This window comes from Phodopus roborovskii, unplaced genomic scaffold, assembly GCF_943737965.1.
Source record: "Phodopus roborovskii unplaced genomic scaffold, PHOROB, whole genome shotgun sequence".
In the NCBI taxonomy this organism is placed as follows: Eukaryota; Metazoa; Chordata; class Mammalia; order Rodentia; family Cricetidae; genus Phodopus; species Phodopus roborovskii.
This window is the reverse complement of record NW_026125052.1, coordinates 11611051-11677888: the sequence shown is the minus strand read 5'-3', so window position 1 is coordinate 11677888 and position 66838 is coordinate 11611051. Positions and strand designations below refer to the sequence as shown.

Below are 66838 nucleotides of genomic sequence, written 5' to 3'. Positions count from 1 at the left end.
GCCTGGTCTACAGAGCTAGTTCCAGGTCACCCAAGATTGCACAGAGAGACTTTATCTCAAAAAGTTAAATTAAATTAAAAAATACTTTTAAAAGCCAGGTGTGATGGTACACACCTTTGATCCCAGCACTTGTGAGACAGAGGTTAGTCTACAGGGTGCATTTCAGGATAACCAGGGTCACACAGAGAAAGCCTGTCTTGGGGGAAAAAAAATCGTTTGAAACCCGTGCCTCTCCTCAAATGCCAAAGCCACTCAAGCTATTGTATCCTATATCATGGGGTCCACGGGGGTGACCTCATCATCCTGAGCTCTGGTATAGGGCCTTCTATCCCTCATCCATCTGAAGGCTCCATGACAATGGGACCTGTCCTGTCAGCATAGTGAAGTTTCTTGGGGTCCAGGGCTGTCTCCCCCTCAGTCCAAACACCCTAAAAAGTTCTCTTTGCCTTTCCACAAATACTTAGATCCTGGCTCTGGCCACAGGGTTCAGACTCCATTTTGACAGTTCCAGAAGGCATTTTTCTTAGGCTCTTCCTTCTTCACACATCCTGGTTCTTGGAACCCTTAACCTAGCAAGCTCATATCCTGCCTATAGCTCCAGGGTCTGATGGAGGTCACTTTGTTACTCTGGTGACCTCGTAGGAAGATCCAGTACGTAGTTAAGTGCTCCTGTGGGATGAGAGGTCGCTGGACTGGAAAGACTGCTCCCTTCTGCCTCCTGGAAACCCAGCCTGCCTACTCAACCATCACTAGTCATCTGGACAGCCTTCTTCCCTGGGAGCAAGCTATGCAGTGCATCTCCCAGCTACCAATGGGCTGAGATTAGATGTCAGAGCAGATTTCACTTGTAGAGGGGAGGCAGGGGCGGCTTGAGGTCTTGCACCCTGCTGAGCAACCCAGCTAATGGGCTTGTGGGGGTTTGCTTCAGAGCCTGAGCACTCCTGTCTGAAGGTGGAGGGCATTGGGAAAAGGAGACATCATTCCCTAGACTCTGGTGCCAAAGCAAAGTGAAAGAAGGCTCTCTGTCAGTTCCCAAGGCTGTGAGAGCCATTGGGTCCTCTGTCATCATTGTGTTCTGAGGTGCGCCTTCACTTAGCCTCTCCCAGTTGCTCCTTGATTTACTGTTAATATTACTTTTATGTTTGAGTCACGGTCGATCTCCCATGTAGTCTTGTCTAGTCTGGAACTCACTAGACCAGGTTGGCCTCAAACTTGTGGTAATTCTCCTGCCTCAAACTTCCTAGTGCTGGCTATACAAGGGTGTGCCACCATGTCCAGTTTGTTGGTTTGAGACAGGGTCTCAGTTTGGCCTCTAACTAACTAACTAACTAACTAACTAACTAACTAACTAACTAACTAACTCACTGTTTGACTGAGAATGGTTTTAGCTTCCGATTCACTTCAGAAGGCATTTTTCTATACAGCCCTGCATATCCTGGAACTCACTGTGTAGATCAGGTTGGCTTCTAACTCAGAGCTCTGCCTGCTTCTGTCTCCTGAGTGCTGGATTAAAGGCAGGGCCACCACACTTGGCTTGTATGGGCAAATTTCTTTGTATTTGCTTTTGGTGGAATTTTGCAATTTGTCTAGAGCAGATGTTTTGTGTGGCCACAGAAGCCTTTGTTATTACTTGATCAATGGAATTTTTTTGATAGGTAACATTTTTCAAACCACTGAGCTCCTGGAGATATAATAGAGGATCTGTGTGGTGAAAATAATAGAAACCACTCACTTAGAGAGAGAGAGGAAGCAGAATAGATGATGCCCTGCGGTTTCTAGTGTGTTAGAGAACATGATCCCACCGCAAGGAACTCCATCCAGGACTGATGAAGGAGATGTACCAGCTTCACCTCCAGAGGGTTGCAGGGCATCTAATGAAAAGGCTCAGGACTTGAGAGGGGAGGCGTGCCTGCAGGGGCCAGGACACAGGGGCCAGGTGTTTGTTCTGAGTGCTTGTTCCTTGGTTGTTTGTAGCAACAGCCCTAAGACCCGACCCGGCAAACCCCCCCCCTTTTTTTACTATGATTGCATGCATAATTAATCAGACCTTTAGATAAAGTCAGGCGGCAGCATCCGGGATTGATCTGGAAAAGTTGCAGTTAACCCTTAGCTTTGGGTGTGAATGGAAGGAATTCTGGTGGTATCAAATGTTGGGACAGCAAACAATCCTAAACTACTACTCCTGATTGGTTTATAAGCATATTCTTGGATGGCTCATTTTAATAAAATCATTGGACTTCATTTTATTTTGTTTTTTTAAGACAGGGTTTGTCTGTGTAGCTTTGGAGCCTGTTCTGGAACTTGCTCTGTAGACCAGGCTGGCCTCAAACTCATAGAGATCTGCCTGTCTCTGCCTTCAGTATGCTGGGATCAAAGGCATGTGCCACCACTGCCTGGCCTCACTGGATATTTTAAGTTTGCTGTAAAAATTCTGTCTGGATTGTCTGGAAGTCTTGAGAAATATGAGAAGGGAGGCAAAGAGACAGAGAAAGTTAATGAGAAATATTCCCAAAGAGAATTCTCAGAGTTCCTATTTCAGTCACTCTCCCATTGCTGTAGTTTCTTATCAGACTTCTTACTCAGCCCCCTCCCCCCAAGTGCAGGGTCAAACTTACCATTAGATAGTTCAGGATGTGAGTGAACTCCTGAGCTTCCTATCTCCAGCTCCCAGATGCTGCTGGGATTACACACTGGGCTCTAGTATGAAATGTCTGTAATTAATAAAGATAATATATAAAACAAACCCAGTTTTTCAAACAACAGTAAAGACTTGTACATAACTGCCACTCAAAGTCAGAGCTAGAACAGCTGCAATACTTTTGAAGTGCCCCGTCCGTCCTTCTGTGATCAGCCCTAAGCTACTTTGCAGGAATCAAGCACATTCTGCAATTTCGTGTCTAGCATTCTCTTTCCTTTCTTTGCCTCACTTCTCCTGGATGTATAGCTAAACAATTTACTGCTTAGTTTTATGCATTCTTGAACTTGTAGAATTAGAAGCATAGTGTGTGTAATTCCTCCCTGTCAGAGCTTTGGATCATTGTGAGAGTCAGCCGAGCTGGTGCATGCCACTTCTTTCATTGTTACTGCTCACAGCTACCCCATGGTGCATGGTCATGGCAGGCGTTAGGGGTTTCTAGCTTTGTTACGACAAATATTGCACTAAATATTATTTTACTGAAACTTTCTATTACATTCATTTATTGTGTGTGGGTGTTCAAACCTATAGAAATCGGTGCTCTCTTTATACCACATGGGTCCTGGGGATTGAACTCAGGTTCTTGTCCACAGGCATCTTTACCTTTGAGCCATTCACTGGCCATGTATATGTCTACAGGAACCAATGTGTGCATCGTGCTCTGCTTTTTAAAAGTCTTCATTTTCTTTCTTTCTTTCTTTCTTCCTTCCTTCCTTCCTTCCTTCCTTCCTTTCTTTCTTTCTTTCTTTCTTTCCTTTTCTCCTTCTGTCTTTTCAGTATATAGCCCTGGCTGTCCAGGTATGTTGACCAGGCTGGCCTGGAACTCACAGGGATCTGTTTGTCCCTGCTTCTGCATCTTGAGTGCTGAGATTAAAGGAGTGCACATACCACCCAGCTATAGGGTGTTTCTTATTGTGTTAAAATTCTTCTCCTTTCCCATTATTCAACAGGTTAAAAAATTCTTTCATGTAACCATATAATATGTGGGACTCTTGATTTGTGTGTGTGTTTAAAGACAGGTTCTCTCTAAATAGCCCTGGCTGTCCTGTAACTCACTATGTAGACCAGGCTCACCTCCAATTCACAGAGCTCTGGTTGCCTCTGCCCCTTGAGTTCTGGAGTTAAAGTTGCACTATTTTACTATATTCTTCCTAGTAATGAATCTTAGAATTCTTTTTAAAATCTAATTCTATTTTTGTGCTTAATTTTAGTTTTAATTTAGATCACTATAAAAATTGTTTATTTTTGTTTTTTAGCCAGGCGTTGGTGGCGCATGCCTTTAATCCCAGCACTGGGGAGGCAGAGGCAGGTGGATCTGTGTGAGTTCAAGGCCAGCCTGATCTACATAGAGCTATTTCCAGGACAGGCTCCAAAGCAATACAGAGAAACCCTGTCTTGAAAAACAAAATAAAACAAACAAACAAACAAAAAAACAAAAACAAATTTTTTTTTTTTTTTGCTTTTTCTTAGTATTGGTGGCAGTACAGCTAGCTAGAACATTCAGTTACCAACCACATGATATGAGTAAGAAGGAAATCCCAGAGGGCTGGGGAATCACCAAGAACAAAAGCTCTTTCAAAGAGACAGTTTTGAATGATGTAACAAAATAAGCCATCATTATATGGTTAATGGGTTATGAGTGCCACTCCCAGACAGAAGATGCTAAGATGGCTCTTAGCAGAAAGCATTAAGTCAGAGTCCTTCTTTGGAATTGCTATCCTGGCTGTTTGGCCCTAGGGGAATCCAGCACAACAAGGCTTGTGGCAAGTAGCTGATGTGGTTGCCTGCCTACCTGAAATCCTGGGTGGAAAATGGTTCTCAGGCTGTTTGACTCAACACAGGAAATAGGTTCTAGAGTTGACACTCAGCACAGGACTGCCATGAGCACAGATCTCAGGCATGACCAGCCCAGAGGTGCCCATGGTTGCTATTCTTCATGTAGATCAATTAGCCTTTTCAGTGTGATTAGGCTGTCCTGTTATTTACTTTAAAAAATAAATAAATAAAATAAAGGCAAACAGTCCAAATCAGCATTTTATCTAATCCCACTGGCCACCTCTTCTCAGATAGTTATTTATTCACTGTATTTTTGGTGGACACCTGTCAGCAGCGTGATAAACTCCCTGCGTGATCCATAGTCTTTGTTCTTAAAGATTCCATACATAACTAATAACAAAATTAATCCTAAGCAACATAAGACAAGGAAAAACCATATAAAACTGTCAAAGTGTCCGGTGACGGTTCTCCAGTGAATGCTGGGAACATAGGGGTGAAGGAATTCTGGGTCCTGTCACCCTAGAGTTTGCCTAAAAACAAAATGCACCTTTTCCATTTTGGTGTGTACAATAATTCAAGCATCTGCATCCTCTCTGGTGGCAGAGATGACGGTTTGAATGCTAACAAGTGGGAGAGGAAAGGGAAGGGGGAAGAACAAGAAGTGTGGATATTGATTAAAAGGAGGGAAGATAAGAGTTGAGGGGCAGAGGGGGCAGCAACACAATAAACCGGGAAAGCGGAGCAACAAAGAAAAAAGAAAAAACTGAAAAGAGGGTAAAGGTAAAGGGGGAGGGAAAGAGGAATTGACAGTGTCGGGAGCAGGAAGAAAAATGGAGGAACAAAAGGAGAGGGGGAGGAAGAGAGAGGGGAGGGGAGGAGAGGGGTGGGGGGAGGGGAGGGGAGGGGAGGGGCGGGGGAAGAGGAAGGGAAAGGGATGGGATCAGGAGCCTCATTTGAAAGCAATTTAGAAATAACTCCAGTATCTGTCTCCACTTTATAAACACTGCAGAAATAAGAGAGTAAAAAATAAATTATTCAGTAACTTATCACAAAAATGCTGAACAAATCTTTTCATGTTATGTTCAAGAGTGGAAATCTTAGTTGTCACAGTAAGATTTTTTTTTTTTTTTTTTTTGGAGTGTTTTTGGGAGAGGTAGATGAATCAAAATTTTTTCTAAATTAACTGATGAAAACCAGGAATCATATTTTGGTTTCGTCAAATAACTAGTGTAAAAACAAAATACTTAGTTTGAATCCCTTTTTTAAAACTGGCTTTTATACATGGAAACAGACTGAAATGTTTCTTAATGATTTTTTTTTCTCCCCCCGGAGTGTGTGTGTGTGTGTGTGTGTGTGATGAAATACTAGTGAAATGATCCGTGTACTAATTTTTTAAAATTAAAAACTAAAAACTAACTGCAACATTTTTCCATAACAACTTTGCAACATTTGAGGCAGCTCCTGCTGGGGAATCCTTACAAGTAACAGTAAAAAAAAAAAAAAAAAAAAAAAAAAATCAATTAATCTTAAGAACAAAACTTATAAAAAGCAAATGAAAATAATTTACTTTTTAGCTAGAAAAATATTGTCTTAAAAATGCATAGATGCTGGTAGCAAAGCTTGAATTAACTTCATCTGGCTTGATTTCCTAAGACATCCATTTTTTAATCAAAATACTTTAAATAATTAGACATAACTCTGATTTCAAGTACAAAATGACCTCATTACTACCTCCAAGTTAAATAATGTTTAGGTATAGATTCCCTCCTTTCAGAAATTTGTTTTATTTGGAAAAATAACATTTGTCTCTTCTGGAACTGTGCAGTTTCATACAAACGAAATGGGGACCTATTTTGCATTTTGTGTTACAGGAGACAAAACTGCTCATTATCTTTGACCAAATGACATTGGAGTAGAACAGAAAATGCTGAAGCAGCCAGACATTAAGGATGTTTTAGACTATTGTACCTCCACCAAGGAGGCATAGGAGAGGAGTCTTATTAGCAAATGAATTTGGAAGCATGCATTAAAAAAGTTACTAAAGAATTTGCTTCCTTGCTTGAAGATTTCCACACTAATTCTGAGTAAAAAAATTGAGTTGTTTTTTTTTTTTTTTGTCATACACACTGACTCAATAAAACAAATAATTGTTCTTAATGTTCTTCTTCCCCCTCCTTGAATCCTGCTACTTCTACGATCAAAAAATATTCTTTTAAGGGTGTGAAACACTTTTTAGTAAATGATGATTTCAAAGAGGAAAATGTCCTTTTCTGCTTGTGGTCCTCCTCTATTTCATGAGATGTCTTATACACATAATTATCCTTATTTATTCGACAGGAGAAAATGCTGCCTGTCCTTTTAGAAACTGGGACTAATTTACACGTTCACAAAGTTTATAAGGCATTTAAAAAGAACCACACTTCAAACTGCAGGAAGAAAGAAAACATCCCAAGGCAGTAAAAACAAGCAAACAACAAAAATAAACAAAATAAAACCCAGACCCAAAAAAACCTCAAAACTTCCAGAAACTTTTAAGTCAGAGTTGTTAGGAAATGTTTCATGTTTCACTTTTTTTTTTTTTTGCATTTTGTAGCAACATAATTATATCAAAATTAAGTATGATTCATTAGAAAACACAGAATAAGGAATTCTATTTTATATTTCTCTAACAGCTTTCTAGATTTTTTTTTTGTGTGTCTGCTCTTTTATAGAACATACCAAATTTTTAAAGATAGAAATCATGTGTAAATGTTAGATTTAAATTGCAATATGTATATTGGGGGTTTATCCAAGGGGGTTAGTACAAAAGCAGAGAGAATTCTATGTACAAAAATATATCTTCTGCACTATTTCCCCTTCCTGCACTGCTTACAAAAGTTTAAAAGCAGTGCGACATAGTTTTCTAACAGTAATAACTATTTGTACCGATTAGCCTGACTAAGATAGTTATGAAAACTTTGAGGCAGTTTAACAAGTAGCCAGTGAAAAACAAAGTCATAAAAAAATAAAATAGAAAACTATTACAAACAGAACATGCTGGCAAGAAACAACTTGAAAATAAGTTGAGTTTTGTGTGACAATAAAATTGTTGGATTTTTTTTTTTGCAACTGCTTTTCCAATTTACAACTTTGCAAAAAGTGGCTTTATTCTTTTACATTTTTTTCCCTCTCTGCATGTTCATATTGAAGGAATTTTATTTTTAAAATGGAATCCAGTTTCAGTGTTTTGAAGTTAGAGGGGAGTTGACCAAACTAGGAAAGAAATGGAATAGGAGACAAAAAGCAAGCAGTGTTTGATAACTGTAATAAATGCAATTGTTAAAAGAGAAATTTCTCCTGCACAGATACAAACTCATTTCTACTGTGACGATTCATCTTTTCGTAAAAACGGAAAAAAAAAAAAAAAACAAAAACAAACCCAACACCATGTTTATCTTTAATATCAAAATCAAAGCAAAACACTAGTCAAGGGAGCTGAAAGGTCCTTCACCCTCTTTTACATCCACCCAGGAATGTGAGCCCTAATAAGACACAACCCTTAGGCAGGTTCATTTTAGTTCTGGGCATTCATAAGGGAGGGATAAAGCCTCAGTCAACAACACCATGTATGTAGTTCCCCCAACCCCAACCTAAAACAGCCAGGTCACTGAGGTAAAACTGTTGTGGGGGCTGAAGACTGCATCTCACCCCAGCTGCCTCTATCTACTCTTGGCTCTTTAAAAACTTTTGTAGCCTGACAGTAAGCACAGAAGCCCTGTCTTGTGGGGGAAGGGGTAGGGAGGGGAGAGGATTAGAATAGTGTGAAACAACTAACTTTGAAAAAGAATCAGTGTGAATAGAAATAATTGGTACATTATTAATGAAGTAATTTTTAAAAAGATTTCTAAAATAGACAGTGGAAATAGGCTATACTGAATTCCTATTTTCCCTTCTCCTGCCATTTAAAGAAAAAACAAAACCTGATTACTTTCAGTCAACATTTATTTCCTAAGTGGAAAAGAGTCAAATTAAAAGTGAATTTAATTAAAATGCTATTTTTAATAGTTTTGTTTCTCTTGAACTCTAGGATAGTAAAAGATGGGCTGTATTTTGTAGGAGATTAGAAGTCTGGGTAGAGTTGTTTTTTTTTTGAGGGTTAAACTGCTTTTGTTTTAGGAAGAAAAAGCCAGCAGTGGTTAGATTACCCAGGGAGATTATCTGAGAAGTGTTTCTATCAACCTTTTAAGATTTAAAGTAAATGAAGAAAGCACCTAAAGCTTTTGGGAACTGGGATGCCCTCCCCACGTACCTTCTTCCTTGTCCCCCAATGTAACAAAAGATTTGGAGACAGAGTTACTATTTATAAAGACCCAAGGACTACTACAGCTTCTGAGACCATCTTTTAGTCCTTTTCAAAACTCCACACACATCTCTAAGAGAAGTCCCCAGGCAACAGATCCATCCACACAATCTAGCCAAAAGGCCAAGAGAATCCCTCCCCACTGCACTTTTATTAATTTTTTTTTACTCTGCAGGTTCTTTTTTTTTTCATTCAAAATTGTTAGAAAATTCAAAATTGTAAGTCCTTACTACGGGCAGGCACTGTTTCCAGCTCATTGGCTTAGTTTGTTAAAAATTACGCTGTGATTAAGGGCTGACAAAATACGAAATTAGTGGGGGCTGGGGATTGTCGGGGAGGCCGTGTGGGGACAGAGACTCAGCAGTCTCCCACCTTCGTGGCAGAAAACATTTTTCCTACTAAGCAACTAATAGCTCGTAATACTAAATTCCTGTTGCTTCATTGGAAGAAAAATGTCACAAAAACAAAAAAATCCTACAAACACGTGGCTGGTCTAGAACAAAACGCTGATTTCAGAGAGTGGATTGTGAAGGTGGTGGAGAGACTCAGAAACTGAGTTGGAAGCCCTCCCCCGCCCCATTTCTTCCCGGCGCGCAGGGGAAACTAGGAGGGGGACAAAGGTGTTGGGTGTTGTGTTTTAACTCCCGACTTTTCAAAACGGTAGGAAATCATCCGGCAGGAGGGCGGTGAGCCGAAGTCGGAGTTGGCTTACGGACTCTGCAAACGAAAAAATAACAATAAAAAAATTCAAGCCTTTCATATCGGTGCAGTCAACACGTGTTACGGAGCCGGGCCGGGCCGCAGGCGACTGAGACAATGGGGTCGGGACGGGGGAAGGGGAGAGTGACCCTCTTCTTCACCTGCCCTTGCAGCACGCGTGCCCCAGACCACCCTCCTCCCTCCCGCAGACTCGCGCGGCACCGGGGACATCCCTTTTTCGGGGGGGAGGGTCGGCGGCCCCCTTCTTCACGGTGGCCGGGCAGGGGGTCCCCGGGCTGCGTCCTCCGACACCCCCAGGCGTAGCCCCAGCCATTGCCGCTGGAAACTCGGTGTCGCCGCGTCGAGCCGGGGATCCCGAGATTGCGCGTGCAGTGCATCCCGCGCTCCGCTGCGTGTCCGGGACTCCAGCGCGCGGACCCCTCCCCCACCGCGCAGACGGGGTGCGACCGCCCACGTGTCGCCCCCTGCCCAGTCGGGTCTTTCCCTCAGGCTCCCCGAGCCGGAGAATCCGGAACGCGTAGGTCCCGGCAGAGGGAAGGGACCTGGGCGGATCCACTTCCCCCTCCCCATGGGGGGGGAGGAGGGAGGGCCGCAGCCCCCTCCCCCGCCTCTGGCTTCCTCGAGCGCCGAGCGGAAATTACCCCCTCCCCGCTCGGGCTGACCTGGGGACGTGGGCGGGGCCTCCCCCCCCCACGGCGGCCTTCCAAAATTTAGCACCCCAAAACTAAGTTCTGAGACCCAGACCCGGCGCGTGGACAACCGCTCCTGTCATCTCGGGTGGAGCGGACGCAGGCGACGCCACCTGTGCGCTGCTCCTTGCGTGGGAAGGGCGAGGGGACCCGCGGGTCTCCACCCGGTCACTGCCTTTTGAAAAAACCAAACCCCCTTTGGTTCGCTGGCTCTCGGTGAAGGAAGCGACCACCCCTCATCGCTCTCCCCCACCCTGCTGGCCCTTCGCGGGCGATATCGAGCCGGGTCGCCGGCTTCCCCCCAGGAACGCTGTCATCCAGCAGCTGGACTGGGTGCGAGCCAGCTCTCCTCCAGTGGGGATCCCGAAACACGATTCGGTGCGGGTCCCTCGTTCCCAGGAGCTGTCCCTCCCCCCTCCCCCGTGTCCTCAGCTTCCTGGTCCCGCGCGGTCAGGGTCCCCTGGATCTGGACCCGGGAGGTCAGGGAAGTCTCGTAGGGGTGTGGAGGGGAAGACAGTGACCCCCTACTTAGAAATGTAGAGGGAAGGCGCCTTTCCTCTTAAATAACCGGTTCTTGCGACCCCCTCCTGAAGACCCCGGAGTCCTCGGCTTCTCTTTGTCTGTCTCGGCCGTCCCCCGCCTGTCAGTCGCTAGCAGTTTATCAGGGTGGGGTGGGCAACCCAGTCTTCACAAAACGAATAAAAAAATTACCGTACATTTCACTCCCAAGGATTGGGGAGATTTGGGTCGCCACCGCCCTCCCCCAGTGCAGGTCACAGTGGCAAGATGGGTGGGGGCGGGGCGCCGCCTTAGGGACCAGGTTCTTGCAAAGGGGGAGGGGGCGAGGGGAGCTGCTGGGAGTCCGCTCCTCCTTCCTGGTTGACCCCTGGGGTGCGCTGAGTGCCCCCCAAGAGAGGAGACAGTTGGGTTGGTCCAGGTTGGACGGCCTAGGGGCCCGGTGGCGTCGGGGGTCTTTCCGTGCTGGGTGGGTGGGGGCTGTCACCACGTGGCTTCGCCTTTTTTTTTTCCGCTCCATTTTTTTTTTTTTCAAGTCGATTTTATTTAGAGGCGGCGCCAGGGCGGCCGCGGAGAAACGTGACACACCAGCCCGCTCGCAGGGGTTTCGGACCGAAGGGAAGGAGCCGCGCTGCGTCGTCCGCCTCCCTGCGCTCGGCGGGCATTTCTCCCGGGCTAACCCGAACTCTCCCGTGACCTCCGCGTGCCCTCAGCCGCCCACCCGCCCGGAGCTCCGGACAACTTCAGGGGTGGGGTGCGTAGAAAGTTTGCAGCTCCCTCCACGCCTCTCGGCCTAGGAGGCTCTCTGCCCGCGCCCGCCCGTTCGGCCTTGCCCGGGACCGCGTCCTGCCCCGCCACCGCCACCATGAACAAGCTTTACATCGGCAACCTCAACGAGAGCGTGACCCCCGCAGACTTGGAGAAAGTATTTGCGGAGCACAAGATCTCCTACAGCGGCCAGTTCTTGGTCAAATCCGGCTACGCCTTCGTGGACTGCCCCGACGAGCACTGGGCGATGAAGGCCATCGAAACTTTCTCGGGTAAGAGCGCGGCCACCTCCCCAGAAAAGGAAAAAAAAAAAACAACCCACAACGAAATCCCAGAACAACGGGGACTGCAGCTCCTCTTCTCTTGCCCGCCAACTCTTCCCGGGCCCGCGGGGCTCGGCCTCGGTACCCTGCCACGACCGACCTCCCTCGACGCCCCCACCCCACGCAGAAACAGTCGGGATTTCCTTCTCCCTTCCCCCAGCCCGGGACGCTCGAGGCTCCTCGCCCCCCTCCCCACCGACGGGGCGGGAGCCCCCGTTGGCAACTGGTGGGGGTGGGGGTCTCCCGGGCCCTGGGGTCCGGGTCTAGGCGCGGTTTCCCCGGTGCCCCCACCCCCTCCGCTGCTCCCCCCGCGCTCGTGCTCTCCGTCCGAGGCCTTTCCAGGAGGGGTGCTCCTGCACCTCGGGGCTTCCCGCTCTCTTCCTGGGCACTAGCCCTGACACAGGACTTGGGAGGAAGGGGCTCCCGCCTCCCGCCCAAGGCCTGGGGCTTGAGCCATTTTGATTTGAAAGTGGGGCGTGAGCGGGGTGGCGCGGCGGCGCCGGGTCGCCATGCTGCTTCCGAGACGCCCAGGCTGGGCCGAGAGGCGCGCGGCTGCCGCGAGGGACCCTCCCCACCCGGCCGCGCCGCGCCCCCCGGGGCCCTCCGCTAGCTCTCCGGCCCCGACAGGTGACGCCTTGTCGCCTAAGCCCTTCTCCGTGGTTCTGCAGGAAAATAAAGTTTAATACTCTACTACTCCCACCCCACTTGGAGAAACGAAGTGATCCTTTCCCCTGGCTCCTTCCTACTTCTGGGAGTCGCAGAAGCAGCGCGCTCACACAGACGCTCTCACACCTTTCCTAAATCCGGCTCTCTGAGCAGCCTGTTCAACTAGTCCACGTGATTAGTGGAAATAAAACGAAAATTAAAAAAAAAAAGAAACGAATGTATGGGTTCTACCATGCCCAGAGCAGCATTTCCTCACACAGACTTCGGCAGCTAGTGCCTGGATTCCTAGGAGGGCACTAGAACTCTTGAATTTAGCTTATGTCCCTTATCCACCCTTGCTCCCCATCCCCCACTCCCGTTCCCTCATTCATTCATTTTTTTTCTTTTTTTCTTTTTAAAATCTTCAGGGAAAGTAGAACTACAAGGAAAACGATTAGAGATTGAACACTCGGTCCCCAAAAAACAAAGGTAAGAAAAGAACTCATTTGGGGGAAACGGGAATATTAGGGATCCAATCTATAGCATTTCGAGTGGAACAAACCCATTATTGGTCTTTCCACCCCCAACTCCGGATGTTGGGGGTTGGGAGAGAAGGTTGGCCAAGATCTTGTAATGGGTGTTTTACAGCTTCAAAAAAAAAAAAAATCCAACAACTTGGGACTGGGATGGGCCAAAAAGATGTTACTTGAAGAAATTAAAGAGAAAATAAATCAATAGGTGGAAACCCTGTGGAGTTAGTTCAAAGTGTGGGGTTTTTGTAGGGCACCTTAGATACGAAGAGTTCAAACTCATGGCGGGGGTGATTTCTTTTAACTTCCTGCCAGGCCTTTTTTTTTTTTTTTTTTTTTTCTTCTGTTCGTTTCATCCACATCATAATTTGAAAGTGGATTTAGGGGAATCCTTTTCCTAGGGGGGGTTAAAATGATGAGCAACTTACCCCCATTAGAACCTCCTTATGCTGTATTAATTCTGTTAACAGGCATGGATTTTGTTGCCCCCTCACAGACCCTCATCCCCAGTCCCTCACATCTTACGTTGCCTCTTCAACTGGATTTTCAAAGAATATGCTTTGGCTGTACTATCCCTTTCCAGCCCCCTCCACCCCCACTCCTTCAGCCCATTGTTACAAGGGACCATCTGGGGTGAGAGCTTTGTGCTCAGGCTGTGAGCTGAGGCTCTTTGGAGGGTCTAGAACTCCGGGGATGAATGGGTGTGTGTATGTGTGTGTGTGTGTGTGTGTGGGTGTGTGTGTGTGTGTTCTCATCTGAGTTCTTTTTTCCCCTGTATTCTGTCTTTTCTAGCAAAATGGGGTTTCTCCATGTTGCTCCCCTAAAGTTTTCCAGTCTGCCCTGAATTCTGGAGTCTTTGGTTGAACTCTGGCAAGGGCCGTGTGTCTCACGTCAGACTTTTGGAACATGTTGACAGTGCAGTTTTCTTTCCTGTCTTTAGTTGGAAGCAGCCCTCAGTACATTTGATTCCCTCAACCCCCTCTTTCAAAGGGAAACTTGCTGAATTTCTGAACAGTTTTTGGCCCTCTTCCTAAGGTGGGAAGGTGTGTGTGTGGTGGGTGCTGTGCTTTTGTGTGTGTGGAGGGGGTTATTTGTAAAGAATCTGAAGTCCAGCTGGAGATAAACTGTTCTGTGGTTTGCCTTCGGATTTTTAAGTGATTGAATGATTGTATCTATAGATGATCAATATGGCTTGTGTCTGTTTATAGTTTGTGATTTGTTATCAAATGCTTGAGAAACTGGTTGGAGAGGTGATTAGAATTAGGAGCAAAGAGGCACTAAAATTGGAAGAAAGGAAAAGTCTTATTTTGAAAAATTTGGGAGAGAATAACATAATTGAGTTATTCTTTGAAGGTTATAAATATTTAAATTCAAAATTGTTGATGGAAAAAAATCTAATAACTGGAATTCTGAAATATGTGATCTTTACCTCCTCTGCTCTTGAATAGTTTAAAATTTAAAGCTAGAAGAAGGGAAAAAGAGAAAGAAATAGCAAAATGTGGTGAAATGGAACTCAAAACACCTTTTAATTTTTGTGGTGCCCTGTATTTGTGGATCTTTTCTCTTCAAGCCATCTGCTTGCTTTTATGGCATTTCTATCTAGGCTCCCTCTTCCCTCCAAAAAGCATTACTAAGGACTCTTTTGAGTTGGACTGGAAAGGAGGTCTGGGAGAAGCGGTTCTTAAAAATGTTCTCTTTTCATGTTCATATTAAATTCGATCTTTTGTGTGTTCTCTCCATTACTGAAATAGTTTTTGAACCAGAAATCGAGTCAGTTGTCTTTTCTCCTCTTCTGTGTAGTGGTGTGAGAAAAGACTATTTCTACCATGAGCCAATTTTTGAAGTTTTGTGGTTTAAAAAGTTTGTTTTCATTAAGTCAGTTTGAGGAATAGTGATGTGGTGTTTGTTTAGTTTGTGTCTAAACATAACTCCTTCAGTTGAGTTTGTTACTGGCATTTTCAGTCTCTTGAAATGCAGAAGAGACTTCAGTCAGGACTAAAATTCTAGGTAAAATGAACACCTGTAGAGGTATCTTTTTCTATATGAATTATGTTTTCAGTGTTTAAAAAATTGAACTCTTGATAAACTCTCAGTTGCAAATGAGTTATAATTTAAAAGTATTACAGTATTTTGTTGTCCTTTTGAATATATTTGATAAATATGATTTATACATTTTAAGCACTCAATTAGGCCGAGCATCATATTTAAGCTGAAAACAGCAAATTTGAATTTTAAATATGGGGGACATTAAATTTCTCTTACCTTCGTCACCTCTCTTAGCCACTACTGGGAATTTGGTTGGCAATTTTGGTCTTTGAGAATTTATATCTATTCATATTCATTGGCATATATTGGTACAAAGGAGAAGGACCCAAAGCATTTTTGTTTTGATTTTTTTTTTTTTTTTTTTTTTTGACCCAAAGCATTTTTAAAAACAGTGGTGCAGCATTTGTGTTTAGATGTGTTTTTTTTTCTAGGAGAAATTGAATTGAGGCAAGGAAGGAGGGAAATGACTTGATTTGCTTTTCCAGATAATGAAACTTCATGCACCTACCCTTGAGACCCTTTCTAGGAGAATGTGTCCCTAAACTTTGCATATTTACAGTCAACTTGTGTCATCAAAATGAAATGTTGCTGCTAACAACATATGAAGTATGTGATTCCAAGTTTGATTTCTTAGGCAGGTCGATTGTTGTTCTCTCCTTTATATTGATTTAAAATGAAGTGGGTTAATACTTTCTCCTAACTTTCTAATGATTAAAATGAAAACTAGTTTCCCCCCACCCCTCCCCCCAAAGAAATTTAGTGAAATTTTTTTGAAACATGTTAGAGCCACCTTCAGAAATAAGTTTGCATTTAATTGGAAAACAAACAGCACAGAGTTTGGAGTTAGGGACTGAAAGTTTTAAGGAAGACAGTTGAAAGATAGCAGCCTGGGCTGTTAAAGCACTCATGGAATCCCAGTGTGGTTGCACACTTTTAGTTGGGAAGCAGAGGCAGGCTCATCTCTGAGTTCCAAGAGGAGCCTCCAGGACAGCCAGGCCAGGGCTACACAGAGAAACCCTGTCTTGGGAAAACAAGTCAAAACAGCAAAAAATTTATAACAGGAACAATTTGTAACTTTTTTAGTAAAGAGGATGTTAGCCTGTGTGTTTTTAAATGAAAAAATGGTTGTCTTTGTTTTCTTTAGGATTTGTAGGAAAGGTAGATTCATTCCCTCCATTTTAGTTTCCACTTAGAAATAGATTTTATAAATCTGTAAATATCCTTCCTTTGTAGGAATGAATCCTAGTTTCTTAATTAGGTGACCCTTGAAAGAAAGCATTGTGAATTTCTTAACCCTGACACAAATTAGAAAGACAGAATTTTACTCTGCTGGTTTCTCAGATGCAGAATGTTTGGTTAAAGAAGGGCAGATTGGGAGTCCCATCACTAAATTCAGAGTGACTTTATTCCAGTTGTCTAGGTTTTGATGGCATGGGTTTTCTTGGGTTTTATAAATCTTTCTGAATTACCCATTTGAATCTTAATTTTTTTTTTTTTTTTTTTTGGTGTGTGTGTGTGTGGTTTTTTTGTTTTTATTCTGTGCTTTTTTTTTTTTTAATGTGTAACAGTCATAGTGAAAAACACTTAAAAAATAATTTAATCAAGCCCTACATTTGGGGCTAGAGATATGGCTCAGCAGCCAAGAGACTGCTCTTCTAGAGAACCAGGGTTCCACTCCCAACATATATGTGGTAGCTAGTAACTGTAGGTAACTCCAATATTTGATGCCCTCACATAAAGATATATGCAAGCAAAACACCAATGCACATAAAATAAAAATAAATAAAATATTTTTAAAAAGGGGAGGGTGGCTGGAGAGATGACTCAGCAGTTAAGAGCATTCACTGGCTTTTCTTCCAGAGGTCCAAGCAGCCACATGGTGGCTCACAGCCATCTGCAATCAAATCTGGTGCCTTCTTCTGGAGTGCAAACATATATGCAGGCAAAACAATGTATACATGAAAACCTTACATTTGATCTGGGCTTTGTTGTTGCGTGCCTTTAATCCCAGTACTCCCAGCAGAGGCAGGTGACTTTGTGTGAGTTCAAGGTCAGCCTGGTCTAGAGTTAAGACAGCCAGGGCTGTTGGACAGAGACCCTGTCTTCAAAAACCAAACAAAAAACAACAACAAAAACCCAAACATTTTATTTGACCTAGGAGTGGTGGCATACATCCTTAATCCCAACATTCAGGAGGCAGAGGCAGGTAGATCTCTGAGTTTGAAGCCAGCCTGGTCTACAGAGTGAGTTTTAGAACAGTCATGTAGAGACTATCAAAAACCACAAAAGTTTTCACATTTGGTTTGGTTAAAGTGAAAAGGAGACTAGCAGGTGTTTGTGTTTTGAGACTGGGTCTCAGTGTGTATCCCAGATTGGCTTTAGTCTGATGGTGACCCTCTTGCCTCAGGGACCCTTTGCAGTGTTGTGAGTGATTACAGGTGTGATTACAGCCTCTAGACCTGGCTGGCTACTGGAAGACAAACTTTTTTTTGGTGTATACCTACCTCAGTTTCTGAGTGGAAAGTGAGTGGCAGAGATAGTGTCATAAGAAAAAAATGAACCCAAGGCGATTGATGAAGTGACATTTTCCTATCCATTAAAATAAATTGTCCCCATGTCTTAAAAGATTCTAAAATGGGGTTGTCTCATTAGAAAGTGCAACTTTGATTTGAGACTGAGATTGGGCCTTGGATTTCCTACTTTACTTTGAAAGACTACAAGCCACTGGAGGCTTGTAGTTAGTTACTCTCTGTCACCAGGGTTAGGAAGACAGATGCAGCCAGCAGGAAGGAGGCCATGCTACTTTTGCCCTCTAAGTTTTGGACTTCCCCTTTTAAAAAAGCGAGGGTGGGGTGAGAGAGGAGAGAGGTGCATGCCAGAGGCTCTTCCTGGACAGCCCCTTTCTGACCTTCCCACAGTCACCTTCCCAGCCCCGGGCCCTGAACCTAATCTTCCTAGTCGCATTCTCTTTTCCAGGGTCCTCAAGACTCTGGATCAGGATTTAGTATCTGGTACCTAGATCCCAACTCTCACAGCCTCTGCTATTTCCTAGACGGAGGGCTCCAAGGGCCCAGCTCCCTTGGCAGACCTTTGCATCCTAAGGTAAAAAGGGGCCGTGTGGAGTGAGAAGAGGGAGAAAGCAAATGCCCCGGCACTGTAGTTACCCTACCCAGATGCCACTGCCATTTGCCCATTCAAGGAATAGAACTCATGTAATAGGAGCAATGTAATCTTTACAAACTGGTCTGTTTGTCCTGAAGGCTGAGAGTAATAATAATGAGAGAGAGTGAGTGTGTGTGTGTGAAGATAGGACTGGGGAAATGGCTCGGCTCAGTTAAAGGCTAGGCTCACAACCAAAACTAAACATTTAAACTGGGTGTGCAGCTGACCACCAGGGAGGCTTTGGCTTGGGTCTTACTCTTAGGAAACTTGTGCTCCTGTCCATTTCCACTGATCTTTTTAAACATCTCTTCAAAACAGAAGCAAAGTTTTCTTAAAACAAAACAAAAACCCAACTTGTACTTAAGGTACGGGCCCATTTGGTTATTGATTATTGATTTGGCTAGAAATGGTCCTCTAAGAGAAAACACAGAACAGATCACCAGCCTGAAGGTGTTCAGTTCACTCCAAATTCTGCCCGTGTCCAATTGGATGGCCCTTGAGGCTTTTGACAATATGTACTTCAAAGATGCAAAACCGCCCTTTTAGTTCTAATATTTATTGCACAGTCAGCTTCATAAGACCCAGTTTTTCTTTTAAACCTTTGCAGCATAGTGAGTTTGGAATAAACATGACAGGGGCAAGCTTTCTTTGAAAACACAAGCCACTGAAATCAGACGTGTGCTGATTATGGATAAATCATGAGGTTTCCCAAAGTAGGTCTGGACCTCATAATTTTAATGTAGTTAGAGAAAAATCTGATTGCGGCACTGACCAAACATCAGAAATGCAGTCCTGGTGCAGAGACAGCACCAGGGGCAGAGCTTGGCTACTAGGCAACTGTTGTAGATGAAAAAAGTACCAAGTCAACAGCTGGATGGCCAAAAAGAACTGATTGGATTATCCAGATATTTTCAAGCCCCTGGGGCAGATGTATAAACTGATATTTTGGGGGTTGGAAGGCAGAGAAGAAACGGTGATAGGGGTTGGTTGGGAATTTTTGTTGAGTTCAGGTAAAGCCCATTTGGGGATTTTTCTATTGAGAAGGCAAGTGCCAAGTGTTTTCTCTGTAATGTTTGTCTGTTCTGTGAATTCTAGTTTATATATCTTTGGCAAAAGAGGGAATTTTCCAAATATTCTCATTTAGAATTAGTTTCAGGTTAAGTCTGAAATGAAATTGTTTAGTGTGAGCAAAATCTGAGTGGATAGTTTGGACAGAGCTGGATCTCCTACCCCCCACCCCCCACACACAGGGTTTTTGGGTGTAACCTTGGCTGTCCTCGCACTCTGTAGACCAAGCTGGCCTCAAACTCAGAGATCCGCCTGCCTCTGCCCCCTGAGTGCTGGGATCAAAGGCATGTGCCAGCACTACATGGCTTATTTGCTTCTTTTGAGGCATTTTGCTAGGGTGGTTAAAGAATTATTTATTAATTTATTTTATGTGTGTGATTAATTTGCCTGCATGTATGTGTGTGCACCATGTAAATGCCTGGTACTCACAGAGGTCAGAAGAGGGAGTCAGATACCCTGGAACTGGATGGAGGTATAGATGACTTGTAGACACCATGTGGGTGCTGGGAATTGAACCCCAGTCCTGTGGAAGAGCAGGCAGTGCTTTTATCCATGAAATCATCTCTCTAGCACTCAGGCAACTTTTTTTTTTTTTTTTTTTTTTTTTTTTTTAAAGAAGCTGCATTCCTAGTGTCTGAATGTCTAACTTGGGCACCAACATCCTCTTGGTCTCCTCTTGAACACACACATGCACACAGCGGATGTGAAAAGCCACAAAAGAATCTTAAAAAGTTGGTTGTAGTGGCACATACCTTTAGGCAGGTGTATCTGAATTTGAGGACATCCTCAGGACGTCCTACGTTTTAAGTTCCAGGACAACGAGGGCTACACAGAAAAAAAATGCTGTTTTGAAAAGCAAAACAAAAACACCAAATGGTGCTCATGGAGGTACACACTTTTAATCTTAAGCACTCTGGCTGCAGAGTCAGGTCTCCATGAGTTCAAGGCCAGCCTGACCAACATAATCCCAGGAAAGCTAGGGCTCTGTAAAGATACTTTGTCTCAAGAACAAGAATCCAAAACAAGGTAGTTGATCTTATTTGTTTATTCAGTTTATTTGTAGCTTTGGAACCTTTCCTGTAACTCTCTCTGTTGGGATTAAAGGTGTGAGCCATTGGGCCAGGCTCATGTTTTTGTCTTTGAGACAAGATCTCTCTGTGGAAGGGAGTCCTGGCTGGCCTGAAACTCCCTTATGTGGGCCAAGGTAGCCTAGAACTCACACAGACCCTTTGCCTCATGCGTGCTGGGATCAAAGGTGTTGGCATTATTGGAAACAATGACGGATCAGGAGGGAGGAAGAGTTCCAAGGTGACCCATCCCCGGTCTTCTATGCACCTTGGGTAAAGAAAGAAAGCTCTCCCTCATGGGAGAGCTGGTGTTTAAAGCAGAGGCTCTCGGTTTCTCTGACTGTAAAGTGTGCAGAGAGTAGTACGTAGAGCCAGTGCTGTTACTACAGCCTTACTGCTTTGCTCTAGGCATGGACTTGACCTGGCAGGTTTTTGTTTTTGTCTTCTTTCCAGGCTTCACAGTTCTGCTCCTTGGAGCTGTAGTTGCTCCAGAATTGGAACGGAGAGTGTGCATTCGTGGTTGAAAGCATGTCTATGAAAAGTTTTGTCTTAGGACTGTGTATGGCAACTTGGGAGTGTTTCTCTAAGACATGAGATTAGGTGTTTCAGTATGCTTTGTATATGCTTGGTAAATTTGGCACATTGTTTTTCATTATTTTATTGGTTTGGTTTGTTGTTGAGACAGGGTCTTTTTGTGTAACCCAATCTGGCCCAGAACTCACTATGCTCCTTGGCAGGTGCTGTACTGATGGCATACTGTGGGTGTGGTGTAGGTTGCCTTAAAGGCTTAGCTGTGGGCAACCTTCCAGAGCTCCCAGAGCTCCCACGATAACCAACTCATAGGTTGGAGAGAAGCAACTCGGGTGGAGAAGCAACTTTTAAAAGGAGAAATGGGTCATTTAATACTTTTCCTTTGATGTCACTGTTGAGGTTACTGCCACTTGTGAATGGGAGGGTGGGGCAGTGAATTCTACCAGGCAGGAGCATCTCCTAACCCTGATGGCAGATAATAGAGATGTTGGTTTTTATATTCTGCTTTTATTAAGCTCATAAAATGAGCATTTAAGAAATTGGGGGTCCCTGAATGCCCTAGAGGTGACTGAATCTAGTTCCTCTTTCCTTTGCCTTTGTTGTGGCTTCGCATCCTCTCCCTGGTTCCTTAGTCTGGAAACAGTCCTGCAAAATCCACCCTGAACTCATTTTCATGTTCACTTTCTGCCTTCTGTCCTCCTTGTTCCCAGGGGACATGCCTTAATCATGCCTTGGGTGCACATGTTCACAGCCTGAGGTATGAAACTCCTACTGGCTATGGCAAGGCTTTCAACCTGTGGATTCTGGCCCTTTAACAGGGTTTTGCTTTAATCACTTACTATAAAGGGTTTTACAATTTTTGATGATGCAGATTGCTGTGTGTCACAGTTGGGATGACTTTGGGCTCATCAGCTTCCCATTGCATCCTCCAAGGAGAAGGAGAAAGTGAGGGAGATAGGAACTGAGACTGTACTGTTGATTGAGGGAACCTGGTGCTGTCAGTTCAGTTAGAAGCATTTATTCTGTCTCTCTCAAGGACATAGTCCCTGGGGTGGAGAAGCCCAACTGTAATAGAGCCCAGAAATTCAGGGCAACGAGCTGCATTTTCTGGAGTCCATGTTTCCTGAGCAAGGACCAACAGTACTAGGCTGTTGACTGAGGTCATGACAGGAGCAGGGTTTTGTTTGTGTTTTTGTTTTGTGGGGGGGATTCCTGCCCCTGTATTTCAGTGGTTTTGCTTTCCAGGGGTGGTGGGGTGGTGGAGCCCCAGCCTTGCCGAATGCCTGGCACACACTTCTACCAACGAGAACACCCCTGGCTTGGGGTTTACTCTTTTTAAGATATTATTTCTTTCTATGTGTGTAGGTATTTTAATTATGTGTCTGTATATGTGTGTCTGGGGATACACAGATGTTTAAGAAGGCCAGAGGCTTCAGCTTCCTAGAAGCTGGAGTTACAGGTGGTTGTGAGACAGACACCTGATATGAGTGCTGGGAATGGAACTCAGGTCCTGGAAGAGCAAGCAGCACAGGCCCTCAAGCACTGAGCCTTCTCTCCATCCCTGGGTATGGATGTTTTGCCTGCCAGTGTGTTATGGGGGCATTCAGAAGGTGTTCGCCAGATCTCCTGCCATGTTAGTGCTGGGAATGTGAGTCCTAGATGAGTCCTAGTGTTCTCAACCGCTGAACCATCCCCCACCTCCCAATACTCTTGAGTGTTTTCCTCTTCATAAAGTTATTCCATGTAAAAACAGCCAGCACACACCGGTGATTCTAGTGCTGGGAGGCAGAGGCAGGGGGATCACTGTAAGTTTGAGGTCAGTGCGGGCCAGGACTGCACAGTGAGAGCGCCTCAAAAAGGAAATGCTTTGGATTTTGCAGACATTGAGAGAAGAGTGAGCTGTGTGGATGTGGGATGATGTTCAGGAACCCTGGGCCTGCCCGAGTTGATCAGGCCCCACTTCTGACCCTGCATTTTGCTGGCCACCTTGAATGAGTAGCTTTCTTGCCTTCCTAGCTAAGAGAGGAACGCTACTTTCTAGTTCCAAAGCTCCTTTGCTTTATTTTTTTTTTTCAAGGGGAGGGGGAAGGATCCACACTGTCAGCAGCATTTGCCTGGGGTTGTGAGATTCTGTTTGCCAATCAGCCGCTGGCTATAAAAAATTAAAACATATAACAGATAAGTATGAAAATATTTGGCAACTTAGTACTGACTTTTGTGATAGTTTGCATATTGTTGCAGGAATTGGCACTTGTAGCCATGTATACATTCATTCCCTCTTATCTACTATTTATTGCTTCCTTTGCTAGATACCTGAAGTAAAACAAGGGACAAGCGAAAGGCCACTCTTAGGTTTTTCTCTGAAAACTCAGGTGTCTTCTGTTCCCTGTTCTCCTTTTTCTTTGTGATGAAGTGGTCTTTCATTGTTGCTGACCACTTTCCTGCATTGTTTTTATTTATTGGGTTTTTACTTATAGCAGTACAGGAATTCTGCTGCCAGGGTGGGAAACTCGGGCAAAAGGATTGTTGAGAGAGAGGGGGAGGGAGGGAGGGAGTCTCCTCAAAGAGGGAGGGAGGTACAGGACAAAGTTCCTTCTGCTTTTAACAAGAGGAAGAATGCCACCTATCTGCCCTCAGGCCTTTTCCCTTTATATCCAGGAAAGCTGTGGGACTGGCTGGGGATTATGCACTCAGATAGTGGGGTACATTAACCCATAACTCAAGAACTTGAACAGAGAGGCTGGTGGCAGCTAAACTGGATTTTGGAGTACAGGCAGTGGATTAAGGAGGGTTGGGCTGGCAGGGAGTTGGGGGGAGAGTTAAGGTAGGTAGACTTGTTACTGCTCTCAGTGAGCCTCTTGGAGCATTGTGTGGGAGGATCAAGGATCAAAAATTGTCCTCCTACAATTGGAGGGGGTTTATGTTGAGTATCTAACTTAGTTCCAAGCTGTTCTCTCAGAACTACAAAGGAGCCCCATGTGGGGGTTCACACCTGTAATTCTAGCACTTGGAAGCCAGGACGGAAGGAAGATTGCCCTGAATTCTGTCAGCCTGGGTTTCTGTTGAGACCCTAGTCCAACAAACAAAAGAATTACAAAGGTGTTCTTGCCACCACATCCAGGCACATCCAGGTGTGATATGACAGCCACACAACCAAGGGCTGCCTGCAGTAGGGGTGCTTGTTTTTAAAGTCCCGCCATTTGTTTCTAACCCTGAACTGTCAGTCACACGGGCTGCGTCTTCCCGAACTTTATTGCAGTAGCTTGAGCTTTGCAAAGAAAAACACACCCGACACGCATTTGTCCTTGCTTTGAGCCTTCTTCCTTCCCAGGCTGAAGTAAACAAAGATGGTGGGTCCCAACCGTCTTCCCTTGTAAGTTAGGAAACGGCCATCTGTAGTGGGATCTAGGGGCATTGTTTATTTCTGGGCCTTCAGTTTCCTCACCTGGATTTTCCTTCTCTAGAAACTTGATGAATCTGGGTAAGATCTGCACATCTTCAACCACGATTGGTTGACTTCTTCTGGGTTTTGTGTGTGTGTGTGTGTGTGTGTGTGTGTGTGTGTGTGTGTGTGTGTGTGTGTGTGTGTGTGTGAGCGAGCGCGTGCGCTCAGGGGATGGGGAAAGCAGAGCTTGGGGTCAGGGCATAGAATGAGATGCCTTTTTCTGCTTCCCCTCCCTGCGGATAGGCACGAACGCCCACGGAATCTTAATTCTTACCTGGTACATGTTGGCTTCTAGGGAACAAGAACCCAATTACCTTGTTTTTCTGGAAAGTAGGAACAAGCCTTATGCTGTTTCTGGCCATTGCCTCTTTGGGCTAGTTGATCTCTGAGACTCTTGTCCCTGGAAATGGGAATAACAGTGTCCTCGGTCTCTGGCTGCTGGTTGAGAAGCCCACGTCAGCCTCATGTTCCAGGTTCATAGATTTTGTGTGTAGAGACAAACTCGGAAGTACTGTGCAAAGCTGCATATTAGAGAGATAATTGATGACACCCCGAAGGGATTATAAGTTCGTTTCGCGTCCTAAGACCCTATTTTATTATGGGAACAAGGATAACTTTTAAATTATAACTTTGCTGTCGAGCCTAGGCCTCCCCATGGCCTGAGAGCCCATAAGTTCTCTTCAAGGGTTGTGCCCCACTCCCACATCCCATTTCCGTCTCGTCTGTGGAAGGCCTCCGCGGCTTGGTTCTGCCGCCTTGCGCAGCCCGGACGATGTCCTTTAGGATTTGTAGCCTCCAGGGCCATTTTCTTCTCTCCAGCCTCAGAGGTCCCACCCCAGCCTCTTCCCGGCTCCCTGCCCCCTACCCAGTTTCCCCTTAAATGTTTGCAGGCGCGTTCTCAGGCGGGAAGCCCCCTCCCCCACAGGACCACCTCAGTCACGGCCCTGACCACGGGGAGGTCGGGGTCTGGATTTACTAAAGAACCCCGGAGGGGGAGCCTGCCCCGCGCCGGCTGCCTGGCTCGCCTATGGGGTCGGGTTTCGGCCGGTGGCTCTGCTGAGAGGGAGAGGGAGAGAGACAAAGGGCAAAGTCCCGGTCCCCACCCCCACCCACAGCCCCCGGCGCGGCCCCTCCCCCCGGCCCTGCGCGGGCGACCGAGGGCCGCCGGGGCCCCTCGGCTCAGGACCGGCTGCGCGACCTCGGGTACCCAGGGCGCCTTGCTGCGAACATTCTAGACTGTGGCATAGGGATTGGGGCGCATCCTTGACCCCTCCTCCCTCTGCAGCGTGTAGCAGCCCACCCAGGGGTTGGGGTGGGGAGCGCTCGGCTTCCCCTGGGTGAGGTGAGGCGCTGGGGGAAGGGGCGCCTCGTGGGGCGCAGGCCGGGCCTCTCAGCTGCTCCGGCCTTCTCAATTGCGCGGCCTGCAGGGCTCCCCTCCCCCCCAGCTGCTGCCACCCTCCCCCACCTCAGCTGCCGCCGCCCTTCCCAGGCGCTGCCTCCTCAGTTGCCCTGACTGCTCTGCTTTCCAACCCTCCCTGGCAAAAGGCTGTGGCCAAGGCCTAGGTCCTCAGGGCTCTTGAAGACCCTCTTTTCTTCCTGGTCTGGATGGCCGAGAGCCATTTTGGAAAGCATTGGTGGTCCTGACTCTTAATAATCTCTCAATTTGGGGGGAAAGGGCCCTTCGGAGGGGTTATCTACCCACTCCCCCACTGTAGTCAGGACTGGGCAGGAATGGTGGAGGAGAGTCCTTCTGAGAACTTTGACAGCACCTAGCATACACTTCTCAAACTCCCACCACCGACAGGTATTTGTTGACAATTGGAGAGGATACACCAGAGTCTCTTTCTCCTGGTAAGATAAGTTACTTTCTTTTAACCCTAAGGCTTTTCAGCATCATGCTAACCCTTTTTCACTGGACAAGGTTGTGAGTTGGTGATATCTTTTTAGGTAGGCCTGGCTTCTTTGCTTGCTTCTGAGAACTTTGCCCCGCACCTTGGGGAGAGACTCCTTTCTGAGGTTTCACGGCTTAGCTCGGGCTCTCCAGTGCTCTACCGGTTGACTCCTGAAGAAAAGCTACAGATGGGTGGTGGGAGCTAAGACAACATATCCAATTGAGGGGTGGTGGTGGGGGGTCTCAACTTATTAACCTTCCCCCTCAGCCTGAAGAGGGGCGAGGGCAGTGCTCTTGAGGGACCCACACAGGAGGTTCATGTGTATGCTTTAAGCTTTGGTGAAGGTCTCATCAGCATGTCTCACCCACCCCCAGGGTCTTCCCCCATCCCCCCACTGTTCACTCCATGTGGCCAGACCCCTGCAGTTAAAAAGTTAAAAAGTAAGATTTTACTGAGGCCCAGTGTAGGGGGGAGGAGGCAGCAGTGGACTCAGTCTGACCGGGAATTAGCCTGGAAAGAGATCAGCTACCTCTGGGGCTGCCCAGATGAGTAAGGGGCACGGAGTTAACAAAAATCCACAACAAAAAACCTCTGTATGTGTACTTGTCAGCCATTTGTTCTGAATGAATGAGTTACTTCATTGCTGAGGTGTCCTCCGTCCTTCCCTCTCCCTCATTTGCACCTTTTTTGCAATAGCTGGTATTTCAAAGGAAGAACTGACATGACTACCCTCTGTAACAGATCTCTGACAGCCATCCAGCCGTATTATAGGGTAGTTAGCTGTTCTGCAAATTAAATCTGGTGCCCAAATTAGAGCCGCATGCAGTGAAAGCCAGTTGGCAAGCATTTAGCCATACAGATTATGGGCATTTTTCCTGCACTTACCGACAGACTCTAATGGCTTCTGCTATGCTAAGAGCATAGCACACTGTTTGGTGAAATCAGCCCAGACCAGCCCGTAGAGCTGGGTTCTAGTTCTACTCCCCAAGTTTACTAGTTCTGCCCCTGTCTGAACCTTGAAATGAGGGGAACTGCTCTGAAACTTGAATCTGATTTTCCTTAGCCAGAATTTCTTGGTAATAAGAGGTGTTCAATGATTTCCCCAACCCCCAATTTGGCATTAAACATGCATGAGTAAAGACCTTTCCAGAGGAGAGGAAATCAGGGTTAGGGCTAGATATGGAGCATCTTGCAGAGGACTTTTCCTCTTTCAGCCCTGTGGCATTAGTTTAGAATCCAGGATACACATGGGACAGTAGAGCATGGCATACATTTAAAGCTCTAAGGCTTTTGGTGCCAAGCTTGATGACCTGAGTTTGAACCCCAGGACCCACATCCTGAAGGAGAGAACCAAACCTATTTGAACATGTTACCTGCTCTCCCTACACATGTTGTGGCACGTGAACACCCCCCCCCCATACCTCATAAGCACATAAATGAAGATTTAAAAACCTCTTTAAAAGGTAGCGTGCACATAGCTACATTCTAGCGATGCCTGGGCGCTCTTTCTCTCTCTCTCTCTCTCTCTCTCTCTCTCTCTCTCTCACACACACACACACACACACACACTTTCACACTCCCTCCCTCCCTGTGTGGTGGTGATGGAATCTCTTCTGTTGGTTGCAGACATCTTATTTGGTCATTTTTTTCAGCCTGAGTCCTAACCTACAGTTAGCTACTCAGTAGAGTGCCTGCGGCTGCCTGGCCTGTCTGGCTGCCCTGCCGCTGGATCATCCTGGCATGGAGCCCTGGGCATGGAGCCAGTTCCTCCTCCCTTCCCGGCACCACCCCTTCTCTCAGCTACTGCCCTGCCCGGAGCGTGCCAGGTCCGCCTCCTTCAGAAGTTTTCTGGACTCCCCCCTCCTCCACCCCCTGCTTTGATAGCCATCTCTCTGTTTTGTATGTGGTTAAGAAGGGGGGGAGGAAGTATTGATAGTCTTGTGATCTGGGAGACCAAGGCCATCTTGGAAAGAGCCATTGATGAGCACTGTTTCTCATCTGGAAAGGGCCCAGCTCACTTAGAGCCCCTTTTTTTGTAATAAAAAAAAAAAAAAAAAAAAACATAAAAACCATAGCAGAATTACCTGCACTCCCCAACAAGTCTTACCTGCTCCCTTCTTTCCACACCAACAAGCTGGCCTGGCCACCTCTGCTCTATGGGAGCAAGGCCATTCTCCATCATAGTCTGCTCAGTACGGTGGGACAGTGTCCGGTCCCAAGGAGTAGCAATGAAGCCAAAGCCACACAAGGAACTAAAAGAACAGAAACCATTAGTGTCTATGCACATGAGGAAATTTTGAATTACAGTCTCCACATTGAAGAAAGGTTAGGTGAATGGGTGTGGTGGTGACACAAACCTGTAATTCTGTAATTCCAGCACCGTGGAGACTGAAATAAGAATATGGGGAGTTCAGGACGGCCAAGGCTCCATCATGAAACCCTGTCTGGAGTGGTGTGTAATTAATATCAAGAATCACATATTTATGCACAATACTTTGTTTTCTTTTTGAAAGCACTTGAACAGGTAGTTCAGGCCTGACCTGCAGTTTAAACATTGTACCTCAACTTCCCTGGTGCATGGACTACAGGTTTGGATCAGCTCGCTCAGATGTTTTTTTGTGGGGAGGGGAAAGGTAGAGTTAAGGCACATCTCATATAGTCTAGGCTGGCTTCAAACTCATGGTCCTGCTGGGATAATAGCTGTGAGCCACCACACAGCAGCTCTTAGATTTTTGACTGAATGTATCGGAAGATCATTGCTGGGCATTGGTAGTACACGCTTTAAATCATAGCACCCAGGAGGCAGAGGCAGGCAGGGATCTCTTAGTTTGAGGCCAGCCTAGTCTACAGAGTTCCAGGACAGCCAAGGCTGTGATACATAGTGTTCTTGCAGTACCCACATCAAGTGGTGCACAATTGCCTGCCCCTCCAGCACCCTCTTCTGGCATCTGAGGACACACATACAATTAAAGACAAGGATTTTAAAAAAAAAAAAAAAAAATGAGAACCACAAGAACTTACATATTATATAAACTCTTGAAGTAAAATCAACAGTCAGCTCTTCCGTTGCACTTGGTCATGTTCTCAGAGGCAGAATAGTCAGTGGCTTCCCCCACACACCGGAGCCGCCAAAATATAACCACCGGAATTAGAAGCTCCAGCCGGTGGATTCTAGAAAAGACTCTAGAAATGTGAAGGAAAGTTGTGGAAGCCTGTGTGGGTGTGTGGTGTGTATGTGTGTAGGTGAAGCGACAACTTTGAGTAGTTTTCATTTTCTACCCTGTTGGGTCTATTTTCTCTCCCTTTTCTTAAGACCAGCTGGCCCAAGGGATTCCCTGAAGTCCCACCTTGTATTAGGAGTGGTTGGGTTACAGATGCATCTAAGCCCCAATAGCCAGCTTTCTGTTGGTGATTTATAATTCAGTGCCTATGGTTGCATTGGAGCACGGTGTGTCTACAGATTTGAGCATCTTTGTGGTTTGCTTTGGGTGGGGGTAGGGTCTCAATGTAGACTGGGCTGGCCTAGTTTTAGAGATCTGATCTGCCTGCCTCTATATCTTGAGTGCTGGGATTAAACACATGGCTCTGTTGTGTTTTTTGTTTTGTTTTTTTCAATACAGGGTTTTTCTGTAGCTTTGGAGCCTGACCTTGAACTCAGAGAGATCCACCTGCCTCTGCTTTCTGAGCACTGGGATTAAAAAACGTTCGCCTCCGACGCTATCACCACCACCTCTCAGTGGTGCTGCCTTTTAAGGCCTATTTTATGTATGTTATTTTATGTTTTTCCTGAACCAGTGTATGTGGATTACATGCATGCCCAGTGCCCATAAGAGCAGCCACTGCTCTTAACTACTGAGCCATCTTCTATCATTCTGTGGCTAGCTGTTTGCTGCATTCCAGTCAGTTACAGCAGCAAACCCATCACTAGTCTGGCATTTATTTTCATTGATGCAGTGCTACATGACAAATGATGGAACCCAAGGCATCAGCCCTAATTTTAGTTCCCTGACTGTAGTTTTCACATTGCTGAGGGCAGCTTTCTCTCACTTTGAGAGAGAACCCACAGGCTTCACTGAGAGCTTGGACTTGATTTAAATCAAGCTTGGTGTGTGGATGTGTCTTATCTTTGGGTTCTTGGATGAATGGAGGCAAAAGTTTTCATTAACCCCTGAAGTTTTGTTTTGTTTTGTTTTGAGACAGGGTTTCTTTGTATTGCTTTGGAGTCTGTCCTGGAAGTAGCTCTATAGACCAGGCTGGCTTTGAACTCACAATGATCCACCTGGCTCTACCTCCTGAGTGCTGGGATTAAAGGTGTGTGCCACTAACACCCAGTCCTCTAAAGTCTTAAAACTGCACAAATTGTATTTTTCTGGTGGAGTGTCTTCCTTCCTTCCTTCCTTCCTTCCTTCCTTCCTTCCTTCCTTCCTTCCCTTCTCACATTCCAGAAAAAAAAGAAAAGCTAATAACCAGTTACTCAGATCATTAATGTATAGTACATCCCTTATTTAAGAAAGTTGCCTGTAGGTAGACAGACCCACCCCATCTGGAGAGACAGAAACTTGAGCTGAACATTCCTACTGCTTCCCCCCCCCCCCCCGTGTGAGAGGTGGCCCCAGAGAGTTGAAGGTTGACTTGAGGCCACAGGTGGAGGCAGAGCTTGGTCTTGGTTGGGGTGGATGTGAAGGTTCTGGTTTAATCTTGTTATTCAAGGAGATGGAAGTTCAGGCTTGATGCGAGACTGGGGCCTCTGCAGATAGGGATTCCAAAGAACTTAAATGAAGAAAATGGGTGGGAAGGGACTGGGAGTATAGCTCAGTAGTAGAATGCTTGTTGCCTAGAATCCATAAAGCAGGCGAATCTCTGGGTTCGAGGCCAGCCTGGTCTACAGAGTGAATCCCAGGATGGCCAGGGGTATACAGAGAAACCTAGTCCTAAAACCAAAAAACCGCACACAAACAAAATGGAAATCGGACAGAGTTTTGGTTCAACTCCTAGCTTTGGTTTTAGTGGTTATGAAACATGGACAAGACAAGCCTCTTAATCTCAGGGCCCTGGGTTGTCAAATAAAGCCACCAATAATCTGTGCAATGGGAGGATTCTATGAGATGGACCTGGCAGGATTCTTAAGTCTAGACACACCCCAGTCCCAGCCCAGTGTGAATACTGTGTGATGGATTTCCTGGTATTCTTCTGTCTTTCTGGTTCTCATAATTCCCCCCCCCCCCCCAGGATGGCTTGGCAGCTGTCTAGAGGTGAGTTTCCCCAGTTCCCCAGTGTACCATATGTCTGTTGAGCTTGCCCTTCAGGGCTGGATCTTTGACTCTGTCAGAGACACAAGAATACTACAGGCTATTGGCTGATGTAACCATTTCCTTTAATGGCCATTGCTGCTAGAACACTGGGGTAGTTAGTTAATGAGTTTCTCTTAGTTCTCCTTGCTAGTGTAGTGATACATTATTTATGATTTATTAAAGCTTGACTGAGGATTCAGAAAAGCAAAGTCAGCCTCAGGCTATAGAAATCAGGCAGTGGTGGTACACGCCTTTAATCTGAGCAGTCAGAAACTAGGAGGTCATGGTACACACCTTTAATCTTAGGACTCAGGATTAGAGTTAGATCGATCTCTGGGAGTCCAAGGCTACACTAGAGTGAATCTTTCTAAAAGAGAATTATAGCTCACACCTTTAATCCCAGCACTAGAGGGGTATAAAAGACTGGAACACCGAGGAGAGATACAGTTTGAGGCTTGGTGAGAACTGGTGGAGGCAGGTCAGCCCATTCATTCTGAGGTAGAGGTAAGAAGCTGGTGGCCAGCTGCTTTGCTTTTCTGATATTCAGTTTGAATGCCAATATCAGTTTCTGGGTTGCTTATTTTTCACGTTACATGCTAGGGGGGCTTGGTCCACTAGGTACTAAGAAAGTGCTCAGGTGTGTGTGGTGCCTTTTAACTGTGGGGCACAAACACTGCTCAACCTAGTCCTGGTAGGGCAGGATTGTTATCAAGTCAAGGCAAGTGATGGTGGAGAGGGGGACTTGAGTCAGGTGGGGCTTTTTCCCCATCATCGGATGAATTTAAATACTGCAGTGATTGTCACCTCTGTCCCACCAAGTGGTCCCTTCTGGTCTCCTCAGGTACTAGCTAGGGCTTTATTGGCATTAATTTCCACCAAGAGAAACCAATATGGAGTGGAATAGGGGTTTGTTGTGCTCACTGTCCTGTCAGGAGCATCTAAGCCTGTGGTTCTCAACCTTCGTAACTTATGACCCTTTGATATACTAACGCACATTGTTGTGACTCCCAACCATAAAATAAGTTTGCTACTGTTATGAATTGAAAAAAGGTCATTTGACCCACAGGTTGAGAACAGCTGAGAGTCTAAGCCATCAGGACACCAGCCTAAACCAGCCAACTCTGGGCCTCTCATATGTGGGTTGAATGAGTTATCCAAGGGGGTTGTAATGTAAGCAAGGGAATTCAGGTTACAGGTCTCAGCATTGCCCTGTGCAGTTTGGGCCTGAAAGGAATTAGATAGCACCACATTCTGGGAAAGCAGGCTTAGAAGACAAAGTTACTGGATGCTTTAGCTCTTCCAGGCCATCCCTTGTGTTTTAATGAGGGCTGGGGGCTTTGCTGAAAAGGAAGCCTAGAGTAGGTTCCCAGGGTGGGATGTGTGCCCTGGAGGGGTGAGGGAAAGCTGCTGCGATGTCTTTCTTTCATTGGTCGGGTGGCCCTGCCCTCCTCCCCCTCCCTCTCCTGGAACATTCCAGACATTCCAGCAGATCTGCCTGCCATTGCTTTCTGGATATGGATTAACATCCTTGCAGAGATTTGATTTCTTTTGCTACCACCCTTCTCTTCTGCCTTTCCTGAACAGAGTCCTCAGATTGAAGAGGGAAGTTTTGGCTTTTGACCTTGGGTTGCACTAGGCTCCTGTACTATTATGCCGGGCTCCTAGGCAGTCAGCCCTCATCTTCTGCCCTCTATCCAAAAGGATTTTCTAGAAGGTGGTGTCCTGGGCTGGACCATTCCTGCTTTTAAAGCAAGGCAGTGTTCATTCCTTTCCCCAGATTCTTCACCAAGTGGGAAAGTAGCAAGTGTGTCCTTTTGCTCAGCAGTTTTGTGAAACTTTTTTTTTTTTTACCCAGAGACAGGGTTTCTCTGTGGCTTTGGAGCCTGTACTGGAAATAGCTCTTGTAGGCCAGGCTGATCTCCAACTCACAGAGATCCACTTGCCTCTGTCTCCCGAGTGCTGGGATTAAAGGCGTGTGCCACCAACACCCGGTGTTTTATGAGACTCAGGGGAGATCCATAGCTTCTTTTTAACTAATCCTGGTGGCTGATAGGATGAGGTCTAAGTACTCAGAAATGGGCTTGATGGTCATGTGTGCGCCCCCCCCCCTTGAAATTCTGACCCTCTGCCAGTACCTTGGATGCTGGTTTTGTGCCTGCCAGGCAAGTACCATGCCCACTGAGTTACATCTGTGTGTCTCTCTTCCCTCCTTCTTTTGCTCTTACTCTAATGCCACCTTCCAGACTGGCCTAGCATTTACTCCTTCACAGACTCCCCTACTGCTGTATCGGGCCCAGCTGGAGTTGTTTCTGATCCTCACTTGTGTCTTTTACATCTAACTTTGTAAATCAAGTTCATAAATCACAAGGATCCTCTTCCAAGCAGATCCACCTTTCCTTAGCTATTTAATTGTTCTTTTTGAGACAGGTTTTTCTGTGTAGCCCAAGCTGTCCTGGACTTCACTCTGCAGACCAGGCTGACTTTGAACTCAAGAGATTGGCTTGCCTTTAGGCCTCTCTGAGTGCTGGGATTAAAAAGCAGTGCACCACCACCGTCCAGCTCCTTCTATTTCATCCCACAGTTTCCTAACTGTAGCTCATGGATACAAAGATTTGCCATTCTCAGAAGACCCTTGTATTTTATTCCGAGACACTAAACTCTGACTTGGTAAAGAGACTGGCACATCCACAGTTAGGACACAGCATTCCTTTTGTCTCCCCTCTCTAGTCAGCTGGATAACAGCTCATCTGGCAGGTCAAGTGACTTAAGCAAATCTTTATTTTAACTTATTTTATATAATGTGCATAAGTGTTTTGTCTGGGTATATGTGTGTATGTGCAGTGCCTGTGGAGACCAAAAGAGGGAGTCTGGGTCCCCTTCAGTTACAGGGGTTGTGACCCATCCATTATGTGTGTGTTGACATAAACCCTGGTCCTCTAGAAGAGCATCTAGTACTCTTAGCTACTGAGCCATCTATCCAACCCTCTAAACATTGACTTTGAGCTAAGGGTTTGTGCAGGATCAAAGCTATACAGAGATCTAAATGACAGTCGACTAACACAGCAAGTCAATTTAAATGTCTGAAACCCTGGGATTAAGGTATTGATTTGGGTGGTAGCAGATGCTCAGGGAGTCAGCCCTGAACCTGAAAGCAATCCTCAAGGGAAAGCTGGGATGAGTAAGTATGGCATAGTCACCAGGGAGGGAGGTGCTCCTCATGCCGGGCTTGGTGTTAACCACTCTGGAGAGAGAGCCTTCACCACTCACAGAAGGACGCATCTATTGTTACAGTTTAAGGACTTACTCCAAGTCTTTACAAATATTATCTACTGCCACCTCCCACCTGTGAATAGGTATTATCCCTTTGTACAAAAGGGGAGACTGGGCTTCAAGCTAAATAATCTTATAAAGATCAGTGCTAATAAGTGGTTTAGATCCCTAGCTGTGCCAAGGGCTTAACCACTGTACTATTATCTTATGTAATTGTTCTAATATATTGTTTCCCCCAATCGGTGTGAGCACCTGGTCCAGACATTCCACCTCTTTTGTTATTGCTATGCCACAACCTCGGGAGCAAAGTAGAGCTTGAAGTATGTGGCAGTTAAAGAGGTGTTGGATTACTGTCTTACTTGTCATTTAGATTTATTTATTAGGTATGTGTGGGTATGTACCTGTGAGTCAGTTGCCTGGAGTGATGAGGCATTGTATCCCCTGAACTGCCTCATGGGGTCCTGTAAGAGCTCCGTGCACCATTCCTTCATCCCCCTGGATTTGTTGGGAGTGCTGGACAGGGATAGGTGAGAAAGCAAACTTGTAGCAAACTTCAAAACATTTGTGTGTGATCTTTTGCTGCTATTATGCTGAGAACATCTGGTTCTGCATTCTTCTCGATGGTCCTGTTGGTAATTGGGTCTGTAAGTTGAGGCCTCTCCCACTTTTAAAGTCTACATTCTTATTGGGTTGTTCTTTCTGTCGTATTGTTTTCCTGAAATGGTGTTTCACCGTATACTCTGGCTGTCCTGGAACTTGCTATGGAGACCAGGCTGGCCTAGAACTCAGATCTGCCTGCTTCTGCCTCCCGATTGCTGGGATTAAAGGCGTGAGCTGCCACCACTGGGCTTTTCCTTGCTATTTTATAAGCTGGAGATCTAGGGTGGGCCAGACCATGATGAGTTCAGTTTCCGGTACTGGGGAGGAAACCACCATTCTACGATTTTGGTGAGATAACAACAAGCTGGCACAAGGATTAAAAATTGCTAGGGCATGGAAGCTAAAGTTTCTGGAATTTAATCTACCTTATTTGTTTCTTTTGTTTCAGGAGTCGGAAGATTCAGATTCGGAATATTCCACCCCAGCTCCGATGGGAAGTAAGTGTTTGGGGAAATGTGCAGTGGGGTGACAGCAGGGACTGGACAGGGAGGGGCTCTGTCCGGAATTGGTAGACATGACTAGAGCATTCTCCCCTAGGTGTGGGTTTTTTCCCACTCAGACCCTTGGGCAAGAAGCATTAAGGAGGTAGGAAGAGTGCTTTCTGATGGCCCAAGTCTGAGTCTGCTTCACAGAGTCCCTTAGCGCAGAGCCAGGGACATTCTTGTAAACCCTGGGGTTGCTGCCTTCAGCAGTAGGAATCTAAGGAGCCCGAACTGAAGTGACCAAAATGTCTAGCTCCTGCTGGTGTCCCAGATCTTTGGGTCAAAGGGTGTCCAGGCTCTGGGATACTCAACCCTTTTCTACTTCTCCAGGTTCTGGACAGCCTGCTGGCCCAATATGGTACCGTAGAGAACTGTGAGCAAGGTAAGACTAGGGCAAGGGATGAGCGAGTGTGCAAAGGCTTGAGTGGCTTCAGTGTCAAGCTGCTCTGTGATCATAAGACCACTGTGAAGACCCAGACAGTGTGGTGTGGCAGGAGATACGCTGGGTAACTGACCCGGCATGTGCCTTACTGTGTGTGGGATCATGAAACGGGACGGCTGTGTGGTAGGCAGTCTTGGACACCTCTGATTTTTCCTTTTTCAGTTTTTCAAGACAGTCTCACTGTAACACTGGCTGCCTTAATACTTGCCAATATGTTTAATAATCACTATGGATTTGAAGTTACTTTGGCATCAAAGCCAGTGCCTTTGTTGTTAGATGCTGACATTTTGGAGCTTAGGATAGGAGTTTCCAAAGATATGTTTTTATTACTTTTATCTTTGTGTATGTGCATATATGTGTGTGGGTTCCCACAGGGGCCAGAAGTGAGAGTCACATCCCCTGGAACTGGAGTTGCAGGTGGTAGAAAGCTATTAAGCATGTGTGGTGGGAACATGTACTGTGAATTCAGGTCCTCTGTAAGAGCACCAAGTACTCTTAACCCTGAGGCATTTCCAGTCCTCTCAGCTCAGATTTTAATAAACAGTTGCTAATGGCCTTGATTTTTGAGAGCCTTCCTTGGTGATGCTGGCTGCTACTTCCAGGACCTGGGTTTAGATCACATCAGACAGGTGAAAACAGAGCATTATGGATCAGGCTGGCCTTGAACTTAGATATGCCTCCTGAGTGTTGGGATTAAGTGGGCCAACACACCTGACTTCATCACCCTTTTTCGATGAAGAGTCTTGAGTCCCAGGCTTGCAGGAATAACATTGTTTCAGTAGAAGTTTAGGAATGAAATTTGTACTCTTGAGAGGTAGAGGCAGGAGGATCTGCCTGACCTCATCAAGCTACAGGATTACTTATAGAGACTTCATTTTTTACAAGGGGGGAAAAATCTGGGGTGCTGGAGAGATGGCTGCTCTTCCAGAGGTCCTGAGTTCAATTCCCACTTGGTGGCCCACAGCCATCTATGAGATTGTTCCCCTCTTCTTGTGTGCAGATATACATGCAGGCAGAACACTGTATACATAATAAATAATTCCTAAAAAAATAAAATCCTGAGTGTAGCCTGGTCTACAGAACAAGTTCCAGGACAGCTAGGCTACACAAAAGAAACCCTGTCTAGGAAAAACAATATCAACAATGAAATCTAAGAAACAAAAGGAAAAGGGGTGGGGAAGGAAAGTGCTGGGGAGATGGGTGGTTCAGTGACTAAGAGCACTGGCCACTCTAACAGAAGTGGGTGGTTTTCAGATTTTCAGCACCCAAAGGAGAAAATCAATCCATCTGTGATTACAGTTCCAGAGGATCTGATGCCCTCTTCTGACTTTCAAGGGGACATGCTGGCAGAACATGCACATAAAATAAAAATAATTGAAAAGTTGTTTTAAAGATTCACCAAATTCGCCTTTAATCCCAACACTTGTGAGGCAGAGGCAGGCAGATCTGAGTTTCTACAGAGTGAGTTTCAGGGGGGCTATCCAGAGAAACCCTGGAACAACGCCTCTTCCACCCCCCCCAAACAAACAGGGTTTATTCATTAGTAGTTTGTGTAGGCAAAATCTTTTGACAATTGTGTCTCTCTAAGCAATATAAAATTATGTGATTTTGAGGGCCCTTTATTTCTAGGAGTATAAACTCTTTTTTAATGTATTTATTGTTACTTTATGTGCATTGCTGTTTTTTGCCTGTGTATATGTCTGTGTGAGGGTGTCAGATCTTGGAGTTACAGTTGTGAGCTGCCATGTGGGTGCTGGGAATTGAACCGGGGTCCTTTGGAAGAGCAACCAGTGCTTTTAACCACCAAGCCATCTCTCCAGACCGAGTATAATAAACCCTTTAGCAGAGAAAATGGGCTTGGGGTGGTTTGGCTGAACATAGGGTTTTTACTTTATTTTTCTTTTAAAGCCAGCACATAAGAGCATTACATGTTCACGGGTGTCGTGTCCTGCTTAAAAAGCATATCTGCCTCCTCGCTTTGTTATTTCTTTTGGTGAGAATATTCAATCTTGTAGCTCTCTGAAATACATGATACAGTGTGATATGTGGCTGTCATACCATGCAGAAAGAAGCATCTTTGTCTCCTGTCTGTCACTTATCACCCACCAGTCAGCCGCTCCCCAGGCTTCCCTTCCCTGTTACTCTCCCACCTTCTATTTTCAGTTCAGTGAGACTGCCTTTCCCGTTCCAAGTCCTCTTTTCTTTTTCCTATTTCCTTTTCCTTTTACCCCTTCCCCCAGTTTCCTCTCCTTTGCCCTCCTTTCCCTTCCATTCTCTCCATCTGCCTTCACATTCCCGAGAGCATGTGGGGGCTTGTCCTTTAGAACCTGGCTTATTTACTGTAGCTTAGTAATTTCTGGTAACACCTAGTCATAGGTGAGGGGGTTTCATTTTCTGTTTTTTTTGTTTTTTTTTGTTTGTTTGTTTGTTTGTTTTGTTTTTGAGTAGATAGTATTCTAGTCTGTGTGGGTCAGGGAAGTGCATGAGTGAGCGCCTCCTGTTGGCCACTTTGGGTGCGGTGCATTTCTCTGTGCAGCAGCCACTTTTGGAAACCTTTAAGAAACATCAATGCATCTGAGGTTTAAATATTAATTTCTAAATTCTTTGAGGGAAGAGGCAAGCTGTGTGCTGACAGATGATTACAGACCTTGCCTTCCCAGCAGTCTTCTCTGCTCTTACCCTCTAACTTGCCTTTCATCTCAAATGCCAGAACACAGCATATTGGCTGATAGCTGTTGCTATCAGACAGACCAGGAGGCCACATTGAGCAGGCACCCACCTGTCATCAAAAGGAACAGATTCCTTCAGTCAGGTTGACACCTGCCTGGAACCCACATGATGGATGGAGAGAGCTGACTCCCCAAAGTTTTCCTCTGACCTCCACACATCTAAACACACATGCATGCATGCACAAGAAATTAGATTTAAAAAAATTAAAAAGAATTTCACAGATGTGCTCAAGGTTCTCACCAGCCCAGGGTGGCCTCAGACACATCCTGCTCAGGGATTGCAGGCCTGCACGCACTACCACACCTAGTGTTTCATTTTAGGCAGAGCCTTGCAGTGTGGTCCTGGCTGGTCTACAGTTAGCCCAGGCTGACCAGGAGAGGTTGGCCCTCTTTATTTTGGGATTATTAGTGTGTTCTGTGCACCCAGCTTTAAATGTCAGTTGCTGGTTTATTTGAGAAAGGTTCTCCCTCTGTACTCCAGGCTGGCTTATTTTACAGTGCAGCAAAGTCTAGTCTTGAATCATGACAGCAGTAGTCCTGTCTTGAGCCTTCTGGGTGCTGGAATTATAACCACCCTCATCTTCAAATGTCACTTCCTTTTTAAAACTTTTTATTTACTTGTTTTAGTTTTTCTGAGACAGGGTTGCACTGTGTAGCTTCTCCTGGCTTAGAGTTTGCAGTGTAGATCAGGCTGGCCTTGAATTCATAGATACACGCCTGTCTCTGCCTCCTGGAGCCAGGAGGGTATCAGCTGGGAATGAACTCAGTTATTCTTTGATCCCCCTTAATTTTTTTTTTCTTTTAACATTTATTGAGCTTGTGTGTATGCACCCATATTTGTCTTGCCCACCTTGTGGATGACAACTTGGGAGTTGTCTTTCATGTATGACTCAGGTTCTCAGCCTTTTTTTCTACTGAGCCATCTCACTAGCCCCTTGTTTTTTATTTTTATGTTAACTTTGTGTATAGGTGTTTGACTCCATCTGTTTCTGTACCAAGTGTTTCCAGTGCCTGAAAAGGCCAGATACTAATTTCCTGAAAGTAGAATTACAGAAGGTTATATAAGCCACTGTGTGGGTTTGGATTGAACTGGACCCTAAGGAGAACAGTTAGGGCTCTTATCCACTGAGCCATCTCTGAGGATTTTTTTTTTTTTTTCCTTTTTTGAGGCAAAGCCTTTATCAATACAGTTTTGAATTCCTGATCTTTCTGCTTTCCCCTCCCAACTGTCGAGACTGCAGGTATCCTCTCTCTCCCCCTCCCCTCTTCCCTTCACTGAAGTGGGCTAGTTTTAGTCCTGCTGATGAGGTGAATTCAAGGTTAGCCTTAACTAGTGAACTCCTAGCCTGCCTGAGTTACTGAATGAGATCCTGTCTCACAAAGCCAAAGGTTGAAAGTGTAGGCCAAAAGCAGATTTGTTTAGCATATGTAAAAGCCAGTGATGTAAAACTAATTAAAAGTAAAGGCAATAATCAAACTCTTGAATGGGATTCATTCTTAGGATCCATAACTATGGTGGCCCAATGTGTCTCATTTCCACTCTCAGGATACTTAGAATATTGGAGCCTGAAATTCCTTCCCTGGAAAATGTGTCTTTGTGGCTTAGAGAATGGATTTAGGTAGTCCCAAGTCTCTTCAGCCATTCAGGGAAGGAGATTCAGCCCATTTTCTTGACAGCTGCTCTGTAAATGGTTAATCTTACCCACTGGGTGTTGCTTTTATTGCCAATTGAAGTTTCCCAGGGTTAAGTTTGCCTCCAGAATAGGACTGTGTTTGGGGGGTGGTGTTTGCCTTGTACACCATTGCCACATCCAAAAGAGGGAAAGCTTCCATAGCCTGGCTTCCAGTGTCCCTGGTGAAGGGGGTCTCCTATGGGGTGTTTTTTTATGCTTGTCCTTTGAGAACCTTGGTGGTCCACTGCTCACCCTCTACCTACACACTGGTTGGGTTTGGTGTCAGAGCTCTAACTTGACCTGTTGTCTCTACAGTGAACACAGAAAGTGAGACAGCAGTGGTCAACGTCACCTACTCCAACAGGGAGCAGACCAGGCAGTGAGTACCTCAGAAGTGGGCTAGGCTCTTTTACTCACTGGGTTGGAGAGGGGACCCCTGTGGGTGGGTCCTGGCAGGCGGGAATCCTCAGCTGACTAATCCACAAAAGGTCTTTTCAGGGGCAAATGTTTCCTTCTTCCTTTGTTTCACAAGTGAGAAATTTCTTAGTAAAGGTGGACTGGAGGGAGGGGCGACTAGGAGAGACTAGGTACCCAGGACTACAGTGCCCTCCCTGTATGTGTCGATGGTGCCATCTTTTGGTTGCATGGGGGAACTGCCTCCTTTAAAAAGGAAAAACAAAGGTGGATCTTAGTGATGTCCAGGTTACTTTTGTAGCCAAGGACTACCCTGGATTCCTGATTTCCCTACCCCCTGTTTCCTGAACGTTGGGATTATAGGTAAGTGTTGCTGCTCCTGGATCAAGTGTGATGCAGGATGGTTAGGAGCCCAGCTTATGTCCCCACCTGTGAGTGCCCACCACCACCGGTCCCAGCTCTTTAGCCCTAAGGTTCAGTGTTTATTTATAGTTCTCCCTGGAGTGGACAGACATGTTGTGTACATTGATTTATAGCTCTACCTGGCTTCCAAAGACTTCTGCCACATTTTGGCTTTTTTTTTTTTTTTTAAACTCTTTCCAATGATCTTAGCATGAGGCTTGCTGAATCAATTACTTTTCCTTTAGTGTCTTCTCTTGTAGACTGGATAGTTCCCTAGAGATAGTGGGATGTCGGTGTGGAGGCACAAGGCACTGGATGTGATTGACAGTTGCAATGACCACTGGGCTTCCTCTTTGTCCCCAGAGCCATTATGAAGCTAAATGGCCATCAGCTAGAGAACCATGCCCTGAAGGTCTCATACATACCGGATGAGCAGATAGCTCAGGGTCCTGAGAATGGGCGCCGTGGAGGCTTTGGCTCGCGGGGCCAGCCTCGGCAAGGATCACCTGTGGCGGCAGGGACCCCGGCCAAGCAGCAGCAAGTAGACATTCCGCTCCGGCTCCTGGTGCCCACGCAGTATGTAGGTGCTATCATTGGCAAGGAGGGTGCCACCATCCGAAACATAACTAAACAGACTCAGTCCAAGTGAGTACCGGGAAAGGGAGGGTGGGTCCAGGGAATAGATTGGGCCTGGAGAGAGGCTCCTGGGAAACAGTTGATATGGGTATTGGCACTCCTGGCACATGCTCTGGCATGTGTGGTCACTATTGCCTTTGTGTGACAGTTGGGCAAACCAGGAAACAGAATGGGTCTCTGGCCCATATACTATCAACAACAGGAAGAACTCCATGGTTCCTCATAACAAGTTGCTCCAGGGAACCCAGTCCTATTAGTTGAGAGTGCCTCGGGTATTCTGTGATAAGCGGCTACATAAGATAGTCACAGCCTGGCTAATGCCCTGGCTCTTTGGCATAAGTCATTATGTCCCTCACACTGTAGTATAGCCACCCACTTCCCTTATCTGTGCTTGTAGTTGGGACAGTATGTCTCCCTGATACAAGCACACTGGAAGGGGAAAACAGCTGCACAGCCACACAGTCTTGGAGTGTCCCCACCCAACAGCCGTGACGTGGGCTGCATTGTCCTCTCCAGCCGCCTCCTGACAGAGGATCTTAGGGCAGCACCTGTCCATGGTTCCCTGGCCCCTTCTTTACTTTGCTGGTTCTGTATGTACTTGATGGGGTCATTTCCAAAGAAAGTGGATTCCTTACCTTTGATTGACAAGAGGTAGGGGAAGTCAGTGTTAGAGGGGACAAACTAACCAGCTTTGTCCTTGCTGTCCTCAGGATAGACGTGCATAGGAAGGAGAATGCAGGAGCTGCAGAGAAGGCCATCAGTGTGCATTCAACACCTGAAGGCTGCTCCTCGGCGTGCAAGATGATCTTGGAGATAATGCACAAGGAAGCAAAGGATACCAAGACGTAAGACCCAGCTGCACTTCCAGTGACTGCTGCCACCCCCACCCCCATTTCTCCCTTTTCTGTGCTGAGTCAAGCCAGACACTCTTGGCTACTAAGCCATACCCCAGCCTCTACTCATAATTATTAATAGAATGATACAGAGATAAGGAGGCACAAAATGCACAAAAAACATAGAAGTTGAGACATAATCATCTAGAAAGTTTATGTATTCAGCGTTTGCTTGGGTCCATATATATGGATATGTGTCCGTTTGAGTCTCCATAGATGTTAAAACTATGTTTAAGTGAATGTGCATGTGTGTCAGCATGGGTGGTCAGGCTGAAATGCTGCTCTGTACTGTTACAATATTTTTTGTGTCAGCAAATCTATCGGTAAATATAAAGCCATTGCAGAAAGAGAAGCAACACAGGCTTTGAAGCAGCACAGTAACATGAGAGTCTGGGTATGGGTCCCACTAATGCAAAAAAGTATAGGTGAATTACTTACGGCACTTCCTGGGTTGGGTTTCTTTGTGGTGGGGGTGTTTAAGGCTGGATCTCACTGTAGCCCAAGATAACCCTGAACTCCTGTAGTCCCGCCCCCTGAGTTCTGGCTTTAGTTTCTTTCTTTTTAATTTCATGTGCACCAATGTTTTGCCTGCATGTATATATCTTTTTTTTTTTTTTTTTTCCCCCCCGAGGTAAGGTTTTTCCATATAGCCGTGGAACTCACCCTGTAGACTTAAACGCTGGTCTCAGATTTAGATATACACCTGCCTCTGTCTCCTAAGTGCCAGATTAAGAGACATGCGCCACTACCACCCCACTCTGTTATTTTCTTGATACAGCTTTATCTGGGTTCAGTTAATACAATAATGTTGTTAATAGACATGTTGCCTAGAGTCGCTGGGACTGTGGGCACATGCTAGCATATCTGGCTAAATTGTGTTTTGTTAACCTTTCTCTTGTATTCCCTCAGTCCCCTTCACCTTGGGTGGACCCTGGGCCTCGTGCATGCTAGGCAAATACAGTTCAGCTAAACTACTAAGCTAAACCCTATTGCACCTGCCTTTTGTGTGTGTAGTTGGTGATTTTTCAAGTGTGCAGTTTGGGTTTCATTTGTATATGACAGTATCTGTTAAAACCATGAGAATAATGCTTTGGCTCCCAAATTTCTTCCTGCCTTATACAGTCCATTCTCACCCACCATTTTTCTGTCTCTAGGTCACTGACACTTGATTTGTGTGGTTTGTCCTAGGTTTGTTGTGGATGACATAGTTGGGTGTTTGTTGGCATTATTGACCGGGCTGTCCCTCCCACTTCCTCCCTAGGGCAGATGAGGTTCCTCTGAAGATTCTGGCCCATAATAACTTTGTGGGGCGACTCATTGGCAAAGAAGGGAGGAACTTGAAGAAGGTTGAGCAGGACACAGAAACAAAGATCACTATCTCATCGTAAGGCTCTCTTTGGTTCCCTTTACAGGAGTGGTGAGCACAGGCTGGGGCACCACAGCTTTCATCACTGAGCCTTAGTACCTGCCTCTCAAATTGGGCACTGCTTCTGCTGGCATAAGACAAAACAGAAAAGTGATGAGATCATTTTCTACCTCCCTAAGGGTTGGAACACCCCCTCCACTTGGCACATCCTACCCCTGTGCATCTCTAGGAAAACCTGAAGATAGGTTGTGGACTTTAGGTATGTCTCTCACTGTGAGAGGTGTACAGGCCTTGGTCCATTTCAGCCTGGGTACGTGCTGGGCTGCTGTTTATAAGCACCCTGCTTCTCCATTTCCTTAGAGACTATCCTGTTTACAGGGTAACTCTTCTGCAAAACAGCATAAGTAAAGGACCACTTGCAATACAGCCATCTTGCAAGTGTAGCCGCCGCACCTTCACAAGAGGCTCTGTTTCCATTGAAGGGCTTTCCTTGGTTGTCTTGTCCTGTGCTCCTTGCCCTGGTTACCCGAGGCTACGGATAAGTTAGACAGCCTTTAAAAATGGTCCTTTCTAGAAATTTTAGAAATGCCAATCATTCATTTATTTATTTTTGACCTTGTCCCTACCTGGGACCTGATCCCAGTCCTGAATTGCCCACTGCTTGACATTGCTCTGCTCTCCTGCCAGGCTCCAGGATCTCACTCTCTATAATCCTGAGAGGACCATCACTGTGAAGGGGGCTATTGAGAATTGCTGCAAAGCTGAGCAAGAAATCATGAAGAAAGTTCGTGAGGCCTACGAGAATGATGTAGCTGCCATGAGCGTGAGTGAGAGGTGGCACCCTTCTGTGTTTGTCCCTGGGAGTTGAATCTAGGCCCTGGAGATGGCAAAGTCTACTATACCCCTGAACTATGTCCTAGACCCTCTTCAGCACCCAGCAAGGGTAGCAGCACACAGGATGACCAGCATGACCTTGGAGCATCACTTTTGTGTGTTTTGCTTGCATGTATGTGTGGATACCATGTGTACCCCAGGTTCCCACCAAGGCTAGAAGAGGGAACTAGAATTATAGATGGTCATGAGTCACCATGTGGGTGCTTGGAATTGAACCTGGGTCCTTTGGAAGAGCCTTAACCACCTTTCCAGCCCCTCTGCTTGTGCTTTTAGACTTATATAAATTTTTGGTGGTAGTGGTGGTACTGGGATCAAATCCAGGGGTTTGCACTCTCCTGCTGGAAAAGGGTAACTCAACAAGGCTGGTCACCTGGCTTCTGAGGTGGGGTTGGGGACATAATCTTGGGTTTCATGGATTATTGTATTTTAGCCAATCTGATCTAGATGGTGTGATCCTCCTCCAGTAAAACTTGTATATTGGTGTAGACAGAAGGGTCATAATTTCAACTTTTTCTGAGACAAGACTTCACTGTTAGGCTAGAACAGAGTTCATTTCTCACTCTGTGGTCTCCAAGTGCCAGGAGGCTACCACACCCAACTCAGGATTTGTGTGTGTGATTATGTGTGTGTGGGTAGTTGTTTGTATGAAGAGGGGAAAGGAGGCATCAGATGTCCTGCTCGTCCTCCTTATTCTATTAAGACACAGTCATTTACAAACCTGGAATTAGGTTGGTAACAGCAAGACCCAGCAATTCTCTCTGTCCCTCAAACCCTATTGGGTTTAGGTACATGTGTGATCATTTCCATGGGTGCTGGTATTAGCATTCAGGTCCAAAGTGTTCTTAGTCACTGAGCCATCATCCCTGTCTCTACCATCTGATTTTTCTTGTTTATTTGAGACAGGGTCTCAGTGTGTTGTGTAGCCCATGCTAGACTGGTTTGGAACTTAATAAATAGAGCTTGCCTCTAACTCACAGGAGATTAATCTGCCTCTGTCTCCCAATGCTGGAATTTTATTCTCACCCTACCCAGCCCCATCTTAGTCTTTTAAAGGAAATTGGGGATAGGGTAATTAGCAGAAAGGTTCAGAACTACTTGAGCCCCAGGAATCAAAGGGAAAGTTGTGCCAGCTTCTCACGTTCTCAGGTTATGGATCTCTTTTGCTTCCCTCATTAATGTGGCAGAAATAACTAGAGTGAGTCTACTGGTTGCTTAAAATACACCAGTTTAGTCCGGTGAGGACATCTTCACAGCTCAACCACAACACCAGGCACATTTTTGTACAAAGCAAATAACTCCTGTTGCCCTGGGAGTGCCGGCTCCTGTAAGTTAGCCGGAACCACACACTACGGCCCTGCAGGCCCCCTCGCAAGCTGACCCGCACACAGCAGGCCCGCTACACGAGAGCCTGTAGGCAAGCTGACTTGTGTCTCCCCTCTCTCCTCCAGTTGCAGTCCCACCTCATCCCTGGTCTCAACCTGGCTGCTGTAGGCCTCTTCCCAGCTTCATCTAGTGCTGTCCCACCACCTCCCAGCAGTGTCACTGGGGCTGCTCCCTACAGCTCCTTTATGGTAGGTGGAAGATCTTATTACTGGGGACCCATGGGAGTGTGGATCATAGAACATTGGTAAGATGGAGGGAAGAGAGACCTGCAGCTAGAATGCTAGCTACAAGGAAAGCAGCCCAGCCCAGGTAGCACCTGGGGTGGTGGCGGCAGCTTTCCACTTGATTTTGCTTCCCTGTAACTGGATGAGAGCTATAAAGAGTTCACGGTAGCCTTCCATGGTCTAGCGTGTAAGGCAGCAGGTTGGAGGGGCTCCTGGGTTCTGCCTTGTCCTACTCCCTGGTCCTTTGGTAAGGTGTCCCCTGTCCTGGCAGCAGGCTCCGGAGCAGGAGATGGTGCAAGTGTTCATCCCCGCTCAGGCTGTGGGTGCCATCATCGGCAAGAAGGGGCAGCACATCAAACAACTCTCCCGGTTTGCCAGCGCCTCCATCAAGGTGATTTGCTCTGGGTTCTTCCTGGTCTAGTGCTCCCTTCACACATTGGGGATTGAAAGCTCAGTCCCTTGTTGGGTGTCTTTACTACTTCTAGGTTTCTAGGCTACATAAAAAGCTATATTCTGTAGACAGCAGGCTGAGATATTGTGAAAATAGAATGGACCCAGCCCCGTTCTAAACCGATATCCCCACCACCTGGGGGACTCATTTCCACATGTGGGATGTAGGAGGCAGGCAGTGCCTCGGAGTGAGCATTATGTCTGCTGGTGTCTTAACCTCCCTACATCCAGAGTCAAGGAGAGCAAGGGACTCTCATCAGGAAACCAGTGCTGTTAGGCCTACGGGTCCAGATTGATGGGTTTCATTCTATGGCATTTAAAGCCTGTGATTCCTTTCCCAACCCCAAGACAAGTGGAACCTCTACCTCTTGGCAGCACTCTACTAAAACTCTCTGATGGGATGGTGGGGAGCAGTCCTGCTGAGGAAATGTCTCTCTAGCCTGCTGTCTATGCTTTCATCACGGGTCTTGTGTACATGCAGGAACTTGAATTTGAGGCTTTTTGTTCTTCCCTTTCTCAGAATGGGCAATGGGAGGGAATTAAGGGATGGGGGTGCCTTCATTTTCCTCTGGAAGCAGCCCCCTCTGACCAACCGTGTACTTTGTAGATTGCACCACCAGAAACACCTGACTCTAAAGTCCGAATGGTTATCATCACTGGACCCCCAGAGGCACAATTCAAGGTTTGATCTCTATTGCATTTCCACAATGGATATGGAGAACTGAGGGTGGGAACACATTTAGGAGAAAGGCTGGGGCAGCTTCTGTTTGCTGTCAAATTCCTGTAATGTCTTCTAGGCTTTTCTATGCTATACATCAGGCTTTTCTATGGTATACATAGCTGCAAAGCTGCCAAGCTTAATATCTGTTCATTCTCACTTCCTCAGTTCCATGGTTCACACAGGGATGTGGGAAGGGAGGGTCTGAGTGAGGCGTTTGCAGTTGCTGGCAGCTCTCCTTCCCCTTTATGTCTACACTGCCTCACTTGATCTCGGAGGATAGAGACTGCATGTTGCCATTCATGGTTGTCGTGACATCCCGGAACCTATAAGCATGGTGCATCCTTAAAATGTTTGTTTGTTTCTCTGTTTTAGGAGGGAGGTGGGAAGAGCTGGCCCTGAACCAGCTCTGCAGCCAAGTTGGAACTTACAATTAATTCCCTTGCCTCTGTAATGCTGGGATACTTATTTACTAATAGGCCATGATCTGAGGGTCTCAAGAGTTACAGATAATCAGGGAACCATTGAGGATCACCCACTAACTGCAGCTTTGCAACCACCTGCCTTAGCTGGTTTGTCCTCCTAGGTAGAGTTCTGGCATTTGGATGGATAAAAGCTGAACTTTGTCCTTCTATATAGGTGAAAATCCCTTCCACTTAGATAAACAGCTGCTTTTAACCATGGCTTCTTCTCCTTAGGCTCAGGGAAGAATCTATGGCAAACTAAAAGAAGAGAACTTTTTTGGCCCTAAGGAGGAAGTAAAGCTGGAGACCCACATACGGGTGCCAGCTTCAGCAGCGGGCCGGGTCATTGGCAAAGGTGGCAAAACGGTGAGCTCCAGGCCTTGGCCTCTGAAACCCCTTTTGTCTAGCTAGCTTTTTTACTTTTCCCTTCATTTGTGCCTCATTCCCTTCATTGTGACTTGACTGATTGTATTTCCCTGGCCCAGTGCCACTCACCTACCTCTCACCATTTCTGGTCCTTCCTACAGTGGATTTTCTTTTCTTGTGCTATGTCTTAAACCCAGGACCTCATGTACTAAGATTCTACCACAAGTTGTCTTCCTCCCCCATGCATTTCATTGCTGCCTCTCTGAGCTTCCCTCTGGCTGTCCCACCCCTAGGTGAATGAGCTGCAAAACTTGACTGCTGCTGAGGTAGTAGTGCCAAGAGACCAGACTCCGGATGAGAATGACCAAGTCATTGTTAAGATCATTGGGCATTTCTATGCCAGCCAGGTATGTAGCATGTTCCCCTACTTTCAGAGGACTCAGGAGCCAGAACCAGAGAAATGAGGGCTGGGATATGGACTGGGGTCCTCTGGGAAAAGCAGCCAGAGCTCTTAGCTACTGAGCCATCTCTCTAGCCCCAATGGAAGAGGATTTTAAGATGAGAGTGGAGAACTGTCCCATCACTTATTGGTACCCTGCATCTGGGCATCTTTCTCCCACTGTTTCACTGCATTGTCATTTACAGTGGTACCTAATTTTGAGACAGGGTTTACTGTGTAACCTTGGCTGTCCTGGAACTTACTCAGTAGACCAGGCTGGTCTTGAACTCAGATCTGCCTGCCTTTGCTTTCTGGGCACTGGGATTTAAAGGTGTACACCACCACTGCCTAAAGTGGCTCCTGCTAATGTATGGTTGGGACATCATGAAATATACGATTTCAGCGTGGGTAGCATGTCTTAGTGTTCACACACACACACACACACACACACACACACACACACACACACACACACATACACACACACACCCCTCCCTGACTTAGGTCTTTCTCCATTCAGTAGATGCTGTTGTTGTTGTTATGTAAAGTGTCTCTTCTTGGAGGTCCTTGTCCTCCTTCCTCATCCTTGCCTGTTCCCAATACAGATGGCACAGCGGAAGATCCGAGACATCTTGGCTCAAGTCAAACAGCAGCACCAAAAGGGACAGAGCAACCAGGCCCAGGCACGGAGGAAGTGACCGCCTCTTCCTGTCCCATTGGCTCCAGATCAGCAGGCAGAATGCAGAACTGGAGGGCGGAGGGCCTGTGTGCTCTTCCCAGCAGGCCTGAGAATGAGTGGGGAATCAGGCTTTTGGGTCTGGCTGGAGATCAGGTTTGCCCACTGTCTTGAGAAAAATGTTCCAGTGAGGAACCCTGATCTCTTGCCCCCAGTTCATTCAGCCAGGTGGCCACTATGGCCCACCCCTTGGAATGTCACCGTTGCAATTGTAGGTTGGATTGCTTTTAAACGTGGATTGTTTTGAGGAAGTTCTCCAGTCTCCATCAGAAAGGTGGGTCAGATCCCAGTGGGGAAGAGAAATAAAATTTCCTTCAGGTTTTATAAACCTCAAAGGATAGTTTGTTTCTTGACCCCAGAATCTTTCTAACCTGGCTTCTTAGTTAATTGATGAAAATTCCTCCCGTTCTTAATGTCTTGACCAATACCTTACTGCTTCCTATATTCATTTACACGGTTTTAGCCTCGTGACTGGGGTGATGGTGGGGTGGCTGAACCACAGCTTTGTTTACAAAGTTCCTTGATCCTGATCCTTCCTCAACCTACCAATGGGAATAGCAAGATAAAAGGAGAGAGGATAATATATATACTGATCCACGTTTAAAAGGAGCCCTCTGCTGAGGATAGAGCCTGATGGTCAGAGTGCTTGCCTGGCATCTTCAAGGCCCTGAGTTCCATCCTTGGCATCACAAAAAGGAAAGGACAGCTTGCCCTGATGGGTGAGCTATTGCAGATCACCATCTAGAAAAATTGGCACAACAGAAATTTCTCTTGGTCAGCTGGGGCTTCCTCACCAAGACTCCCCACTACATTTATGCCCATCTAACCCTGTGAGTCCTTTGTGGTGCCCCGGTACACGTGGGCATTACCTCATGCTCAGCAGGGTGAGGGCTGACCACTGTCCCTGATTCCTATCATTCTCAGGCGGATTTTATATTTTTTTAAAGTCTATTTTAATGATTGGATATATGAGCTCTGGGAAAGGGGGTATAAGCTCCCTTTGATGACGTCTCAGTTCCATGGAGGAGTTGAGTGGCCCAAAGGTGCTCTCATTCCAACCCATGTGCTCTTATAAGGGCTGAGGCAGGCGTTGTGTTGTATTCCCCTCCAAGGCACTGTTTCCTGGTGGTGGTGGGACCTGCAACCCAACCCTGGGCTCCCGATAAAGCTTCAAGTCCATCATCTGGCAAACTTAGTAGATTGGAGAATGAATATTGCTTCTGTTTTTATTGTAGAGGAGTATTTAACTGACTGTTTATGCCTCCATGAATTGTCATTATAAAAGGCATGCCTGAAAACTTCAGAATACCAGCAGCATTATGCACGAAGGGGTGAACACACTTTAATTTATTAATTTAACAGGCTCAATAAGATCCTGTTGGAAGTTTAGCCCTTAGGGAGGACAGTGGCCATCAGTTAAGTGAGGCTAGGCCTCCCCTCCTGATAGTGTACTGATTGATTGTAATGCATTTAGCCAGGTGATGCACTTTAGCTACCCTGGACAATACTATCAAGTGTGCTGGGAAGAAAGAAGGCCGCTCTCTGCATGTGGAAAAGCCCATGCACAGAGCTCCCCTCTTCCTGACATTGCAAGGACAACAGTGACAAAGCAGCCATGATGTGTGGGCGGAGTCAGGCAGTGCTGTGCTAAGTAAACTACCTCAAGGTGTGAAGTTACCTCAGCAATGATTTCCTTTTGTTCCCTAAACCCCGGTTTTTAATTTTCCTTTTTTTTTCTTTTTGATTTTTTTCTTTGCGGCTTGCTGATATTTTATATAAAAAAGAAGAGCAAAAGAGAAGCTGATAGTCTTGAATATTTTATTTTTTTAATGAAAAGAAAAAATGAGAAAGTTATGTTTCATAATTTCTTACAACATGAGCCAGTAACTCTTTAGGAGCCCTGTGGAGAACAGGCCCTGTGGGGAAAGGTGGGGGCTGGACCCAGGGGAGGAGCAGATAACCCCAAAAGGGTCCAGGCCCAGAAACTTGCTGGATTCTGATCTCTAACAGAGCTTGGACCCTTGGGGACCAAACAGCAGTGTCCCACTAACCAGATGGCCTGTGGGCACCCTCCCTCTCCTCCTGTGCTGAAACAGTGCCTTAGCTGGAGTTCCCACCGCTGGTGCTGTCTTATTTTAAGATACTGCCTCCGTTTTATCGAGGAGAGAAATAATAACTAAAAAATAGAACCTTTTAAGAAAATCTGCATTTCTTAAATATGGGAGCCAAGATTCCGTTCATGGGAGAAAGACAAGGCCACCCTCTCTCCCTTTGAGAGGCCCACCTGGTTTCTCGATGCCTGTTATTATTTTTTGGTTATTGTTTCATTTCCATCCGACCTTGCTATTCTTAGTCTGTGTCATTCATAGACTACAAGGCAAGCAGATGGTCAATGGCTGCCCTCCCCCATCTCCCTGCCTTTAGGTTGATTTGATTGATACTAAAAGTGGACTTGTTAGGTAGGAGATTCATGATTTGGGGTGGTGGGGTAGCCAAGAGGGAAGGGGAAATGGTGAACAGTATTGGGACAGGGTCTTGCTTTGGTACGATCTTACCACATGGCCTCTGTGACAGCCCCTCATAGCCTCCAGACCACCTAGTCCAAAGTGAGAAGCAAGAAAGTCTTTAGGGATGGTAATAGGCCTGTCCCAGACACACACTTCACATCTGGCTCTACATGCAAAGTTCGGACATTGGACATGTAGTGATTTAAAGTGGATTTCTTGCAGCAAGCATGCTTTGATACCCGGTTCAAGTGATCATGGGGGGGGGGGGATCCTACAGTAACTGAAATAAGAGTGTTGGAGTGCTGCCTTTCTTGAGGGCCTGCTCCCTTCACACAGTAAGCCCAAGTCCTTTGGTTGACTGAGCTCCCAAAAGAGATCAGAAGTGTGGCAAGGGACACAAAAATGTACATGGATTGGGCAAGATTCCACTTGTGGGTGAACTTGCCCAGCAGGAAGATTGTGAAAGTTGGCTTACTAGAAAGAGTAGTGATCAGGGGTCAGAGGTCAGCATGCAGGAAGAGACTGGCCTGTCTTGGGTTGTCCTGTGACCCCGATCTGAGGGCTGCTCCTTGTCCTGCTGGTCACCTCTTTCCCCATCCTAGGTAAGATAGCATACTACTACAAAAAGCACTTGGGAGATTGGGATGGTATTGAGAAAAGCAACTTTTTAAAAAATGGTTCCATGCCCTAAGGTGTATGTGTATAGAGAACTGTGTTTGCTACACATGTATTTTTATGGAAGGACCATCTCTTTAGGATTTTTTTTTTTTTTTTCAGTTCTTTGAAACACATAAAAAGCCAAATGGGTTGATCCACTGACCTACTTTTTTAACCCTGTGCCTGCCTCTCACACTAAGGGGGCTTTGGGGGTCTGGTTGCCTTTTGCAATTCCAGTTGAGAACTGTTGAGGGGGTCTAGGCAGGAGAGAACTGTAGCTGAGGACAGGGAAGATGTGTGGCCCTTGACTCTAGTCCTTTCTTTAGTTTTTTCTAGTCCTTTCATTAATTCTCCCTGAACTCTCCAGTCTTGGGGAGAGCTCATGCCTCACTGTTGGCCGAAGAGACCCCATGTAAAAACCCAGAGGACACTGGAGCAGGATGCTCTTGGTTGTGTGTCCGTTTTCCTTTGTGCCAAAGACAGACAGACAGACAAGCTGAGAGGCTATTTCTGAGGCAAAAGCAGTGGTCGGCCATCTTTGTGCATCTCCTAGGCCTGTCTGCAAGGGGGAGGGGCCTGGAGACAGTGGAAACTAAAGACAAGGACCCACTCCTCTTAAGCTCCTGGGGGGTTTGGGAGTGGTGCTTGCCAAGGGCTAGGGAGTGGGAAAGGGGGTCCTTTGGCTCCCTGTTGCACTTTGGGGAAGGAGGGAATATTTCAGGCTCCTTGGGACTGCTCTCCTCCCCTGTCCCCACTGCAGAGATGGCAGCATGAAGTTCCCTTCAGGCCTGGCAGACTGGTAGTGAGGAGGGGCCTCAGTTAGCTCTCAAGGGTGCCTTCCCCTCCTCCCTTCCCAGACACCATCTGCCAAATTGGGAACCATCAGTGCTACTAACTACCTCAGCCCCAGAGGGCACCAAGCCTAACTGAGCCTCAGGAGGAGCTGGTGCCTTTAAGCACCTCTTCTCCCCATCACTTGGGGCGAGGTCTCCTTTCCTTTCCCTGAGTGTTGTGGGTGAGATCCTAGTGGCTTTGCCATTCAAACCACACAGCTGTTTTGCTGTTTGTTGAGAACCAATAGAAGGGGAAAAAGCTCCGCCTGACTGGACATTGTAGGAAGATTGACAAGAGCCTCATCAACGCCAGGGGATGTAAAAGCCATTTTTCCTTCCAGATACTTGGATGATTTAGGTGCAGAATGTTCCTCTTGCATTCAGACATAGCATAACACCAGTTGAAACTTCCTGTTTCTTTCCTTTGGCTAAGTCTCTGTGAGAGTACAGGATAAGGGAGAAGGCCACATTCCCGAGGGTTCTAGGGGATGGGCCAAAGCCTTAGGCTTGCATGGTCTGGTGGTACCATTACTAATGACCTCAGATGGTTCAATCTGGACTGACAAAAGAAGAGCATTTGTTTTTCTTACATAGCAGGAAGCTCCTAGAGCACCGTGTTTTTCGTAATCAGAGATGATGAATGCTACGAGTATAAATGGATGATCTACCTCAGTCCTTACAATAAAATTGGAAATAAGGGCAGGGACTCATGCATGAGGGTATGAATCCCAGCCAGAAGATTTGAGGCTTATGACACAAAAGGTTTGTCTTGGGGGAATCGGGCAGGCCTGCCAGGATCCCCACTCACATTGGTCGGGTTGGCAGGGTTCGTCATCTCATCCCAACCCCCCCTTCTCTCCTCACCCATGCTTCACCCCTTTCCCTCCAGCTTGTCCCTCTGACCTGCTTTAGCTTAGATGGGCCAGCTGGTGAGGAAAGGTATGGATGAGCTGTTTCTCCCTTAGAGCTGGCTAGAGGTGAGTTCTGCGTTTGGCCAGGAATCCCTCGCTCTGCTTCTACATCCTAAGTCCTGGAACCAGGGTCTCGTCAACAGGGTTTCTTGACAGTCTCCACCTCCACTGAGTCCCTCCTCTCCATGGGGGGGCAATTGGCTCTGGGAGGAGAAGAGATCCTTTGCCCTGGGGCTAGCCTGGTCTGTCAGGCTTGCTTACACCATCTTTGTAGTTGGGGAATTCCACTGGCTGACCTAGTCCCTCCCCACCCTCTAAAGGACCTTCTAGAAGCCCCATTTCACTTTTGTTTTTTATCTACCTCTTAGCAAAACAATATAGAGAAATTAGATAGTGGCAACTCAACTTGCTTAGGTTAGGGGAGGGAAAGGTTTCTTTTTCCAAAGGAAAAAATATTACCTTAAAAATTACTTTCCAAAAAAATGTTAAAAAATTAAAACCAAAAAAAAATTTTTTTCTTTGAAAGGAGGGAGACAATTTCCAGTAAGCAATGGACTAATTTCCTAAATGTGCCCCCCATACATAATTTTCAATTTTTGGCAGTCTTCACTTAAGACAGTGTGATAGCTATGAACAGTTCAGCTTCCCAGTGTGTTCCTTGGCTTGTCACATCCCCACCCCACCCCATGGCTGCCAGTGAGACCCAGCTGTGCTCCCTGCCACTACTCTCCCAGCTAGGTGACCAAGACCACAAGAAGAACACTGGGTTGGGGTGATGCAGTCCTGACTCAGTTTCCTCTTGGCAGGTGGTTGGGGGCCACAGGTAATAGTTTTATGTGAACCACTGCTAATAAGTGCATTAGAAATGAATTTAAGCATATTATAAATTAGCATGATGAATAAACATTACCATTTGGAGTCTCCCTTCAGAATCTTACTCTGGTTCCTAAAAACCAGAGTTAAGTCAAAAGAACCCACTCCCCTAAGACAAAGTGGATTGATATGCAGTCCTAAGACATGGCTTCCAGTACGGGATGGAGTATTCTGAGTGGAAATCTGGAAGGGTTTGAAGGGGCTGCTGCTTGTGACTGTTATGTTCTGTAATCCCGACGACTTGGAAATTGTAGAACCCTGCCAGCTGTCACAACCCTGAATTTGATTGTGCCCTCCTCCCAACCTTATCTGTTCTTGAAGCTGGGGGAGGGGGGCACATGGCTCGGACTTGACAAGTTTGTTCCTTCAATGGATGAGCACCTGGGTTCCTTCCTGGTGAATATTGTTTCAGCCACAAAGCAATTCATTCCACTGTTTCCATCGCAAAATAAAAGGAAACTTCTATTGAAAACAGAGTGTGTTTGCTTCTGGAAAGGAGTTTTTTGAGTCTAGGAGGTCTCCAGCTGACATTCCAGCTATATGGGTAACATCACAGCTGGCCAGCTGATGATGACTAAGTTCTGGATAGGAGCAAATCTACCCATCAGCCACTTACCTTTTGTTTCAAACCTGGTTTGCATTGTCTCCTGAAAAGTGGTTTTTATTTCATTCTCTCTTGCTGTTCAGTTCTAATTTGTAACTAAGTCTTTTATTCCTTCCCATTGTTCTTACTACATGCCTTGTTTGGCAACCCCAACAGAAATGTTGCCATTCATAAAGTATAGCTCCACATCTGTTTTGTTTTTAGGACCTGGGCTAGTTTCTGGGATCATCCATCTACCCCATCAGTTCAGTGGCTTCCAGCCCATTTGTCTATGAGAGGAACTTGAGGACCCTGGAGAAGGGCAGAGTCTTGCTTTGGTGTGGAACCATGGGTTTGCCCAGGAAGCTGAGTTTTCTGGGCCATACCTTTAAGGTCTGCTGTTTTGTTTCACACTAGAGCTTTCTGGCCCGTCCCTGGACAGTCCTGCAGAGGGCATCAGACTTGTCCATTGAAGGTCCCTTGGGGTTGAACTACACTTTCATACACCTAAGATCATCAGAAAACATATTTACATTACAGTTCATAACAGCTAAATTACAGTTATGAAGCTTTGGAGCCTGACCTGGAACTAGCTCTATGGATCAGGCTGGCCTTGAATTCAGAGATCCACCTGCCTCTGCGTAAAGTTGTGCGCCACCAATACCCAGCTGCAATGAAATAATATGGTCAGAGTCACCACAATGTGAGGAACTGCATTAAAAGGTCACAGCATTAGGAAGGCTGAGAATTACTGGAGTAACATACCGTAGAAAAATTCACTGACCCAGAGAAACCAGATGAACAAGCATCCCAAGGAAGGTTGCTGGTGGCATACGTGTGAATGTGTCACCTGCATGTACGTATGTGTCCTGCTTCCTGTGGAGATCAGAAGAAAGTGTTAGATGTCTTGGAACTGGAGTTAAGGATGTTTGTGAGCCACTATGTAGGTGCTGGGAATCCAACCTGAGTCCTGAAAGTGACTGATGATGTAAACCACTGAGCCATCTCTACAGCCGTCAAGTGCACACATAAGCACCCATGCACATGAATGCAAGTGCTCCTCGGAGGCAGGAGTTTTGGCTCTGCTGGGCCTGGAATTACAGGTAGCTTTAAACCCTAATGTGTGTGCTGGGAATGGAACTTGGGTCTTTTGGAAGAGTACAGGCTCTTAACCTCTGAACCATCTTAATTATGATTATGCTTATTGTTGAGACAGGGTCTCTTTACATAGCTCTGGCTGTCCTGGAATTCAGTAAGTTGATCAGGCTGGCCTCAAACTCCCAGAAACCTTCCTGATTGTGCCTCTGAGGCTGGGATTAAAGGTATGTATGTACCACCACTCCCATCCTAACTTTTTTTAAAAAATATTTTCATTGTTTATTTATTCATGTATTTTATGTATTTGTGTGCTTTGCACACCAGAAGAGGGCATCAGACAGTTGTGAGCTGCCATGTGGGTAATAGGAAATGAACTCAGGACCTTTGGAAGAGCAGTGAATGCTAACCACTGAACCATCTTTCCAAACCCCCCCCCCCCCCCCCCCCCCCCCTTTTTCTTTTTTTGGCAATGGTTTGCACAAGCCTATAATGCCAACTCTGTAGAAGCAGAGGCAGGCCAATTTATTCATTTGAGGCCAGCCTGATCTAAAGATGAAGTTCCAGGTCAGTCAGGGCTGCATAGAGAAACAGTTCTTTCCTTCCTATGCAGTGGGTGGGTGGGGTGGGGTGAATCAGAGGAAGACCTTTGGGGATATTTCTTTCCCTGTGTGGCTCCTGCTGATTAAACTCAGGAAAGAAAGTACCTTCGTCTTCTGAGCCATCCTGTCATCTCCTAAAACAGGTTTTGGAATGGATTCCTTTCGCTCCTTCCCCTGGTATAGCTGGGGCATTAAGAAGGTGTCTGGCAGGTGGTGGCGCACGTCTTTAATCAAAGCCCTTGGGAGGCAGAGGCAGGTGGATCTCTGTGAGTTTGAGGCCAGCCTGCTCTGTTGAGGTCTGCAGGACTACATAGAGAAACTCTCTCTCTCTCTCTCTCTCTCTCTCTCTCTCTCTCTCTCTCTCTCTCTCTCTCTCTGTGTGTGTGTGTGTGTGTGCGTGTGCGCGCGCGCGCACTCGCGCGCGCACCTTTCTACCTACTTATCTACATTTCTCACAGAAGGCCTTTTAATTTAAAAGTGTCCAGCAATTTATGTCCTTTCAGAGGTGTGGCTCCCTGCCCATGAGGAGACTTAGAGTCAGTCTCTCTCTCTCTCTCTCTCTCTCTCTCTGTTTTTCAAGACATGGGTTTTGTTTGCTTTTTTTTTTTTTTTTTTTTTTTGCTGTAGTCTGGCCTCCAACTCACAAAAATCTGCCTGCCTCTGCCTCCCTATGGGGAAGGGCAGTTATGGAAACCTTTAAGTAGCTCTAGGTGCCAATATAGAATTGTACACACTTGAAGGACTAGTGTTCTAAGTTGTGGGATCATATTGGAAATCTGGCAGGTAGTACTGGAGTTGCTTCCTAAAGATGCCCTGCCATCTAGAGGGTTAACATAGGCCAATGGAGAGTTGAACAGGGAAGACAGGTTCAGTGGGATTTTTCAGAGGCGACCAAAGGCATGGGACAATTGGGTGGCCATTACCTCAGGAAACAAGCTTATGGGCTAGGCTGTTGGATGAGTGTGGAATACACAGGTGGGAAGAACCATGATTAGAATTTAGCATCTCAGTAATAGGCACCTTCATTTCCCATAGCTCTTAAAGTGTTGCTTATCTGTTACTGTTTTATGGCGACACTATGGCCAAGGCGACTTGAGAGAGTGTTTAACATGGGTACTTGCTTACAGTTTACAGAGTTAATGTAGCAGAGAGTCATGGTGCTGGAGCGGTAGCTGAGAGCTTGACACACCAAAAGGCTGACCCTGTGCCCTGGTGACTAAACATTACACATGTGAGCCTGTGGGGTGCTTCTCATTCAGACCACTACAGTATCTGAAGAACTGTGTTAAGGCTTCCTTCCACTGCCCAGCATCTGTGAAACAATTCATGTCAAATACCTGGTTTGTAGAATATGGCTTATTTTTCCCTGTTCTGGTGTTCAAACCTAGGGGCTTTGGGCCTGCTAGGCACATATATCTATCACTGACCATCATTTCTCACAAAACTCTCGCTCTGTGTGTGTGTGTGTGTGTGCGTGCGTGCGTGCGCGCGCGCGTGCATGTCCCTTTCTACCTACTTATCTACATTTCTCACAGAAGGCCTTTTTAATTTTGTTTTTTTTTGGGGGGGGACAGGGTTGCTCTGTTACATACTTCTGGCATCTTTACCTGCTGGGTCATCTAACCAGCTCTTACAAATGTACCTCTTAAGACAGCTTTGGTTGTATGCCACAGAATCTCCCCCACCCCAAGACAGGGTTGCTCTGCATAATGGCCCAAGTTGTTCATGCTGGCCTCCAGTTCACAGAGGTGCACCTGCCTCTGTCTCTCTATTTCTGGGATTAAAAGTGCCCACCACCACAGCCTGGCCTACATGCCCCAGAATCTTGACACAAAATATTTTCATTTTGTACTTTCTTTCAATCGTTGTTAGTAAAGATGAATTAACAGGGAGCCTATACTTCAAGAAAGGAAGCTGGGTGTGTTGGCACTCACCTTAATTACAGCACTGTGTGTGTGTGTGTGTGTGTGTGTGTGTAGGACAGGTAGATATGATAGATCTCTGGGTTCGAGGCCAGCCTGGTTTACATGATGAGTCCCAGGATAAGAACTACACACAGAACGCCTTGGGATTGGGGTGGGGGGGGGAGAAAACAGGGTCTCTGGCTCTGCTGGAGTCCACATAAAAGTGGAAAGGGGCTAGAGCAATTGTTCAGTGCTTAGGATGTGTGCTATTCTTGCAGAGGACATAGAACCTGAGTTCAAGTCCCTGCACCCACATGGCAGCACACAGCCATCCAGGAGCTCTGGTGCCCTCTTCTGGCCTCCACAGGCATTGTGTGCACTTAGTGCAGAGTGGGTAGTATTCATGCAGGCAAAACATCCATACACATAAAATCAAAACAAGCCTTAAAAAGTTAATTCTTTTGTTTTTGTTTAGGAGGAGAGAACTAATGACACAAAGTTTTCCTCTGACTTTCATACATTAGTGATGGCGTGTGTGTGTGTGTGTGGGGGTCCTTTTCTGGTACATATGCATAATTTTTTTAAAAAATAAAGTACCGTTTTTATTGTGGTGGTGTTTTTCACTTTTTTTGAGACAGGGTTTTTCTGTGCAACAGCCTTGGCTATCCTGGAACTTTCTCTGTGGAGCAGGCTGGCCTTAAAGAGATCCTCCTGCCTCCAGCCTCTCCTCCTGAGTGCTGGGATTAAAGGCATGCATCACTACACATGGTATAAAAGAGGTAAACAACAATAACTGAAAACTGTGATGCTTAATACAGTCACTTTGGGTCATGTGACCTGAAGAAGTGAGTTACTTCTACAAGAAATAAAACAAAAAGTTGCTCAGTAATGGAACACTTTCGTGGCGCACATGTGACTCTCACAAATGTACAGTTTTCACCTCCTCCGGTGTGGAGAGATGACCCAGTGCCTGAGAGCACTGCCTTCTCTTGATAGGGCCCAGCGTAGCCTGGTTCCCGGGGCCTGACACCCTGTCCTGAACTCTGGGCCCTGCACACAGGTGGTACGCATACATGCAAATAAGCAAAATACTGGTACACATAGAATACATGTTACCTTAGAAATATCAGGGTACCAAGAAATGAATATTGACAAACTCAAGGAATAACTTTTAAAAATCACAGTAACATTAGTGAATTCTAGAAAACTAATCAAGATGTAGCAAAAGAATCACAAGCAAATTGAAGAAATTGAGATACAGGCTGGGCCTGTGGTTGTACACCCTCTGATCACAACACTGCATAGGTGGAGACAGATCTGAGTTCGAGGCCAACCATGGCTGCACAGAGAAACACGGTCTCAAAAAGCCACCCCCCCACACACACACACAAAGAAGAGATACACTAGTAGTTACTAAAGAGCTAAACTAGAACAAGTGTGTATTATGTAAACCTCCAGGGAACTCTCTAGGAAACCAGAATTAACCCCAGAAGCCAGCGAGGCCTTCTGGATGCTGCAGTAGGTGAACTGGCTTAGCCATTATGCACAGATCCCTGGGTTCCACCCCCCAATACCACAAAGTCAAAACCAAGGAAAAACCCAGCAATGTTACTTCACTGTGTTTTAAAGTTATGGTTGTGGCAATTCAGTAAGCTATTAAGATGGGCAGCGGGGAGGAGTGGAGTCCAGAGGCTAGGAACATGGCTCAATTGATAATGTGTGCCTAGCATGCACAAAGCCTGAGTACCACCCTCATTACCACATAAACCTGGCATAAGTGTGCATACCTGTAATCTCAGCACTCACTCAGGGCAGAAGGATAGGGAGCACAAGGCCATTCCCAGCTAGAGAGGGAGTTTGAGGCTAGACTGGGTTACATGAGACCTTGTTTCAAAACATTCTCTCTCTCTCTCTCTCCCTCCCTCCCTCCCTCCCTCCCTCCCTCAAAGAAAAAAAGGGGGCAGAGAGGAGTGAAACTAGAGAAGAGATTGCTCAGTGTTTAAGTAATTTCTGCTCTTTCAAAGGACCTGAGTCTGATTCTTAGCCCCCAAGTTGGGCATTTCACAACCGCCTAGAACTCCAGCCCCAGGAGATCTAAGGTGGAGGTATCCAGGCTCTGCTGAGGTCCACTGAGGCATGGCTACTTCCTCTCAGTCAAAGGAATGAATCACATACATACATACATACATACACACATACAAGAAGGCAAACACACACATAAGAAAGAAAATAGTTAATCTAAGTCAATCACATAACCAGGAGGAGTCCACTCCTTCAAGAAATCTGTGTCACTTAAATATATGTGTTGGCTAATCCTACTTTGACACACATACTAGAGTTACCTGAAGGAGGCAACTTTAATTGAGAAGACGTCTCCATTAGATCTGGCTGTTAGTCATTTTCTTAATTAGTGATCAGTGGGGGGGTAGACCCATTGTGGTGGGGCCATCCCTGGACTGGTGGTCCTGGGTTCTATAAGAAAGCAGTCTGAGCAAACCAAGAGAATGTGATGGGAGATGTCATTCTGTAAATATTTTTCTCTTATTGGTTAATGGATAAAGCACTGTTGGCAAATAGGAAGGCAAGATAAGCCAGACTTGGAGACCAGAATGATTTTGGGAGATGTAATAAGGAGAGTCAAGATGTACGGACTTGAGAGGAAGAGGTCTGAACACTATCTCAAGTAAGATAAGACCACCTGGAAACACTTAGATTGATAGAAATGGGTTAATATTTAAGACAAAGTTTGCTAATAAGAAACACGTGTATCAGGCCAACAGCTTTATATCTAATACAGCATCTCTGTGTGTTATTTGTACTGATGCGGCTGTGGGGCCAGGCTGGCCCGGAAAACTGCTCATAACATGAAAGCAAGCCATTAAGCAGCTCCCCTCCACAGGCTCTGCATCAGCTCCTGCCTCCAGACTCAGGCCCCATTTGAGTTCCTGTCCTGGCGTCCTCCAATGAACAGTGATATGAAAGTGTAAGCCAATTAAACCCTTTCCTCCCTGGCTTGCTTTTGGCCATGGTTTTTCCATCATAGCAATAGTAACCCTAAGACACATTGGTACCAGGAGTGGAGTATTCCTGTGACAGACCTGACCATGTTTTGGGAGTTTGTAGGACTTTGGAACTTTGGGCTAGAAAAGCCATTGAGTGTTGAGAGCTCAGTGGGATCTTCTGTAGGAGCTTGGAAGATAAGAATATTGAGTGGTGCAGAGGATGGAGGCCTGGATTATGAGGTTTTGGAGGGAAGTTTAAAGACTCAGGGCCATTTGCTGTTTTGACTTAAGATTCTGTAGTTCTGGTTAGTTGGGGCTGAAAAATCAGCTGTGATTTACAAGAGACTGTACTACAAGATACTAAGAACTACTAAGATGAAACCTTTGCTTTGCTGGGATACTCATGCTGGTTGGCTGGAGCTGAGAATTTAGTGATGACTAAGAAGAGACCAGCTGGCCAGGCGGTGATATCACACACCATTAATCCCAGCACTCAAGAGGCAGAGGTAGGTGGATTGCTGTGAGTTTGAGGCCAGCCTGCTCTACAGAGCAAATGCCAGGACTACACAGAAACATCTTGTCTTGCACAAACCAAAAAAAAGGAAAAAAAAAAAAGAGGCAACCAAGGGTATACCTCCTATTGGCAGCTGACCTTGGTAGTGTAAGGAGTCACCAAGGTGGTATTGGTTTTGAAGGCATGAAATAACAGCATGGAGAACAGCTGAGGCTTGGCACTGTGAGAGGCCGGGTGAGGACACTGGCGAAGGTGCAGCCTCAGTGATGGTTGAAGGGCCAGGACTGAAGGTGCCATGCAGAGAAGTTGAGACTTGGCGCCAGACTTAGCACCACAGGAAAGGCTATTGGTGAAACGCAGCCCAGTTACAGCAGAAGACCCCAGCGTTTTAGAGATGCCAGTACCATGGGATGAGCACTAAGAACAGCAGCAGCAGTGGACTGGAACCAGCCGGAGCCTAGAAGATGAGCAGTGAGTGTGGCTGCAGAGAGCAGATCTGGAGAAGGGACCCAAGCTCCTCCGAGGAGCCCAATCATGAGTGCATCTCAGATAACTGGAGTTTGGTTTTGCTTGGCTCAGACGGTGATTGTGCCCTAGCTCTTCCCTCTTGAAGAAGATACTTAGTTTAATTTTGATTTTTATAGGAGCACAGCTGAAAGACTTGAAACTTTAAAAGAGACTTTGAATTTTTAGGGAGATTGCATATTTCAAAGAGAGGAAATTTTAAGCCGGGCATTGGTGATGCACACCTTTAGTCCCAGCACTTGGGAGGCAGAGGCAGGTGGATCTCTGTGAGTTCCAGGACAGGCTCCAAAGCAATATAGAGAAACCCTGTCTCGAAAAACCAAAACAAAACAAAAAAACGAACAAACAAACAAAAAAAAAAAAAAAAACCACTGAAATCTTAATGTATTGAATTTGTAAAGACTTGGGACTTTTAAAGTTATTTATGTTTTTAATGTGACCTTTTGGGGAGGAATAAGAAAGTGGCTCAGTAGTGATGTGTTTGTGTGTCAAGTTGACAAGGGGTCAGTTGTACTGGCTGGTCTTATGCCAACACAGATTAAGAAGGCAATCTTAATTTAGAAAATGCCTCTATTAGATCCAGCTGTAAGGTATTTTCTTAATTAACGGTTGATGAGGGAGGGCCCAGCCCATTGTTGATGTTTGCATCCCTAGGCTGGTGGTCCTGGGTTCTATAAGAAAGCAGGCTGAGCAAGCTGTATGGGGTGGTATGGGGTTACCAGCCCTCCTCCATGGCCTCTGCATCAGCCCCTGCTTCCAGGTTCCTGCCCTGCTTGAGTTCCTGTCCTGACTTCCATCAGTGAAGGAAGTGGAAGCCCTTTCCTCCCCAGTTTGCTTTTGGTCATGGTGCTTTATAATAGCAACAGTAACCCTAACTAAGGCACATGCTAGAGAGAAGGGAGGGCTGATTATCCATGTAAAGGGATAATGAACTTTTTTTCCCAGAAGCCCCTCCTGTGTATGGCTTCAGCTTCCATCCAGCAGCACTACAAAACCTGTGCTTTACCCCGTGGGGTTTGTTCACTTTTTTGTTGTTGTAGTCGTTTGTTTTCTTGAGACAGGGCTTCTCTGTGTAGCTTTGTAGACTAGGCAGGCCTTGAACTCACAGCGATCTGACTGCCTCTGCCCTCTGAGTGCTGGAATTAAAGATGTGCACCACTAACGCTCAGCTGTTTCCCCTTCCCTTGTGTATTTATTCCTTTTGATAGTTATGAGACAGGACTCTAGCTTTTGGGGGCTTGCCCCCCAGTTCCCAAATAATCTCACACCAAGACTCTTTTTTGCTTATGAGTGTCCGGCCTTAGCTTAGCTTGTTTCTTGCTGGCTTTTCTTAAATTATTCCATCTACCTTTTGCCTCTGGGTTTTTTTCTATTTCTGTGTATCTTTTTTTTTTTTGGCTGTGTGGCTAGGCCCCAGTGTCCTCCTCCTACTCTTGTTCCTTGATCTCCCTTGCTTCCTGATCCCTCTTTTTCTCTTCCTATTGATTCTCTCTGCCTGCCAGACCCACCTGTCTTTTCCCCTGCCTTGCTATTGGCCGTTCAGCTCTTTATTAGACCAATTATGTTTTAGACGGGCAAAGTAACATAACTTCACATAGTTAAACAAATGAGGCATAAAAGAATGCAACACATTTTTGCATCATCAAAATAAATGTTTCACAGCATAAACAAACGTAACACATCTTAAAATAATATTCTACGACAGATAGGGCCTCACTCTGTTGCCTTGGCCATCCTGGAATTCACAATGTAAACCAGGCTGTCCACCAAGCTCATAGAAATCTGCCTCCCAAGTGCTGGGATTAAAGGGATCTGCCCCTACCACCTGGCTGATGACATTTTTAAAAAAAAAATATATTGCATTTTAAAATTTGTGTGTGTATATACATGTATGCACATTCATGACACTCCACATAGGGAGACGAGAGGACAGCTTGCTTGAGTCACTTCCCTCCTTCCACACTGTGATTTGTAGAGACCAATCAGGTCACCTGGCTTGGTGGCACACCTTTATCAACTGAAGATCTCACAGGCCTGCCTGAGGACAAGCATACTTGGATTTTAGAAAGAGAACCATGGGGCAGGCAAGCTTCAAATCCAGGTTGGGAGGCAGGAGACAAGAAGAGGAAGAAGCCATGCCTTTGGAGTTGGAACCGAAGAAAGGAAAAAGGGTTCAGCAACGAAGGTCAGCTAGCCAGCTGCTCTGCATAGCGCTGACGGCAGAAGGGGCTTTTAGGGAACAAGCTAGAAAGCTCAGGGAGTGAGGAAAAACATGTGCAGGCCCTGGACAGTATTAAAGAAATGAGGGGCTGGAAAGATGGCTCAGAGGTTAAGAGCACCGACTGAATTTCCAGAGGCCTTGAGTGCAGTTCCCAACAACCACATGGTGGCTCACGACCATCTCTAATGGGATCTGATGCCTTCTTCTGTCCTGCAGGTGTTAATGCAAATAGAGCACTCATATACATAAAATACATCAATAAATAAATAAAAAAAAGAAACCAAAAGGCCTCCCTTGATTGTACGTGGCTTAAATCCATGCTTTGTACATGGCAGGTGGATCTCTGTGAGTTAGATGCTCGCCTGATCTACATAGCCAATTCCAGGCCAGCCAGCGCTGTAATAGTGAGACCCCATGTCAAAAAAGAAAATAAAAAGGTGGCTTTGATTTCCCTTCTAAGTCTGTTT

General features: G+C 46.0%; 1 protein-coding gene and 1 pseudogene across 1 annotated transcript; both read left to right on the top strand.

The window, feature by feature from the left end:
* Positions 1-11272: 11272 nt before the first annotated feature.
* On the top strand, positions 11273-50479 carry Igf2bp1 (insulin like growth factor 2 mRNA binding protein 1). The gene is made up of 15 exons (XM_051207072.1): positions 11273-11775; positions 12900-12960; positions 35822-35870; positions 36246-36297; positions 41075-41138; positions 41939-42220; positions 42922-43056; positions 44366-44488; positions 45158-45293; positions 46813-46935; positions 47243-47362; positions 48029-48103; positions 48838-48969; positions 49263-49376; positions 50014-50479. Exons 1-15 carry the CDS (start codon positions 11601-11603, stop codon positions 50104-50106), a joined length of 1734 nt encoding a protein of 577 aa, XP_051063029.1. The 5' UTR covers positions 11273-11600; the 3' UTR covers positions 50107-50479.
* A 15746-nt stretch (positions 50480-66225) lies between these two features.
* Positions 66226-66838, top strand: part of LOC127220895 (prothymosin alpha-like) — a 1819-nt pseudogene continuing 1206 nt past the window's right edge.

Excerpts from the sequence above, each read along its gene's own strand:
- Igf2bp1 (XM_051207072.1), top strand. The coding sequence starts at position 11,601 with ATGAACAAGCTTTACATCGGCAACCTCAACGAGAGCGTGACCCCCGCA. Across the intron at positions 42,221-42,921 it reads ACTAAACAGACTCAGTCCAA|GATAGACGTGCATAGGAAGG; the intron begins GTGAGTACCGGG and ends TGCTGTCCTCAG. Across the intron at positions 48,104-48,837 it reads CCCCAGAGGCACAATTCAAG|GCTCAGGGAAGAATCTATGG; the intron begins GTTTGATCTCTA and ends TCTTCTCCTTAG.